At 43.0% G+C, this 65,119-nt stretch overlaps 1 protein-coding gene across 3 annotated transcripts; it reads right to left on the bottom strand.

Annotated features, from left to right (window-relative positions):
• Window positions 1-11,990: 11,990 nt before the first annotated feature.
• Window positions 11,991-32,006, bottom strand: LOC140066886 (putative acidic leucine-rich nuclear phosphoprotein 32 family member C). 3 transcript variants are annotated; one of them, XM_072113877.1, is made up of 8 exons: window positions 31,988-32,006; window positions 31,551-31,642; window positions 26,270-26,419; window positions 26,050-26,172; window positions 23,417-23,597; window positions 15,805-15,878; window positions 15,490-15,547; window positions 11,991-13,164 (listed from the first exon to the last, which is right to left on the bottom strand). In XM_072113877.1, exons 2-8 carry the CDS (start codon window positions 31,602-31,604, stop codon window positions 13,085-13,087), a joined length of 720 nt encoding a protein of 239 aa, XP_071969978.1. In that variant the 5' UTR covers window positions 31,605-31,642; window positions 31,988-32,006; the 3' UTR covers window positions 11,991-13,084. The 3 variants fall into 3 exon arrangements, with proteins under 3 accessions (XP_071969978.1, XP_071969979.1, XP_071969980.1); XM_072113878.1 differs by lacking the exons at window positions 31,551-31,642; window positions 31,988-32,006 and adding an exon at window positions 31,022-31,231; XM_072113879.1 differs by lacking the exons at window positions 31,551-31,642; window positions 31,988-32,006 and adding an exon at window positions 27,177-27,299.
• Between the last annotated feature and the right edge of the window lie 33,113 nt (window positions 32,007-65,119).

Here is a 65,119-nt window from a genome sequence, read left to right as displayed (position 1 = left end):
CTGGCCAATGACGACGATCAAGGTCACAGGACCAATCAGATCGGTCATTTGATGTCATCGGAGTGGTGTGGGCTGGCGATGCCGACACCTCCAACTGATGTGTCACCCTGTCGCAAGTAGCGCTCGCATCTGATATATCGGACGCTAAGTGTTATATCAGACGCGGAGTGCTAAGGGGTTAAAGACAACCTGGTCAAAACTGGCCCCAACATCAAACCTTGATTAAGGTTTAGTCACACCCCTCTCACATGACAAATGAGGCTGATTAGGTGGTTATTCAAGAAAAGCATACCAGCATTCATTCATTGTTGGTTTCACAGAGATGCATCAAGCTGTCCAGGATTTCAACAGTTCTCTGGGGATCTGTATGCCAATCTAATTAGAAAGAGGTCTGTTTTTCTTTGTTCTGCTTTTATGTATGTCTTCATTTTTGTAACCAATAAACATTGTGCCTTTTTGCATAGTAAAGTGTCATTTGATAAGTTATCCTTGGGCTCTGTACGTTCCCATAACTCTGGAGAGAGGAGAATTACAGCTAAGCCACGTTACCCTGTGAGTGTCGGGTGTAAGTAGTTAGCTAGAAGCATTGTGTGTTCAGGTGAACTGTATGCCATTTAGAAGAGTTTGTGTCTGGGTGTATATGTGAGGTTCTGGTGTAAGCATCTCGGAAGCAGTAATTGGGAGTGGTGGCAGCATTGAAGTGTATGGAATAATCGTGCGACTGTATGAGGCAGTAGATTGGCTCTGGGCAGTAAGATTTAATAGGCAGGCAAAAGGTAGGGGTGTACATAGTGTGGTTGTGCCCCCTGGGCTGAGCATACCTGTTGTGTGTAGTGTCAGGGATTCTGATGTGATTTGTTTCTCTAATAGAATTGGGTGCTGGTGAAGTAAAATCTATTGTAAAGAAGCCATTTTGCCTAGGTAGGTTAAATGGTGAGGCCCTGTAGTGCAGGTGCACCAGTGAATGAACTTGTTAGTAGGGGTTCATCACACAGACCATTATAGATTTTACAGCAAATTGCAATATATGGTATGAGCAATAAGTACAGTGTGATATTTCACTAATGAGGGGGGAGGCATCTACAGACATTTTATTGATGGGGGGGAGGGGGTTCCTACAGACATTTTAGAGATCTAGTATTTACCTGGCACGGTATCTGGGAAAACAAGGAATTCGTCCTTACCGGTAATTCGGTTTCCATAAGTCCACCATGACGGCCCCCTGGAGGCTGCTTCCCTTTCCTCTGCAAGGACAGGAAATTGAGAGCATTAAAAGGCCTCTCTCTCAACCTCCCACCAGCGATTTACTAAGTAACTACACAAGTATAGGTTGCAACTCAATATGTAGTAAAAGTATTATTTAGTAATTATTTAGTTAATTCACATAAACAGGTAATAATATACACTTTTTAAACAAATATATGGGAGGGGGAAAAAAAAATCAGGGCCATCATGGTGGACTTAAGGAAACCGAATTACAGGTAAGGACTAATTCCTTTTTTCCATATCGTCCCCCATGATGGACCCCTGGATACATACCAAATCATGCCTTAGTTAGGGAGGGACCACAGCCTGAAGCACCTTCCGGTTGAAGGCCAAGTCTCTAGAAGCGAAGACATTTAATATATAATGCCTTACAAAGGTAACATTTGTGCTCCATGTGGCTGCTTTACAAATTTCTTTAATTGATGCTCCTCCTCTCTCTCTACTAGAGCTATATCCACTTCCTGGGCAGAGTGAGCTTTAATTAAGAGTGGTAGCAGAACACCCTTCAGATTATAGCATTCCTTGATGGTTATCTGGATCAATTGTTGCCTTATAAGCTTTCTTGCCTTTGCTTTTTCCTGCAAATTGAATAAATAAATTTGAATCCTTCCTCAACGTACTGGAAGCCTCAAGATATCCAAGTACAGTACATCTTGCATCCAAAATATGCAATTTCTCTTCCGTTGGATTCCTTGGAAGTTAGAAACAACCTTAGGCACAAAATGTCTGTCAAGCTTGAACGTAATCCTATCTTCTGTGATTGTCAAATAGGGCTCAAAGACAGATAAGGCTTGCAGCTCGCTTAGCCTTCTAGCCGATGTGATGGCTATTAGGAAGGCGGTTTTCAGTGTCAAGAAACACATGTTGTAAGGGTCATTAGGTTTATAGGGGCCCGTGGTTAAAGTGTCTAAGACTAAAGATAAATCCCACTGATGGCATGACTCTAATAGCAGGACGTAAGCAAAGACAGGCCTGGAAAAATGCATGTTTCGTGTTTCAAAGAAGGCGCTCAAGGATGAGACCTGGACATTCAAGGTAACGGGTTGTAGACCTTTTTCAAACCCTTCTGTAGAAAATCAAAAATCTGACATATTGGGAGAATCTTGGTAAGCCATGTCCTTTGACCAGGAACAAAAAAACTTTTTCCATATTTTTAAATATATAGCATGAGTTACCGGCTTTCTTCTATTTTTCAAGGTTTTTATTAACTTACTTGATAGTCCTTTCGATTTTAACAAGACACTTTCAGGATTCAGGCTGATAAGTTTAAAAATCCCAGGTTCTGATGCAGGACTGGTCCCTGATGTAGAAGGTCCCGTCTCTTGGGAAGGATGAATGGAAGATCTACTGTTAATTTTTGTTGAAATGGGCATCAATTCTTCTTCAGCCAAAAATGTGCTACTAGGATTACTGTGGCTTGGCTGACTAATAGTACCTTGCTTATCAGAATTGGGGGGAAAGGCATATACAAGGTCCTGTTTCCAGATTTGTGAAAAAGCATCTAGTCCCTAAGGAACTTCTCTTGGATTCAGAGTAGAATTTTTCCACCCTTCAATTCTTTCTCGAGGCAAATAGGTTGACAGCAGGTAGACCCCATCTCAGAACAATCTCCTGTAAGAAGACCTTGTCCAGGCTCCAATCATGGGGAAGGACTTGAGTCCTGCTGAGGAAGTCTGCTACCACATTCTGAGCCCTTTAAATGGATAGCGGAGATCGACCAAATATTTTCTTCTGCCCACCAAAATATTTTTTTGCGATATTCTCAGAAGTTTCCCTGATCTGGTTCCGCTCTGTCTTTTTAGTTGTAGTTGTATTGTCAGAAAACATTTTCAAGTGTTTCGCTTTCAGGTCATTGGAGCAGGCTTTTAAGGTCTTCAAAACTGCCCCCAACTAACTGTTTGAAGATACCTGCCCCATTTTCCGGGACCAGCGGCCCTGTACATATTACGCTGGTAGGAGAGCTACCCACCTGGCGCTGCTGGCATCTGTTTGAATCTGAACTACTGACCATTGTAACCAGTCTACTCCATTCTGTAGATTTCTGGGATTCTTCCACCAATTCAGGGATCTTTTTACTCTTGAGGGAATCACTAGATGCAAATGTAAGTGGCGATTGTTTCTGTCGCATTTTGAAAGGATCCACGATTGCAAAATCCTTGAGCGATTTTGGCACCAGGCCACAATGAGGTCATGGTCCCCAGAAGACTCATTGCTGTCCGGACTGAAATGCATTTCTTCTTTTGGAAATCCCTGATCCTCTTTAACAGCCTGACCGATTTCTTCAAGTCTCCGATCAGTAAGACGTCGTCTAAGTATGGGACAACGAAGATTTCTTCTGTTCGTAAGTATTTTAATATTTCTTCCATGATCTTGGTGAAGATCCGATGAGGTGAGGAGAGACCAAAGGGTAATGCTGTGAACTGAAAATTAAACTCTTCTCCTAAAGGAGATAGCACTGCAAGCTGTAAGTACTTTGTGACTCTGTGTGAAATGATAATATGCATCCTTGAGGTTCAAGGTACATAAAAGGGCCTTGTAGGATATCAATGTAATAGCAGATTTTACTGCTTCCATTTTGAATCTGACATATGTCACCCACCTGTTCAGATATTTTAGGTTTGTGATTAGTCTGAAAGCTCCATTCGGTTACTTTAATTAAAAATAGGGGAGAATAATGGCCCGTACCTTTTTCTTCTAGATGGACTGGGCTGATCACTTTTAGATTCAATAACCTGGACACTTCCTTCCAAAAGGTGACATGTTAACTTGTTTGAAGATTGCCTGGACAAAATAAAACTGTGAGGATGAGAGAGGAATTCTATAAAGTAACCTTCTTTGATGATAGAATTATTCCATAATCATTGTTTTCAGGTCTGATTATTTTTGAACTTTGACTGGTCTGTAGTTGATCGGAAAGTACAAAAAAGCTGTTTTCCTTGGTTGTTGTTTAGAAGCAGGAAACCCTTTTTTTTATCAGCCGCTTTGGCTAAGATTTTGTCCAGTTCTAATCCGAAGAGAAATTCACCGGAAAATACAAGACTACAGTCATGGTCAAAAGTTTTGAGAATGACATATTATATTCACATGATCTGTTGCCCTCTGGTTTTTATGTGTCTTTGTCAGATGTTTTTATCACATACTCATAATACGATTGCACTTGTATTTCTTTAACAAAAGCTTTTATTGACAGAATGAGTTAATGCAGCAAGTCAATATTTGCAGTGTTGACCCTTATGCTTCAGGACCTCTGCAATTCTCCCTGCCATGCTCTCAATCAACTTCTGGACCAAATCCTGACTGATAGCAGTCCATTCTTGCACAATCAATGCTTGCATTTTGTCATAATTTGTTGGTTTTTGTTTGTCCACCCGTCTCTTGATGATTCACCACAAGTTCTCAATGGGATTATCTGGGGAATTTCCAAATCTATGTTTTATTCCCTGAGCCATTTAGTTATCACCTTTGCTTTATGGTTAGTCTTCTTGTCTTCTCCCAACAAGCTGTTTTCCAGATGTTCCAAACAATCCGAAAGGGGATACATCAGAGAAAATGACTTTACCCCAGTCCTCAGCAGTCCACTCCCTGTACCTTTTGCAGAATATCAGTCTGTCCCTGATGTTTTTTTCTGGAGAGAAGTGGCTTCTTTGCGGCCCTCCTTGGCACCAAGCCTTCCTCCAAGAGTCTCTGCCTCACAGTGCGTGCAGATGCACTCACACCTGCCTGCTGCCATTCCTGAGCAAGCTCTACACTGCTGGTAGCCCGATCCCGAAGCTGAAACACTTTTAAGAGACGGTCCTGGCGCTTGCCGGTTCTTCTAGGGCGCGCTGGAGGTGAAATATTTCTAGCTGCAATACTCTTCCCTGCTAGGCCAGTTTTGTGCAGTGCAATGATGACTGCATGTTTTTCTTTGGAGATAACCATGGGTAACAGAAGAGAAACAATGATGCCAAGCACCAGCCTCATTTTAAAGTGTCCAGTGGTGTGAGTGTTACTTAATCATGACAGATGTGTTAATGGAGCAATCACTGAAACAATGTTAGCTGCTCCTTTTAAAGCAGCTGATTACTCTTTATAACATTCTGGAGTATATGCAAGTCGGCATTATAAAACCTGATGCACTAGACTTTGTAAAAATTAACATTTGTATCATTCTCAAAACTTTTGGCCATGACTGTACATAATTTTGACTTTGAGCAAACAGCCCCAGACCACTGCCTTATGAAATGCGACCAGGAGGGCACTTTGGCTAATGCTGCTTCTCTTGCTGAACAACAAGTGGTTTCAGCCGATCAATCAGCCAAAAAAGCCGTAGCAGATTTCAGTAGCGGAAGGGAGAAGTACCTTCTCCAAGATGATTTTCTAGTTGTCTTACCCAAAAGAAGAGAGTGCGGTACACAGTAGTAATCGCAATATTCGTTTTCACTTATGGGGAAGACTTCTTGAAGCCTTAGTCTCTTCCCGCATAACCAGACGTAATTCATCCAAAAATGAAATTGGCAAGGCTTGGAAGGTGCCTTTTACTTTTATTTATCTTTTTCAGTTTCCATCTTTTTTTTTCTCTTTCGTAGGGAGATCCTTCTCTGGTCATTTAGAAAGGGAAAGAAGAGTAATGCTTATAAGAAGCAGACTCCTGAACAGCTCATATAGTGCCAGTAATATACATTGGCGTTTAGCCATTAATCTTACTTAGAGCCCAGGGGTAAGGAACGAATCTCAGCCTCATCCGCCATTATGCGATCCACACAGACCTCAGACTGACTACGCTGCAGAGTCTTAATGCTCTCAATTTCCTGTTCCTACAGAGGAAGGGGAAACAACCTCCAGGGGTCCCGATATGGAAAACATCTTTGGGTGTAGCCAGTCCCCCAGATACAAAAAGGTTGGAGAACACTGCCCTAGGGGACCTAAAATAGAAGTTAATCAGTCCCTTTTATTAGAACTCCATTCAAAACTTAAACATGATAACATATAGCCATTCCAAAGCTAGTCAAAAAAAAAAAAAAAAAAATGGATTATTACCGGCAGAGATCAGTGACCTAATCTCCACCTTGCCATTTTACAATAGAAAATTTTTAATAAAGATGATCAAAAAGGTCATAGTGACCAAAATTGTAGCTATTTGAAAAGTTGCAAAAAAATGAAACCCTTACACGTCTGCACACCGTGAAAGATATCGGTAGTATGAAAGTGATTGGCCTCATAAAACAAGAATTTCCATAAATTAGTTTTTATTCGGTAAAATTTGATCAAATTAAATGGTTCTATGGGTAATCGCTACAATCGTAGTGATCAAACCAAGGGCAATAATACTTTGTCATGCCAACATTGCAATTCTATTATAGGAGATAGACTTGCACTTCCCACGAAAGGGAATCAAATTCAAATTAATGGACGACACTTGCAAAAGTAAAAATGTATCTACACCAGAGATCCAAATTAAAGAACACACAATTTCCTCAAGGTCACGGTCCTTGCTTATGTAGATATATCCTGACATAAAAAAGTGTTTTAACCCCTTGGTGCAAACGGTGCAACTGTATTTACAATTTGCAAAGGCATTGGCACAAAAGGATACAGTTACATCTGGCTTCTGGGACCTCTGGTTCCAGAAGCAGCTGTTAGCTGTATCTCATTGCAGACACCCTGTGGCAACATCCCTGGTGGAGACAAGTCTATCATGCCAAAGGGCTAAGACCAGCGATCAGAGGCTTCCCCCGTAGTTTGGAACCCCTTATGCCACTTAACAGGAGGATCCAATCATTACGACAGCAGCCCTGGGAGCCATAGAGAGTGCCCAGGAGAATAAAAATCTTTAAAATTCCAATAGAAATACCAAAAGTATAACACACAAACCCTACATATTTGGTTTTGTTGCTACTGTAACAATCTGTATAATAAAATGCAATTAATGGACCCACACGCTGAACACTGTAGAAAACTTGCTAACACAACCAGCTTTGTCTAACGAAATTAAGTTATGTCTCTGAAAAATAAGCAATACAAAAATCAAAAGCGATTTTCTCTAAAATTAGCTTTAATTCAGTAAAAAAAAAAAAAACAAGAAAAAAACCCACACTATAAAATTAATGTATCCCAATTGAATAGATTAAAAAAAGTTATAGCCTGTACAATGTGACAATGCAAATTCTCTGAATGGCGCTCCTTCCAGTCTATGCCCCATTGTGTGCCCAAACAGCAGTTTTGCCCATACTCTGGCGAAATTGGGTATAAAGCATTGAGCATTGAGGAATAAAGCATTGACCATCACAAGTTGAAAATAGCAACTCATTACAGACCGCCAATTAAAGCTGCCATGTAGACACTCACTCAGCCAAACCAGTTCACTACACTGTACTGAAGAGACGCAACCATGTTGAAACAGTGCCATTTACAGTTGGTTGTTTCTGAGTTCCAGTACTGGGACGGGATACGGTCGCGCTTTATCAAGGAAAAAACTCCCCGGTAGGTCTTGTTTAAAATTCTTGATTTTATTGCTACGCGTTTCGGTCCGGAACCCGGACCTTCGTCAGGCATAAAAAATACATTACAATTAACAGGGGTTTATATACATATAGGAAATATACTTGAAAATGAGGCTCATAATGGTTTCCGGTCATGTGATGAACGGGGCTCGGCAAGTTACCGGGCGTCGTTCAATATAATCTACTAACATGAGAAATCTATTAGATTGTCATTAGGAACACAATATGATTAGATTTCATAATGAACAATGTGTGTTTGAGTTAGTTTCTCTCCATTATTTGTATATAGAGACAGTTACATCATATAACGGGACATGCAGCGTGTCACGGTTCCTATGGCAACTAGATGTACTCAGGAAATATCAGGAAGTAGGAAGGGCCATGGTATGCCTAATTGGAGAACTGACTCCTAGGCAGATATACTATAAAGAATGAGGTAAAAAATGAAGGATACAATAAGGGGGTCTTATTATAGTTTGTGCTGCTCTATTTTGTGTTTATTTTACGCGGCAGCATGGGCTCCGGAGCTGTTACAGGGGTTGTCATAGCGACAACACACACTACGGAAGCCGTGATGGAACAAAAGACCTGCAGTTCTTCGGCAGGATGATTGGTGGTTTCTTACTGTTGGACGCATAAGGTGAGTAAAGAACGAGTCTCAGGAAATGTCTAGCGATCATCTAAGTTTAAAGAAGTAAGTTAGAGGAGTAGGAGGATTCTTCTTTTGTTTCAGTTGATCGGAGAGACGTGAATTTATGGTAGTGATTTTTATAGATGCATGGTTCACTAAAACTTTGTTGTACTTATATGCTAGTGTGAAAATTTATTTCTTATTTATACTGATTCTATTGTTTCGTTTAACCCGTAGGGGTGAAGTGTATCTAATCTGAAGATCCAATAGGATTCTCTTCGGTTTAATGTTTTAATTCTATTCCTGGTGTCTCGTGGAATTTGTTCAATCGGGGTAACTTTAATTTTTCCGAAGTCCCTCTCATGTTCGTGAAGTAAATGCTTTGAGAGGCTCTGTTTTAGGAATCCTATTTTGGTTTTGTGTCGGTGACCATTCATACGTACTCGAAGGGTCTGAATGGTTCGACCCACGTACTGTAGACCACAGGCACAATCAACCAGGTAGATAACATAATCAGATGCACACGATAGTGCTTGTTTTATTTTGAATTCTTCTTTTGTTTTGTTTGATCGGGTCCAGAGCTACAGCTTGTGGAAGACGTCTGGTTCAGAGTTACCTCTGTCTACCCAGTTTAAGTCTCTACCTCCAGGTTTACATTCGCATTTACAGTTGGGAATCTGTTCCTTGTGGAATAAAATATATATTACACACATACACAGGGTTGGCTTTCATCCCTCATGTCATTAGGGACTTTCAATCCTACTATATCTTCAGCGGTACAGGAGCTGTGCACACTCTTCCGTACTGGAGATGTAGTTGCACATACTCTGTTGTGCATGCGCAGTAGTTCTGGCACAGAGCATGCGCAGCCACCAGCTCTGCATAGATAATCTACGAGGATGTGGACGAGTGCACGCAGCTACAAGGAGCTGTGCGCTAAAGATCTAAAAGGAGGAAGATCGAAAGAGGCTAATGGGGCATGGAGTAAATGCGCGTTGTAGCTTCAGCTCTGGCTACTCCACACCCCAGTAGCCTCTCACATATTTGCATATTAGGGTAATAAAACATTTCTAAAATTAAGCAGGCACTGAAATTTTAGCCCTAAAAAGAGCTCTGATCTTTCTATTAAGGTAGATCAAATGGCAGGTTTATCTAATAAATATAATCAGAGACTGTAGGTTTCCTTTAACTGTGTTAGAATCAAGATTAATTTCACTATAATACTACCAACGAATTGTACATATATTGAAGCAACTAAAAAGAAATTTGTTTAGTTCATTCATCTGAAAGTACTGAATTTGGGAATGGGATATCTCATACACCAGGGGTCAGGAACCTTTTTGGCTGAGAGAGCCATAAGCGCCACATATTTTAAAATATAATTCTGCGAGAGCCGTACAATGGGGCTTATTTACTGAGGGTCCCGCGGCCGCATTTTTGTCGGGGATCACGCCACAGAACATTATAATACACCCGCCGCAGAACATTATAATACACACGCCACCCGCCGCAGAACATTATTATACACCCGCCACAGAACATTATTATACACCCGCCACCCCCCGCAGAACATTATTATACACCCGCCACCCCCCGCAGAACATTATTATACACCCGCCACCCCCCGCAGAACATTATTATACACCCGCCACCCCCCGCAGAACATTATACACCCGCCACCCCCCGCAGAACATTATACACCCGCCACCCCCCGCAGAACATTATTATACACCCGCCACCCCCAGCAGAACATTATTATACACACGCCACCCGCCAGAACATTATTATACACACGCCACCCGCCAGAACATTATAATACACACGCCACCCGCCGCAGAACATTATAATACACACGCCACCCGCCGCAGAACATTATTATACACCCGCCGCAGAACATTATAATACACACGCCACCCGCCGCAGAACATTATAATACACACGCCACCCGCCGCAGAACATTATAATACACACGCCACCCCCAGCAGAACATTATAATACACACGCCACACCCAGCAGAACATTATAATACACACGCCACCCGCCGCAGAACATTATTATACACACGCCACCCCCCGCAGAACATTATAATACACACGCCACCCCCCGCAGAACATTATAATACACCCGCCACCCCCAGGAGAACATTATAATACACACGCCACCCCCAGCAGAACATTATAATACACACGCCACCCCCCGCAGAACATTATAATACACACTCCACCCCGAGCAAAACATTATACACACGCCACCCCCCGCAGAACATTGTAATACACCCGCCACCCCCCGCAGAACATTATAATACACCCGCCACCCGCCGCAGAACATTATAATACACACGCCACCCGCCGCAGAACATTATAATACACACGCCACCCGCCGCAGAACATTATAATACACACGCCACCCGCGGCAGAACATTATAATACACACGCCACCCGCGGCAGAACATTATAATACACACGCCACCAGCCGCAGAACATTATTACACACACAAGACTGCTAGACTGTTGTTACTGCTAAGCCGGACCATGGGCCACATTTATTACTGACGTGCACCACAATTTTGTCTTAGGTCCTAGCTATTTTGTATCTCAGCTGCTGCAGAACCTCACATTAATGTAGAAATGCTGTGGTGGGGGAAGATATGAGGGGATGATGCAGAGGGGTCTGTAAGGGACACTTAGGAGCTTCATAGCTGCTCCTGCACACAGGACACTAAGGGGTTAGTGCAGAGTGTGACAGGACACTAAGGGGTTAGTGCAGAGTGTGAGGAGACACTGGGGGGAGGGAGCACTTATCTGTGGCTGATCCCCGGCTGCTGACTCCTTCTCCTCAGGTGCTGCAGGTCTCCCGAGTATGCAGCTCTCTGGTCTCCTCTGTCTGAATTTCCCGCGCTGCTACATCCAGCGCTGGGATTGGCTGCAGGCACACAGTCTCCTCCCCTCCCTCTCACACACACGGAGGAGACTGCTGCAGGGAAGGAGACGGAGGCGCCGCCCCAAAATTAACCCCGCGTACCCCTGCGCTGCTCTGCTGAATACATCCAGGGGCATTACTACAGCCAGGGGCACAACAGGGGCCAGATAAGGGCCCCTGGTCTTGACAGTCAGCGTAGCAGATGCCACGGCTGTAGTAACGCCCCTGGATAGGAGCCCTGGCTGCGAGCCAGATGCGGCCATCAAAAGAGCCATATCTGGCTCGCGAGCCATAGGTTCCCGACCCCTGTCATACACTATACAACAGTTGAATTTGGCCTACATTAGGGGGAAATTTATCAGACGTGCCAACGCAGAAGCATTCTAGTTGTCTATGGCAACAAGAGCTCAGATTTAATTTTATAAACAGCTGTGGAAAAAAGAAAGCTGAGCTCTGATAGGTTGCCACGGGCAACCAGAATACTTTGCAACGTGAAATAGAGGGAGATTATAAAAGTGTCTGAGCAGATTGTTAAACAAAATCTGCATAAAATATGAATGTTTTTTATGTGCATTTTTATGCAGATTTCTGTGCTTCCCCAGTTTGGTTTCACCCGACAGTTTCAAGCAGCAATCCTTTGTGGTGCAGATTTGAAATGGATTTTTGCATTAATAAAAAAAAAAATAAACACATTTTAAAAACCCCAAATATTTTATTAAAAAGGCTTTGTGATATACAAAAACAAAGGTGTTAAATAGGTCAAAATTTCTTTATAGATTTGTAGCTTAAATTGATTGCCTCAATTGACCATTATAAAAGAATTAATTTTAACTATGCATTGCTGTAAACAGGGAGCAGCAAAACTGAAATTTATATTCCAGGATCACTTTACCCAAAAGCTTCTCGTCTTGAGAGGATAACCTGCAGATTTGTGCCAGTGGAGGGACCCCCCACAGGTCACAAGAACAGGGGGACTGTTGTACCCCAAACATATGAAGTGGTAGGTGGGACTTGCATGCTGCTGCTCCATTTACAGTATATGGCACAGACTGAAGTAGCATACACTTTGCCATTTTTATCAGAGATTACTATAACAGAAAGCACTACAAGCTGCTTGGTTTATTAGGGTGTACAACAAACTGATCCTTGGGGAGGGAGATGCCCCCACTGATCAGCAAGTTATCCCTTATCTGTGCAAATATCCATTATTCCCCACAGAAGCTACAATCCTGGGATAAGCTTTCCAGTATACTATTGGAGTAGGGGTAGGAGGCAGTGATTACTTTAGATTGAAATAAATTGTTGAAAACCTAGTTTTTACAAGGCCATTGTTAAATCTTATTGCCAAATATACGCAAATGTTAATCATACACAATTCAGAAGATTAAGAAGGACAAATTAAGGCATGATTGAACACAAAATGCAGGGCAGAGCGTCTTTGGAATTTTTTTTTTTTTTTTTAAAACACCCGTACACCATTCACAGATAGAGGAAATAGAATTTTCACAGAAAACTCTAGGGGCTGGTGGGAGTATTAAACCAAAAAAAAAAGTAGGGAAAGCATGTCCTCAAACAATATTAGGGAAACCGAATCGATGTGGGTCAGGCAGCCATCTGTTTAAATAAAGCAGAAAACTATTTAAGTCATCTCAGTCCTACAAAAATAGCAGGGGGAACACAAACATGGCTGTATACAGTGACCCATCAGCAGACACTGCCACATGCACTGGTGGCCAGCCCAGATATAGTTCTTTAAAAAAAAAAAAATTCAGTAGCCTTTTAAGTCTCATTCATCATCTTCATCATCAAAATCTTCTTCACCTTCATCTTCCAGATCCCTTTTTCGCTTTTCTCCTTGGGGTGCATCTGCAGGGATGGAAGAAAAAAGAACTTTAAATATTCTTTGAAGATCCAAGTTTAACACCTATACTAAAGCTTAAAATGTTAATTTAAATAAGAACCTATGGTCCAATTTGAAGGAGTCAGATGTCAAAAACAGAAAAACTGCAAACCGCCTTATACCATCTCTATAATAAAATAATTCATTATTGGATTAAAAAAAAAAAAAATGTTGGATTGTCATAATAACCAGGATTAACAATACAGCTTAATTGCAGACACCCTTGATAACTGTTATAGTTTATTGTAAAGTACAGTAAGCTGCCAAAATCGAGAGGTCTGTTGGTAACTATAGGGTAGTCTGAAAGTCAGGTGTTCTTAAGTAGGGGACCGCCTCTATGGGTAATTTGAATTATAGAAGGATAGAATACAAGTCATGAATCTTTTGGAATAAATTCCATGTGTCAATAGATTTTATAGTTAACATAATATTGCTTAAAGGGAACCTGTCAGCAGGGACCTCATTTTAACTAAAGACAAGTTACTGAAGCCCCCTTGACACCTGCAGTGCAAAAATGGCTCTCTGCTTTTTATAAACTTTTGCATTTAATATTATTGTTATAACCTATCTTGCACCCTGACAAAATCCTGGGGTAGTCACAAGGGTTGGGCTTTGGATGCATTTAAAACAAACAAACAAACAAACAAACAAACAAACAAACAAACAAACAAACAAACAAACAAACAAACAAACAAACAAACAAACAAACAAACAAACAAACAAACAAACAAACAAACAAACGTGACTTGTCTGTGCTGCTCACTCCTCAGTTCTTGGCCCACACCTTTGTGCTTCTGTACAGCTCCTCCCTCCTGCTTCACAGAGGTCACAGCTTGATGAGCTGACATCAGTGGGAGGAGCTGTACAGGAGTCCAAAGATGGGGGCAGCCTGCAGTACAGACAAGGCACACAATTTTTGAAATACATCCAAACCAAAGTTCGACCCCTGTGACTACCCCAAAATTTTGTCAGGGTGCAAAGCAAGTTAAAACACAATTATATTGTAACGTAAATACTTATAAAAGACAGAGGCATTTTTGCACTGCAAGTATTATGTGCTTTTACAACCAGTCTTCAGTGAAAATTAAGTCCCTGTGACAGGTTCCCTTAAACTTTTCTGGGGTTGTGGCAATGGAATAGGGCAACAATTTTTCAATGTATGCTCTAATTTGACACAACAGATGTTTAACAAGTGTTTTATGCAGCTTTAATTCCATTTAGAAAGAATCAGTGTCTATGGGATTGGTAACAGGCACCCGGCGTCTTGTAAATTAAAGACATCAGGTGCCAATCGCACGAGTTTAATTGTAAAAGCATATGCAAGTGGGCCATGGCACTCCCCTATTTGCTTGGATTTAGAAACTGCACCAAATTAGTATGTCTGATTGCACCATTGGTAAAAGGGGCAGGTTCCAAAGGCACCATATATCAAACTGCTTTTCTGTTTAGCAGCTTGGATGCCAATGTCCATGGTGCCCGCAGCAGCCAAGAGCTGAAGCTACCTTTATGAGTCATGCCAGATAATGCTTTTGCAGTAGAACAGCAATTCAACCATCATACTGCCAACATAACAGGAATCAAACAGCAACACAAATGGAATGGCCTAATGTCATGTGACCAGGGTGACATCATTAAAGGTCCTTGAGCTACTTAATATGAAAACTATACCCCAAGTACATATCTGACCACATAAAACCATCACAGCAGCCTCCATGGACTTCTACTCCTCTCCATGCAGGCTGCTGTGATTTCATGTGATAAAATATTCTGTGATTTCATGACATATATGCTTAGTGTACAGTTCCTAATGCTACAAAAACTATAGGACCTGCGATGATGTCACCCTGGTCACATGACATTATAGCAGCATACAGAGATAGGGATGGGGAGGAGCTGCTGGATTCAGCCTGAGGAGGCCACGCCCACCTGGACTCCATGTAGCCATGCTTAGTTACCAGATAAAACTATAAAGTTGAATATATGGGAATCTCGGGGGCATAATTTTTAGCTACAAGCAGGGTGTCAAATAGTTATTAGAGCTCTATAGGAACCTGTCACTACCTGTATTTGTGAAAAAAGTGTGGTGACGGGTTCCCTTTAAATATAAACTTTTGGTGAACACTTTTCAGAATGACAGCATGTGTATCCATTAACCTAGGAAATAGAACTGCCACTCAAATACTACCTCTTAGAAATAGAAATTAGTAACAGAACATTCTTTGACAGCACTGAGGAATGAAGTAGTTTAGCAGCCATCCGGCACAAGTGGATAGTAGAACAGTAAATCTTACCCTCATCATCATCATCCTCCTCCTCCTCCTCCTCCTCCTCTCCCTCTTCCTCATCCTCCTATAAAAAAATGATAACATTTCAAAAACTAGTTAAGTCACAAGGGGGGGGGGAATAAATAAAATGCAGAGTGTACCTAGATACAGAAATTATCAACTCAACTACATCAAGTTGTCAGTGTGTGCTTAGCCAATACTAGCCGAATTAGAATTGCAAAAGTTTCCAAACAAGAAGTATTAGTATTTATAAAGCACTTGATTCATAGCTCCATATAGTTCATTTTAGCAGAGGGAGTGGCAAGTAACTCAAAAGCTGACCTCATCATCTACTCCATCTTCATCTTCATCATCAAGGTCATCTTCATCAAGTTCCTCCTCATCCTCCTCTCCTTCTGTAAAGGATATTAAAACAAAATTAACATTTATAGCACAGAAAACAGCAGGTGCATTTATCATGCTTCGTATGCCAGTTTTCTGGCACCAGGAAATTGTGACTTTACCCCACTTTTTATTTTAACCCCTCACCATAGCCGGTAAGTCTTTGCATAACAGTTTACCAGTGTTTTCCTGATCTACACCAACAAAGCTGCCGGTGGCTCCAAAAAGATGACGGCGCATGGGCGCCGCCATCTTTCCGAGGATTGTCGCTCCCCGTCCCTCGGGTCCCGAGGATACTTCGGGTTAACCCATGCATTACAACGTGCTATCAGCACATTGTAATGTATGAGGAGTAAAATCTGTATATACTGCCATAATGTAGTATGGCAGTATATGTTAGGATCTTACAGACAACCTAGGGTTAATGTACCCTTGGGAGTCTGAAATATAGTAAAAAAAAAAAGTTTAAAAAATAATAGAAAAACCTAAAAACTCAAATCACCCCCCTTTCCCAAGAACGGATATAAATATAAACAGTAAAAATCATAAACACATTAGGTATCGCCGCATCCAAAAATGCCCGATCAAAATATGATAACGGTTTTCCACTGGGTTTAATCCCGTAAGGGAAAATCGCGCCCAAAGTCGAAAATGGCACTTTTTTTGAATTTTAAAATTAAAAAATTCTATACAGTGATCAAAAGGTCGCACAGTCCTAAAAATGTTGACATTGTAAACGTATATTATAAAGTAAAGTTATTAGCGCCAGAAGATGGCAAAATCACCCCAAAAAATTTTTTTACAGGAGGTTTTCATTTTTTTTTTAATGTATGAAAACATAAAACCTATGTAAATTTGTTATCCCCGTAATCGTACCGAACCAAAGAATAAAGTAGACATGTCATTTGGGGCGTACAGTGAAATCCATAAAATCGAAGCCCACAAAAATACGGCACAAATGCAGTTTTTTTTACTAATTTCACTACATTAGGAATTTTTTTCCCGCTTCCCAGTACACGGCATGGAATATTAAATACCAACACTTTGAAGTGTAATTTGTTACGCAGACAATAAGCCCTCACACAGCTCTGTACATGAAAAAATAAAAAAGTTAGATTTTTGAAGGTGGGGAGTGAAAAATGAAAACTCAAAAAATGAAAAAGGGCGGAGGCATTAAGGGGTTAAATTGGGCCTGGTGGGGAGAAGGATACTGGCACGGTTATACACCTCCCAGTGCTTTACTGACAGCCTGTATGATAAGACCATCCTGTTGCTGGCTTCCTCTACATGCCTCAGTGGCACTAAAATGCATCATCCTACAAATAAGCCCTTGCATGGCAACAGTAAATATTTGATAGCTCAAAAAAGTGTGCCATAAACCAACTAAAAACCACTAAATTCTATGGTTAATGTATGGCCCTCCTTCACTTCTGTGCTTTGTTGTATGACCCACCAACAAGTAACATCCACATGTAAAATATACATTGATTTTCATTAACTGCCATTAGAAAACATTGCCTCCATCCCTTCATTGTCCCTCTACATGCCTGTAAACTTAAGTAATTAGGCCCTAAAGGTGTATGCAAATGACCTGTGTGATGTCCAACAAGTCATTACTGCCTCTGAACATGTGATTTTATACTGATTAATGTATACATTGAGTAGTTAAGGTTGGGATGGGATCCTTGTGAGCTGCTCCAACAGGTAGTGACGACAGAAATAGTCACAGACCTGATGACAGGTGTCCTTTAATTACTATGAAGATCAAGGACACACACACATACACACCTTATTTACTCTAGTATAGGTTTTTCAGCACAAACAAAATTTGCTTAAAAACCCCAAATCTGATTATACTCGAGTCAATGAGCATAAAACTCTGTACTCCCCTTTCCGACATCCCCCACAGATCCTCATCAGCTCAGGCTGATCGGACACACCATGGCATCAGCCACTTGCCAACATCATAGTGTCTGCAGAGTTATCAGTAAATATCAGGTCATCAGTGGCTGATGTCATGGTGTATGCGACGGGATCAAAGGGGGAGCCGAAGAATGAGCTAAAGACAGAAGAGGACCTGCGGACCTTGCTTTTTTAGGCTGTGCAGGGGGATGCTGGCTATATACTGGCGGGCTGCAACCACTGCATTTCCCACCCTCTGCTTATACACAAGTCAATAGGTTTCCCCAGTTGTGTTAAGATTAGGTTCCTCGGTTTATACTGTATTTCATTAAAAACAGTAATGATCCCAAAAGAGGCAATTATGAAATTTCCTTGAAAATACGGAAACCGATGTTCGATTTGTAAGCCGTGTGATATTATCCAGATATTTCAAAAAGTCATAAAAGCAGATTATGGGAAATGTTCTACTGCAACTAATTTAGGGGGCAAAACTATATTCCTGAAAACGAGAACACACATCAAAACCACAAAGCAACACATGGCATATTACAAAAAATAGGTCTCAGCCTTAAAGGGGTATTCCCATCTGAGCATTTACATTTAATGCAAATTATTTGCCATATGTAAACTTTTCTTCAATTGGATGTCATTAAAAAAAAAAAAAAAAATGTTCCTGTGTGAAGATAATTTCTCATAAACATAGGCACATTGTCCCTTAGAAACGAGATAGCTTCCTCAGAAACGACCACCTCCCATTTTGGCAGCAGTGGCCAGACATGGGCTTTTGAGTCCTGCCTGACCACAAGGATTCAGCAATCATTACCACAGGCGGTGGTGGGACAAGTAGTAACTCCTGGACATTTCATGTACAAACACCCTTCGTTTCTTTATGCAATCACTCCAGCAGAGGTGGCCGTATCCAAGGAGTCAGACTCGTTTCTGACCATATGACTACATTTATGAGAAATCATCTTCACACAGGTACACTTTTTTTAATAACATCTATTTGAAGAAATGTATAAATGGCAGATTAATGAATCTGAATGTAAATGTCGAGATGAAAAAAACCCTTTAAGCTATAAACTGGCTATGGTCTGAAGGGGTTAATGTATGAATTAACTAGATACAGCAGCTCACAAAGATTCCATTCCAGACTTTAACAGGTAGTGATGACAAAATAGTCAGAGACCTGATGGCCGGTGTACTTTAAGTTCTGGTGCAAAAATGGCCTAACATGGCTAAATTTAATTAAGATGCTGTCACTTACAGGAAACTCACTAGGTTTATTAACCTCCATGACATCATTAAGTGCTTTTGAGGTACATGTACCAAAAAAAATAAATGTAAAATCAACCATTTCAAAAAACAGAAAGCCTTAAACTCTCACCTCCACTCTTCTTGATCCTGGCACTGATCACCTAGAAAAGAAATGTTCCTGCGCTCTGGCTGGTAATTATACAAAATGTCCAACACTATGGACCAGGGTTCCCCAAACTACGGCCCACATGCGGCCCGCAGACCGTTTCGATCCGGCCCCCGACACTTGGCGCGCCAGCGCCGGGCCCTCGCGGCCTGCAACAGTCGGGCAAGAGCCTCCGTCCGTCCGGACAGGAAGCTCCTGCCGTCACTGTATAGTGCTTGGTGCGGCCGGAAACGGCCGCTCGAGCACTATTACTGGAGCGATATGGCCGGAATACAACCCCGACGCACATCGCTCCATGAACTAGGCTGCGCGGCCGCGTGATGGCGTCATCACGCGGCCGCGCACCCCTTCCTGCCCGGACGCGGCAAGAAGATAGAAGACTTAGGTGAGTACAGGGTTTTTATTTTTTTTATTAAAAAGGGCAGTAAAAAGATTGGCGACTGGGGGCCAATAGTTAGTTATGAGGGGCAGCATAAGAAAAAATTAATGGTGGGGGCAGCATAAGAAAAAATTAATGGTGGGGGCAGCATAGGAAAAAATTAATGGTGGGGGCAGCATAGGAAATAATTAATGGTGGGGGCAGCATAGGAAATAATTAATGGTGGGGGCAGCATAGGAAATAATTAATGGTGGGGGCAGCATAGGAAATAATTAATGGTGGGGGCAGCATAGGAAATAATTAATGGTGGGGGCAGCATAGGAAATAATTAATGGTGGGGGCAGCATAGGAAATAATTAATGGTGGGGGCAGCATAGGAAATAATTAATGGTGGGGGCAGCATAGGAAATAATTAATGGTGGGGGCAGCATAGGAAATAATTAATGGTGGGGGCAGCATAGGAAATAATTAATGGTGGGGGCAGCATAGGAAATAATTAATGGTGGGGGCAGCATAGGAAATAATTAATGGTGGGGGCAGCATAGGAAATAATTAATGGTGGGGGCAGCATAGGAAATAATTAATGGTGGGGGCAGCATAGGAAATAATTAATGGTGGGGGCAGCATAGGAAATAATTAATGGTGGGGGCAGCATAGGAAATAATTAATGGTGGGGGCAGTTTAGTAATTAATGGGGGGGGTATATTCAATAATTAAATGGAGAGAGGTCCCAGTATATTAATTAATTGGGCCAATATATAAAATAGTTCACAAGGGGGTGCAGTACCGGTATATTAAATAATTAATTGAGGGGGGTGCCAGTGTATTATGGATGCGGTCACATGTACCGCTATTTATTTTTAGACTTTAGTCCGGCCATCCAATGCTCTGAGGGGGACAGTGAACGGCCCCCTATGTAAAAAGTTTGGGGACCCCTGCTATGGACTGTCAATTATGCAGACCCTTGCTACCTCCCTAGAGAGGTTTGAATTCATGCCGCTTGAAGTCACCTCCCCTCCCAGCATGGTTGAGGGAGGTGGTGAGGGTGTGCATAATCAGCAGTCCGGAGTGCCAGAAATCTTGTCCCTGCGCCGCCAACTACAGTTTTCTTTTCTGGATGATCCCAGTGTGTCAAGACACTAGCGAAGGACAGCACCAGGATCAAGATTAAGAGGAGGAGAGTATTTCTAGGTTTTTAAAATCTGCTTGGTTTCCTTAAGAGCTAGAAAGTGGAGCTCAGATACAAAGTCTTAAAAGGGGTGTTCAAATATTTATCTTTCACATAATGACACATCCAATATATATCCAAGTCAGAACTGGTATATTTTATAGTTGTACCTCAGACAATTTTTTGTCTCAGTGACAAATGAATTTTTAAAATTTTGTGCTGTAATGGGAACAAGGATTATCAAAACTTAGTAAAGACAGCTGATCATTGCAGCCTGGGACTAAAGTTAAACATCAAGAGAGCTTCACCACAGGCCACAATGACCAGAGAGGTCCATCTATAACTAGGTGTACAAGACTGAGCCACTGAACTTTTCCAGTTAAAATAGAATGTGTGGGATATAGCGGTCTTCTACGAATACCCCTTTTCCAAATGACATATGGTGGGGAATGTTATACAGTACAGGCAGTCCCCGGGTTACGTACAAGATAGGGTCTGTAGGTTTGTTCTTAAGTTGAATTTGTATGTAAGTTGGAACTGTATATTTTATAATTGTAACCCCAACCAAATTTTTTTTTGGTCTCTGTGACAGATTTTATAAATGTTGTATTGTCATAAGAACCAGGATTAACAATAAAGCTTCATTACAGAGACCTGTGATAACTGTTACAGCTGATTATTATAGCATAGGGCTAAAGTAGAGTAAATTACCAATTACCAGGGGTCCGTTTGTAACTAGGGGTCGTCTGTAAGTCAGGTGTTCTTAAGTAGGGGACCGCCTGTATGTGGTAGGGCACATGGGTGTTAAAATAATGGCACACACACACACAGAACACATACACAAATCGCACATTACACACAAACGTCAGACACATTTACCATACAACTAACAGTGTTGGGGCTGATGTAGATGAGACTGCATTTGGCTGAGAAGCTGCTCCCTGCTCAAAGGTGCTTCTCTGCTCCCTCCCCTCCTGTTCCATAAGATGTTGAAGATCCCAGTACACACAAACACTAAGCAGTAAGCTTCTCCCTCAGTCACCACTCAGAACAGCTGTCCCACATTTACAGTGGCACTTATATTACTGTCCTCGCTGTAGGTTATGTGACCGAAGCCTGTACTAGGCAACTGAGCTCCATTCACATGACCAATCCGCCGGGAGCTGCAGCAGTAAACATACATGAAGAGGCTGCAGCTCCTGGCAAACTCCAGGAGGCGCAACCGCACCAACTCCTCAACTGGCGTACTAGACAACCTACTTTAGACATGGAATTTCAGGTTAAAAAGTCATCTTAAATGCCAAAAAATATTGTACATGTTCTGTGTCAATGAGGTGCCTACAGATTTTTTTCTATTTTTGAGTAATTAATGGGTGGTGGCAGTGTGTTGTCTGGGTGATTAGAGTGCTTGGGTGTAGATTTAGCCTAGGTGGGCGGGCCTTTAAGTTGTAAATTTCGGGATTTCCTAGAGTAAGTGTACCCAATGATTAAAGAGAACCCGTCATGCAAAATAACCCCCTAAACTAAATATATTTTCATAAACTGCTATTAGAGAGCATTGCCTCTATCCCTTCATTGTCCCTCTACATGCCTGTAAACCTAAGCAATGAGGTCCTAAAGCTGCATGCAAATGACCTGTGAAATGTCCAATGAAGCATTAGCATATTCAAGCTGTCCACTGTATTCATGAGTGGGAGGCACAGGCACACCCCCAGTGCTCGACTGACAGCCTGTATAATGATGTGAGGCTGTATAAGGATGTGCTTCCTGGTGCTGGTGGCCACGCTCCCTGCAGCCTGTGTGTGCATGTGTGTGTGTGTATAGGAGAGATACAGCAGCTCCAGGCAGCCATGTTACAGCAGAACATGTCAGATTCATGTGTAGCTGATGTCTGTGTCTCTCACCTGTATATTAGGAGGGTGCAGCATGTCAGCAGATGCAACGCACACACTAGCCATGCTTTACTATACATTACACACAGACATGAGCAGGGGGAGGAGAGGGGAGGGGTAACAGGGGTGACATCACTGCCTCTGACCATGTGACCAGCCTCATTTACATGATAAAGAATAGATGATTTTACAATGAATAATGTATGAAATAACTAGATAAAAGGCAGGGATGGGATCCTTGTGAGCTGCTCCAACAGGTAGAGGTGACAGGACTAGTGACAGACCTGATGACAGGTGTCCTTTAAACTCGAGTGTGTGGGTTCATCACACTCCAAGATACAGTCATGTAAACTACATCATGCCTGACTCTTCTGCAACCTCAAAGACATATACACTACATTGGACTTTTAAGCCTGAACACAGTACGTGAAAAAAAAAAATCCACATATTATGCCCCTTTTACAAAGCAGATATGCCACCCCCCATATCACTTCCTATAGCCCCTGCAATAAAGATCCCCCCCCCCTACATGCAGTTAGGCAATTACATCATGCTCACCATCATACTGTAGGCAGGCATTATGCTTCTTAACATACCCTGTAAATTTGGTATCGCTGTGTGCGTTATTTATGTTCCACAACAAATGCAGAACATTTTCATTAGAGAAAAGAGGCAGATTTACATTCTCATATTGCACAAAAAGGGTTATTAAAAGTTCAACAGTAGGACATATGGAGAACAGAGTTAAACATTAGACTAGTACTTTCTGTAAGTTAGCCTTAACTTACCTTCTCCATTCTCATCACCATCTGGCTCTGGATCTGAATCAGGTGCCTCTTGGTCATCAGCATCAAAGCCATCAAGGGAAGCTAATTGGGGCAGCAATGTAAACACACTCTCCCTGTAGTTATTCAACATGGTGACTTCGCAGTTGAACAAGTCTAAACTCATGAGGTGATTAAGTTTTTTCTGTGAATGATAAAGGACATTTCACAAAAGTAATTCAGGGAGGCACATGTACCATCAAAATTTACAATTTTCTTCAATTTGAAACCTTTAGTGTACACCCTCAGTGACAAAGGGAGAGACAACATGTACAGCTAGTTAACCCTTTAAGGACGCAGCCATTTTGTAGCTTAAGGCTCAGCCCCATTTTTTGGATTTTGACTTGCGGCACTTTATATGGTTATAACACTTACTTATTAAAGTGATTCTGAGATTTTTTTTTGTAAAAGAACGCAAAACTTAAGTACAACATGTGAGGAAGAAAAAAAAAGAATTTTGAAAAGTTTGCCATTTTCGAAATCATTGCGTTTTCAAGTAGATAGAATTACCACCCAAATAAGTTGTTGAATTTCCCATGTGTCTACTTTACATGTTCATAATTTTTGAAATGTCTGGATAATTTATTTTGACGTCACGCGGCTTACAAATAGAATATCACTTTTCTGGATTTTCAGAATTGACTATTTTAAATACAGTTTTAAATGAAATTTTACATATTTAGCATCAAAACCCCCCTATGTATCAACCCATTTTCACATCTGCACCCCTAAAACTATCAGAAGCGGCTTTTAGGAAGATTGTTAACCCCTTGGGATCTTCATAGTAACCGAATCAAAATGGAGGTGAAATTTAGAATGGTCAAATTGTGACATTTAGCCCTAAACTGTACGCATTTCCAAAAGATAAAAAGAGAAAACCCACCATACAATTTGTACAGAGACCCACCACATGTGGCTGTTACTTGTTTTATGGGTGCACAGCGAAGCACAGAAGGGAAGGAGCGCCCTACAGCTGCCAGGATTTTAATTTCCTCAATGGCCCCTTTTGTTTTTGGGGCCATGTGATGGCTTTTTTTTGCGGGATGAGATGCTTTTTCCAGTGTTGACATTTTGGGGTTAGTATCCCCTATTGTTGAAAATTTAGGAACTTTTTTTTTTTTGAGGGCAGGAATAGAAAAGCATCAATTCTGCACTGGATTTACTTTTTTTTAGCCTAATAATCATGTTATCTTTATTCTATGGGTCGATACGATTACGGAAATACCAAACCTGAATATTTTTTCTTACGTTTTACAAATTTGTCAAACAAAACCCTAATGTGGAAAAAAAAAAAAGCTATCATTTTTGCATTTCCATCTTCCAAGTGGCATAACATTGTTACTTTTTTGGCTACGGAGCTAGTTGATGGCTTGTTTTTTGCAGGACATGTTGTACTTTGCAACGTACATATGTTTTTTGATCACGTCATTTTTGTGGGATTTAATAGGTAAAAATCATATTTTTTTTTGGAGGGTTTATAACAGTGTTCATATTGCAGGTTCAATAATTATTTACTGTTATTCTACGGGTGATACTATATATGTGGGGTTTGCTTTATTTTTTTTATTGAATAACTTTTTTTTTACTTTTTGACCAATTCCACCATGGGACATGAACAAGCAATCGTCTGATTGGTTGTTCATGATAATACTCTGCAATACTGATGTATTGCAGGGTATTAGCAGTGCACATGCTGGCGCCATCTTACTGGCAGCCGGCACCCAGTGTTTCCCTATGCTGGTTCGGCTCAGATCTTGAGCGAAGCGGTTAAAGGAGCCAAGTTTAGTAGTTGTTGGGTAGTGTCACTTCGAAAGCGCCCACCCACCCCCAATTTTAATTTCTATAGAACCTAGAATCATGCTTTGTGTGTTATATTAAAAGACCCATCTTTCAGATCCCAAGTCTTTTCAGTTCACAGAACCAAAACTATACCTACAGAAGGAACAAACGAGAGAGAGAGAGGAGGTAAAAACACATGAGATTTCACTTAAAAAGAGGGAATTCTGGAAAGGACATTTCATAGCCTGAGGGGGTTGGCAGTTTAGTGGGGGAAAACTTGGTGACATGTTCTCTTTAAGGAAGTAGTCAGGGGACATTTTAAAGAGTCAAAAATATTCACAAAATATTTCCTTTCTGGCCTTATGTACAAGACATCGGTACATGTCCTTAGGAAGTGACCAATGGTGCAAATCTGGGCAGGAATAGGACCTGCACTATAATTTGCAACTTGGTCTGTTTGCATGTTCAACATGGTGAAGCACATGAAACTAGCTTGACACTTATTTTCGTTATGTTTTTAAACAGATGTAAAGCATTTAAACACTTTATTAATCTTTATATTGGAAGTAGCTTCACCGCACTGTGGTACACGCTCGGCGCACTGTACGCACGACCACTTCGTGCGCCTGAATAGGAAGTGGTCGCGTGCATGGTGTGGTGAATCTACTAGGTATATAAAGTTTACTAAAGCGTTTAAACGCTTTACATTTGTTAAAAAACACAACATAAATAAGCGCCGGCACACGGCATTTGCAGCTTAGAAGCACGGTCGGGTGTGGCAAGTTTCCTTTAAAACCTAGAAATCTCTGTATACTCACAAGTGGTTCCAGAGTGTTTATGTCCTTAATCTTGTTTCCACTGAGGTTCAAGTGTGTTAGATTTGGAGTCTTTTCTGCAAGCACTTCCAGACCACCGGAAATTCGGTTATCACTAAGCTCCAACTGCAAAACCATAAAGACAGATTTTAGGTCTTAATTCAGACACACAATGGTGCACAAATACTATACAACCTGCCACCCAGTCCTTCCCAAAACTTACCTTCCTTAATTTCTCAAGCTTTGGAAGATTAGCTACTGACATCAAGTTTATGTTTATCATACTCAAGAACTCCAAGTTGACAAACTCTGCACTAAGACCAGTTATTTTGCCATCATCCGAACGGCAGTTGTCCAAGACCATTTCTTTAACCTGTGACAAAAGCAAAGAAAACATTTTGACATCAAAACAGCAGACAACCACCGCCGCTGACACGGATCACAGGTGTCAACCCCTTTGATCGTTGCCTGCCAAAGTCTTGTTTTCGGTCATGACTCCCGTGACTTCATCTGGGAGCAACGATTGGTTGCCATGATAGCCTTTGTAAAACCCAAGGCTGTATAGTTTCTGCAGATTTGTTACAATGTGCTAGTGGGACATTGTAATGACTCAGGTGTAAAATGACATGTAGTGCAATACAGTACAATGTGGTAGGAATGATCCGGCTGTCTGGGGTTAAAGTACCTAGTATGAAAAGTTTACTAGCATCAGAAGGTATGAAAAATTTAAAAAAATAAATAAAGCAGACATCATTTGGACCGTACAGTGAAAGTCATAAAGTCAATGAGAAGTACAACTTGTTATGCAGAAAAATAAGCCCTCACACAGCTCTGTACACAGAAAAGTAAAAAAGTTTTTAAAGGTGGGGAGCAAAAGGAACAAAAGAGGGCTGCAACCTAAAGGGGTTATACGGGTTTACCCACGAGACATCAGCAGCGCCGGTGGAGGTAAGTACACATTTATTTTTAAATAGCCTGCCCCTAAATTATTGCTAAACTCGCACAACCCTTTTAATAAGTTCATGCTTTTAAAGGGGTTGGGCCACCATAGCAGATAAACATACTCTAGCTCAGTGCAGTGTAAGCTATAATTTCACCATTTACATCAGTTAGAAAATATGCAGCCTTACTGCGTTATCTTGCTGTGAGCGGACTGCTGGCTCCCCCTGCTGGTAACTGTGTCCCGTCCTGACTGCCTTCTCCCCTGGCCGAGTCTGCACAGAAGGATTCAGTTTCTGCTCCTCAGTTTACATCTCTGACTGCAGATTCCTCTGCAGCCTCACACTGAAGGAGACCAGCTGACAGGGAGCAGCCAATGGGAGAGAGGGGGAGGGGCCAATGCAGGCTGTGATCTGCACTACATGTGTCAGAGCTGCTAACACCAGACTCCACCAGAGCAAACAGGGCACATTAAAGGTAAATACACCCAGAATTACAGAGGGTGCATGCAGAGCACAGTCTGCCCCTAACATGGCTGTAGCTCTAACATATTGCAGTGTAGCAGCTTTTCCCTCCCCCCCCCATGTAGCCACCATAAGTCAAAACAAGTAAAGGATCTGAGCTCTGACACTTCATCTCACACATGTCCTGCAGCCCTCCCCCTGTAAGTCCTAACTACTGAGTATCCCTCTCTACTACCCTGCTGTCCTACAAAGAACCCCTGTCCCTGACTAGCAGGAAACCATCCAGAGGTCAGCAACATGTGAGTGTTCATCTATCTATCCATCTAAGCAGCAGTGCTGCCCGCTTTCTTCATACTCTAACTAGAGGACTTATGGCCCAGTCCTAGGACGCCTGCACCCACTTCATTCAAACCAGGATTGTGCTGCTTGGACTTTCTTTTGAGTATCTATCCATCTATATATCTCCTATATCTATCTATGTATCTATCTAACCTATGAATCACAACCTATGAATCTGAGGCACGGAGGAACCCTGGTAACACACCATAGAACCCTTTGGTGGAGGAGACATGGCGTTTCTTTGGCAGAATCAGCTGTAGTAAGTGTAGGGACTACTTTAAGACATCAGGTGGAAGCATACTCTAAAAGCAGTGATGTAACAACGGTGGAAGGTCAATGAGAGAGGCGCCTGCAAAAGATTATGTGACTTGTGGTTGAACTACCGCTGTCAGTGCTGTGCATGTGCCCGCTAGGCCCCTCCCACATCTGCTTTTCTGTGACACAGAATAGATGCTGCACAAGCATCAAAATAACAAATAAAAAAGTATTAATTATTCCAGGTAACCAGTATGAATAGATTTTTGAAATATTTTAACCTCTTTGGGAGCTTTTTGAAGTAATTAGTTTCGTGGCATAACCCCTTTAAGGGATGGGCACAGGTCACCACGGAGAGAGTATTGACAACCATTGAAACTAGTTATGAGCCAGCTACTTCAAGGGGTACAGGAAATCTAGCATCAAACAGAGCCTGCCACTCCACCAGGCATGCAGCACGCTAATATCCGCCATCACACCCACCAGCTTCCGTTTAAGAAATGTTGCCTGCGTATATGATTTACCGTATATACCGGCGTATAAGACGACTTTTGAAGACTTAAAAATCTTCTGTCCAGTCTGGGGTCGTCTTATACGCCGGTAATGTTTCTCACCTTTCCCGCAATCCACCGAAGCTCTGCTGCCGGTCAGTCAGAGGCCCGCACCTGGGCGCTGATAACGCGGCGCAGCACAGCGGGCAGATGTTTTGAATTGTGACAGCTGTGGGCCTGCCTGTTACAGCGCACGGACTGTTCTGCATCTGGTCCGTGCGCTGGATCAGGGAGGGCCCGGAGCTGTCATAATTCTAAATTAGAACGGGCCCCCGATCCGCCCGCGTCCCACCCACCTCACACTACTTACCCGCCATCGACCCCATCGGTGACGCAGGCTATGTGACGCGTCTGCCTGCGCCGGGTCTGCTGAGGTCTATGACCCGGCACCTGACCTGCAGACGCGTCATCAGCCGTCGCCTGCGCCGGATCCCCTGATGAGAGGCAGCACAAAGCGGAGCGGGATAAGGTAAGAATTATGTTTTTTATTTAGCTTAAATATATAGAGCCCTGTTTGGTGGTGGGGGACTTTATTTATGGCTACTGGGGGGCACGACATTCATTGGGGCTTCTGGGAGGGGGGCAGGACATTAATTATGGCTTCTGGGAGGGGGGCAGGACATTAATTATGGCTTCTGGGAGGGGGGCAAGACATTAATTATGGCTTCTGGGAGGGGGGCAAGACATTAATTATGGCTTCTGGGAGGGGGGCAGGACATTAATTATGGCTTCTGGGAGGGGGGCAGGACATTAATTATGGCTTCTGGGAGGGGGGCAGGACATTAATTATGGCTTCTGGGAGGGGGGCAGGACATTAATTATGGCTTCTGGGAGGGGGGCAGGACATTAATTATGGCTTCTGGGAGGGGGGCAGGACATTAATTATGGCTTCTGGGAGGGGGGCAGGACATTAATTATGGCTTCTGGGAGGGGGGCAGGACATTAATTATGGCTTCTGGGAGGGGGGCAGGACATTAATTATGGCTTCTGGGAGGGGGGCAGGACATTAATTATGGCTTCTGGGAGGGGGGCAGGACATTAATTATGGCTTCTGGGAGGGGGGCAGGACATTAATTATGGCTTCTGGGAGGGGGGCAGGACATTAATTATGGCTTCTGGGAGGGGGGCAGGACATTAATTATGGCTTCTGGGAGGGGGGCAGGACATTAATTATGGCTTCTGGGAGGGGGGCAGGACATTAATTATGGCTTCTGGGAGGGGGGCAGGACATTAATTATGGCTTCTGGGAGGGGGGCAGGACATTAATTATGGCTTCTGGGAGGGGGGCAGGACATTAATTATGGCTTCTGGGAGGGGGGCAGGACATTAATTATGGCTTCTGGGAAGGGGGCAGGACATTAATTATGGCTTCTGGGAGGGGGGCAGGACATTAATTATGGCTTCTGGGAGGGGGGCAGGACATTAATTATGGCTTCTGGGAGGGGGGCAGGACATTAATTATGGCTTCTGGGAGGGGGGCAGGACATTAATTATGGCTTCTGGGAGGGGGGCATCATTTTAATTTTTACCGGTGTTTTGTATGCGTTGGAAAAGGGGTAGTCTTATACGGCGAATATATCTTAAACTCTATATTTTAACAGGAAAATAGGGGGGTCGTCTCATACACCAGGTCGTCTTATATGCCAGAATATACGGTATTCCAGAAAGGAGTCCCTTGCATGAATAAAACTAATTGACATGACAATTATTTAACTGTGTGTATATAAGTAACAACATTATAGAGCTATGGTATAAGTGGGAGGCCTCAAGCAGATTTATTTGCATGAACTTCTTAAAGGAAACCTACCATTTCAAATGGTAGGGGTAAGCTGTAAGTACCGAGCACCAGCTCAGGGTGAGCTGGTGCCGGTACTTACGTTAGTGTTATAAACCGCGGTATCGCGGTTTTAACACTTTTTAAACTTTAGAGCAGAAGGGGCTTCAGCGCTGCGCGCGACTGTGCGCACGAAAAATCTCCGCTATTTTCTATGTAGGCACGCGCACGATCGTGCGCACGCAGCGCCGAAGCCCCTTCTGCTCTGAAGTTTAAAAGTGTTAAAACCGCGGTTTATAACATTAACGAAAGTAAGCACCGGCACCAGCTCACCCTGAGCTGGTGCTCGGTGTTTACAGCTTACACCGACCATTCTAAGTGGTAGGTTTCCTTTAAAGGACCTCACAAAATGTAACCAAGAAACTTACAGTTAGTACCTATAATCCAGATAAACCGATCCATGCACTGACCCTTTGACAGAGTGACTGGTGATCAGCTGGGTTATAACGCATGGGACAACTAGTAGGCGAACACAAGGTTGGGCCTCCAATATGCAACACAAAAGCACCTACATACAAACCCAACTTTAATAAAAGGGCATCGAGCGATCACATGTGTGGGGTATGGGGATTATGCTCGCAGAAACAACTGACCTGTAAATTGAGAGCCCTCGTGGTGAGAGCCATGGGCTGCTGATATCAAGCAATACTTGTCCAAAAATAACTTCGACTACCATCAGGCGGCTTGCCGAGAGGTAAACTGGAGGATGGTGACCAAAAAACAGGTCCCGTGTAATGGAGGCAGCGCCACATGATGGTGCATCCTCCACTCGCAGAGAACTGTATTTGTCGCGGCGTTATCTACCAACCCGTCCTCAACCACAGGGGTAGCCGGCGGGAACACACACCAACGAGAATTTATCGCGCTGCCCGCTAATGAAGCCCTAGGCCTGCCGAATGGCTACGGGAGAGTTTGCGGCAGCCACGTGTTGTGGGAAGTAATAATGGCCACACGCCTCGGCACAATCAGCACTTCATCCTGCAAGAAAGATGTAGATCCTAAAGCTCTCCGCTTAGCAGAGCCCTTTGCGGATCCCACGCGCACAGCCCCGAGTCCAAGTAATTATGAGAAAATAAACCTTGATTTGCCAAGCGGAGGCATTTTAAGGCATGCGGCTCTTACCTCTGCTGCCTTCCGGTTCCTCAGCTCCAAGGTGAGTCTCTTCCTCATGTCCATTTTTAATGAAATGGAGATTTCCAAGCAAAGCAGAAGTACTTAAAGAAAAAAAAAAGAAAAGAAATAACGAAGGGCCGCCTCTGTGTTCCTCTTTATATAGGAACGGCGCCAAAGACACAAAGGAGGGATTTGGTTATTGGGTGGGTGTATGTGGCACGAGCAATTGGCTGACACCTTTAGGTTGGACTCGGTACTACACTATCTCCTTAAACGGCAGCTTTCTGTGAACAAGAACAACTTTATTGCCAAAATACACCCGACGTTTAAAGTCGTGAAACTCTTGTGGCGCCTCTAAACGCCATTGTGAGAAAGGAAGCTGCAAATGGCGATAGGCGTCTCTGTACTACGCGGTTTTAAAACTAATGACGATTGTTGATACCTACTATTAAATACGGTAGCGGCTAAATCCGCTTTTAGATATTCAGTTCCGTAGTGCGGATCGCTTCGGTTTTCTGCAAGTCTCTTCAATTTTCAGAGCTGTGTCTACAGTCAATGCATCCGCTTCACCCGCAAAACTACAGGCGAGGCGGAAAATGAATTGTTTGTCTTCTCAGATATGACGCACAACTATAATGTACTATTACTGTTGTTTTGTTGAAACTGGAAATAACGAGCCTAAAATGTAACATGTTAACATCTTTCTGCAGTTTGTATCGACGTGAAACAGGATTCAGTGGGACAAACTGTCAGTCTTGAGAATGAGTTGTAGCACTACTGAATTCAAGAAATGCAGGAAACATGGTGAGAAACCAGAAAACGATGGCCAACGCACAGGGAAATAGAGGGGCAGGATGGGATCCCATTAGACCAAAATGCAATGTGTGAGCATCGGGGGCGGACTGGGAATTTAACCCCTTCGTGTCTAAGCCATTTTAGGGCCTTGGGACCAGGCCTGATTTATAAAATCTGCCCCGTGTCATTATAGGAGGTTATAACTTTGTGATGCTTTAACATATCCAGGGGATTTTGAGATTGTTTTGCCGTCACACATTGTACTTCAAAGTTATAGAAACATTTTGATGATATCTTTGTGTTTAGTTATGAAAATGATTGAAATTTGGGGAAAAAAAAATCTAAAATTTATTCATTTTTAAAGTTCAAAATGTTCTGCTTTTCAGGCCGATAGTCATAGCATCCAAGTAACTTTATAACTAACATTTCCGGAATGTCTGCTTTATATCAGCACAGGGTTTTGTGCATCCTCTCTCTTTTCTAGGTTGTTAGGAGGTTCAGAATTTTGGGAGCAATTTTTCTCATTTTTTTAGACAATATATGAATTTTGGCCAAAAATTAAACGGTCACAAAGTATTAAATGACAAAAAACTCCACAAAGTTTGACGCCCAATTTCTCCCGAGTATGTGTATGCCCCATATGTGGTGGTAACTGCTGTATGGGCGCATGGCCGGGCATAGAACGGAAGCTGTGCCATTCACAGCAGATCTGCAATGTCACATTTTACAGGTTATAAAATGTTTGTTTTTTTGTAATTTGGACATATGGGGGATTATTTTTTATTTTTTGTGGATGGGATCCACTTTTCAGGTACATTATTTACAGGGGGGATCAATAGCTAATAATCAGATTTTATTAACTCTTTCTTGGTGGTAGTTAAAAAAATCATTCATTCTTGTTTATGGTTTTCAGCATTTTTTTTCGCCGGACGTTCACCATACCATAAAAATGTGTTATCTTTATTCTATTGGTCATCGCGATTACAGCGATACCCCATTTATATGGGTTTTTTTATGGTTAACATGTTTTGCAGAATATAGAACTCATTTTGGAGAAATTTGCTTGTTTTTGTATCGCCATGTAATAATGGGCAGAACATTTTATATTTTTTTGTTTACAGAGCTGGTTTGGAGCTTATTTTTTGCGAGATGGGCTGTACTTTTTCTTGGAATCATTCATGTTGGGGTAAATTTTACTTTTTGATCGCTTTTTATGCAGTCAGATGTGAAAATGTAATTATTTTTGTGAGGTTTTTTTGTGTTTTTTTTTTTGTACGGGTTGTTATGGACGTTGTGATACCCAATATTTAGTGGGTTTTTTGGTGATTTTCACTTTTTCTTATGTTTTATTTGATTACTGCATGGGATGGGACTTAAGGGGACTTTTATTCTTTTTTAATTTTTTTTTAGTTGCACTTTTTTTTTAACCTTTTTTTTTTTTTTCCTGTTTTATTTTGTCCCCATTCCCCATTTGTCTTCATTTTGGCCCCATTCTGTGGGCGGAGTCAAAACAATTAGGCGTGGTCATGTAATGTGGGTGGAGTTGCTAAACTCCACACAAACTGCTGATGGATGGCCTAAATCAATGGAGCTTATTTACTAAGGGTCCCGCGACCACATTTTGTCAGGTTTCCTGACTTTTCAGTAATTGTGTCCCACGTGATCGGATTGTGTCCCAATCGTGGCTTTCACATGACACAAATCGGGGGGGGGGGGGTAATGGGCTGTCGGATTCGGACTAAGCGCGGGATTTAACATTCAAATTTGTGTCACAAGCTGAGCACTTGCATGCACCGGGAAGAAGGTGAACTCAGGCCCCAATATGTGTATATATTTATATACACATATATACACTGCCCCCAATATACAAGAATATAACTACTATAATACTGCCCCCTATGTACAGGAATATAACTACTATAATACTGTCCCCTATGTACAAGACTATAACTACTATAACACTGCCTCCATGTATAAGCATATAACTAGTAGAATACTGCCCCCTATGTACAGGAATATAATTACTATTACTGCTACTATGCCATATAAAATCGCCAGTTAGCCCCATGTATATAGCCAGTCCCCCCCAATATACAGCCAGCCAGCCCCCCCTTAGTATACAGCTAACCATTCCCCTCAGTTTACTGCCAGACAGTTCCCCATCAGTATACAGCCAGCTATTCACCCCTCAGTAAACAGCCAGCAGGCCCCTCTCAGTATACAGCCAGCCCTTAGTATACAGCCAAACAGCCTCCCCCACTCAGTATACAGCCAACCTCCCCTTAGGAAACAGCCATCTAGCCCCTCTCAGTGTATAGCCAGCCCCCCTAAATTTACAGCCGGACACCTCCCCCTCAGTATACACCCAGCCCCCCCCCCCTCAGTATACAGCCAGACAGCTCCCCCCTAAGCATACAACCAAACAGCCCCCCCCCCCCCCCCTCTGTATACACCCTGCCCAGCACATAAAAATAATAAGCCATGTACTCGCCTTTCTGACACTCCCCTCAAGCTCTTCTACTTTATCCAGTCTGGCCATCAGTGACCGCTCCGTGCGCCGTCCGCACACAGAATATGACGTCGGTAAGCGGTTGACGTCGCAGTCTGAGCACACGGAGTCACTGATGGCCTGGCGACCCGGCCCCAGCACCAGTGACAGAGCAGTCGGCCAACCTGGATTTCCCCCGGTGGGCTTAATGGCCAGTCCGCCCCTGTATCGGAACATAATGATAAGTACATAGCTGCCCAAACAACGGACAAAGCTTACAGCAGTCCGGCGTATTCATGAGGTGGCAGTCCAAGGAGGCAGTGACTCTGCTGCATGGAGCCTGGCAGTCACTGCCAGTATATGGCAGTTCAAGGCAGAAGCTTAGGAGAAGAGAGCACGTCGGATTGCCCCCCTCATGAACATGCCTGACCGCTGTAAGCTATAACTGGGGTAGAGCTAGGGAGCTGCTAACTTTAGTAAGTGCTCCTAGAGCAGTGATGGCTAACCTATGGCACTGGCACTCAGAGCCCTTTCCCTGGGCATTCAGGCCTTCACCAGAGAGGACTCCAGGCATCTTCCTGCAGTCCCAGACAGCCCAGGACTTGCTGTGCACATAGCTATTTTAAAGTGACAGTGCTACCTGGGACTATTTTCTGCTTTATTGGTGTCCCCAGGGTGCTGGTATCAATGAAAACTGTGACAGAGAAGGGAGTATAAATCACAAATTAAATTTCTGTGTTGGCACTTTGTGATAAATAAGCGGGTCTTTGTTGTAGTTTGGGCACTCGGCCTCTAAAAGGTTTGCCATCACTGTCCTAGAGCATTTATTTCTGCTGACAGGTCCTCTTAAACTTGTTCCTCAGTATCAGACTATTTAAATGGAACATAGCAGCTTTTACACCATTAAACTTCCAGCAGTGGCAGGTAGGGTATGAAATATTTTTTCTAGGATCGCTTCTTTTATGTTAAAGATGGTTAAGTGTCCCAAAATCGCCATTTACCAAGACCCTACGTGCCTGCTATTAAAAAAAAAAAAAAAAATGCATCTGACCCATCTCTTGTGCTGCCTGCACAGTTGTGTAGTGAAGCCGGAACTGCAGCACAGTGAAGCGGAGGTGTAGTACGCAGGACGCACCAGACAGAGGTATATATAGTTTCTTTTCTATAGCAGGCACATAGGGACTTGGTGCAGTTTGCCTGTGAGGTGTGCAGGGTGCGCCTGCGTTCTTCATGAATCCGGCGTCCCCTGCAGTAGTCCACCAGAGTGCAGCAACCTTTTTTGGGTGCACCTTTAACCACTTAGCGACCTGGCCCTTTTTTGTTTTATCACTTCCCACCTTCAAAAATCTATAATCCATGCCGTGTACTGGAAATGGTGAAAAACCACATTTGCGTAGTTTTCTTGTGGGCTTGGATTGTACGGCTTTCACTGTGTGCCCCAAATGGCATGTCTACTTTATTCTTTTGGTCGGTGCGATCAAGGGGATACCAAATTTATATCGGAAGAGAATGGCAGTTGGAGCACAGACATTTAATTTTTTTTTGGCATCATAAAACATTTTTAGATGCCCTTAGGGAGCAGTACAGTAGAAACACCTGAGAACTGACCATATTTGAAAACTATATCCATGAATAAATCTATGGGTGTAATGAGCATTTTAACCCTGGGCAAAAAACTAAAAGTGGGGCCCCAAAATAAAACTATTTTATGACCAGTCACAGTCAGCAAGAGGCTCCCTTTTAGTATGGTAAAACAACCTGTAATATGGGAGAATTTTATAGGAGGGAGATGGATGTGCAGCATGGTGGTTCAGTGGCTAGCACTACACCCTTGCAGCGCTGGTCAACATCTGCAAAGTGTTTGTATGTTCTTTCTGTGTTTGTGTGGGTTTCCTCCGGGTCCTCCAGTTTCCTCCCACACTGGCAGGTTGAATAGATTGTGAGCCCCATGGGGACAGGGACTGGTCTGGCAAGCACAGTGCGGCACAGGGTAATCTGTGTGCGCTATATGAATAAACAAATTATTATTTAGAATTATGATAGAAGATAAATATGAAAGATGACAGAGATTTCTAGCTGCAGAACTATAAAGTAGATTGCCAGAGGACCAACACCGTGGTACCTCACTCAAAATATAAGCACTCCTCAAACATTGTCACGGACGCTCTGTTGTTTATTATTTATCATTTTTTGTTTACCTTTTGTAAATGTAAAGATTCGTAAACAAGTCTGTAAACATTTTCAACATGTAAACATTGTTTGCCACTCGGCACTCGCCGAACATTAATACCTGTGCACCACTTTTTGGCGTGCTCAGTCACTTCTGTGCATGCGGCACTTTTTTTGGCACACGGGCGGTGTGATCTTGATCCAATCATAGGAGAAATCAACACTTCCACCCTGGGTGATCTCTCCCACAAGTATACTGGGTAATTTTAACCCTTTTTTGTAACATATGGGGATGTTTATATACATCTGTATTACTCATGCACTTTATTGTATATGATTTTTATGATGAAATAATAATGTATGTTCAAGATCTCAATTGCACTTGCGCTTTAAGTACACACCCCCTTACATTCTTTGCACACCATGTTTCCTTTATGAACCCTGTGTGGTTCACTTGTCAAATTGCTTGAAAAAGGTGTCCAACAGCAGTAGATAGATATGAGAGATAAATACAGTAGAATATTGATTAATAAAAAAAGAAAAAGCAAGATATGTAAATGGTCAGATTATAGGAGATAGATAACTAGATGATAAGCATCTTCACCCGTGAATTCAACAAAGAGGTATTAACCCTTTCACCGCCCGGTATTTCTGGATATTTTATTGCTTTATTGACCAGAGCAATTTTTACAATTTTGACCTTTAACCCCTTACCGACATGTGACGTATTAGTCACATGGGCCGAGCCCGCTCCATAGCCGGTAAGTCTTTGCTGCATATTGCCGGCACCGATCATGGGAGTTCTCCTGCTGATCGCTGCTGGCGGCTTCAAAAAGATGGCGGCGAATGTGCCCCACCATCTTTCCGAGGATCGTCGCTCCCCCGCCATGGTAGCGTTGGGTCTCTCGAAGACCCGAAGCTACTTCGGGTTAACCCATTCATTACAATGTGCTATCAGTATATGAGTAAAATCCCCATATACTGCCATACTGTAGTGTGGCAGTATATGATAGGATTGTACAGACACCCTAGGGATAAAGTACCATAGGGAGTCTGAAAAATTTAAAAAAAAAATTATAATAAAAAAACTAAAAATTCAAATCACCCCCCTTTCCCTAGAACTGATATAAATCTAAATAAACAGTAAAAATCATAAACACATTAGGTATCGCTGCGTCCGAAAATGCCCGATCTATCAAAATATGATAACAGTTTTTCACTGTGTTTAACCTCGTAACGGAAAATCGCGCCCAAAGTCGAAAATGGCACTTTTTTGCCATTTAAACAAAAATAAAAAAATTCTACAAAAAGTGATCAAAAGGACGTACAGTCCTAAAAATGATAACTTTGTAAACGTCATCAAAATCCGCAAAAAACGGCACCACAGCTCCGTACACCAAAGTATAAAAAGTTATCACCGCCAGAAGATGGCAAAATCCCCCAAAAAATTTTTGTACAGGAGGTTTTAATTTTTTTAAATGTATGAAAACATTATAAAACCTATACAAATTTGGTATCCCCGTAATTGCACCGACCCAAAGAATAAAGTAGACATGTCATTTGGGGCGTACAGTGAAATCCGTAAAATCCAAGCCCACAAGAAGACGGCACAAATGCGTTTTTTTGACCAATTTCACTGCATTTGGAATTTTTTTCCCGCTTCCCAGTACACGGCATGGAATATTAAATACCATAATTTTGAAGTGTCATTTGTTACGCAGAAAATAAGCCATCACACAGCTCTGTATATGGAAAAATAAAAAAGTTAGATTTTTGAATGTGGTGAGTGAAAAATGAAAACGCAAAAACGAAAAAGGGCTGTGGCGGGAAGGGGCAAAAATTAAAATTACAGCAAAAAGAATTAAAGTAAACCCAACAAACCATATATTTTCTGAAAGCATACACCTTCCCCATTTTCAAAATTGCATTAAAGAGTTTATAGACATAGGCGCCTTCATGCAATTAAATTTAAAAAATACTTAAAATTTGACTTTGATGGCAAAAAATGTGCTCCAAGCAGAAAATATTTACCTTCACATCTCCTAAATGTAATAGATGGACATGTGTACAGTTCACAAATGTCCCATATTGATATGTTCGCATAAATAATCCACATAATATCACTAAGGGCACATTCACATGGCCGTCTGCGGGGACGTACATGCGGCCGCATGTACGTCCCCATAGACGGCAATAGCGGCACGGCGGGGATCCGGTGCCACACGTGTGGCACCGATCCGGGCCGCACACCGCAAAAAGATAGAGCAAGCTCTATCTTTCGGCGGATGTGCGGCCGTGCGCCGCTATTCTCTATGGAGGGAGGAGGGGCCACCTCCTCCTCACCTCCAGCACACGGCGGTATGCCCGCACGGCGGGCATACCGCGTGTGAATGTACCCTAAAACTGTAATAACTAGATATCTGCTTTTCAGCTACAAATTTTAAGACATCCTGCAAAATATAGCAATAAGGGTACATTCACACGGCCGTATGCCTTTTCTGTCCTGTATTTACAGCTGTATTCTGGTCGCAAATACAGGCTGTATGACATCTGTATGTTGCCTGTATGTAACCCGTATTTTCACAGTATTCTGTAAAAATACAGTGGGCTTGCAAATGATGTCACTTACTTGGCAAGCCCAAATTTGATCACCTGATAAGCCCAGACTACATTTTCTCTTTACTGAGAGTGAAGTTAGATTCCATTGTGGAATATATAACTGGATATATAGATGTACATGCTTGTATCATCTATACATGCATATTTGCAAGTATACAGCATAGGAGTAGTAGTATATGTCCCCATATATACAGGATTGGAGTGATAGTACTGTGTCCCCATATATACAGGATAGGAGTAGTAGTACTGTGTCCCCATCCCACTTGGCAATGGGCATGTCCCCATTCCCCCCTAGACAACGAGCATGTTCCCCCTTGGCAACGGGCATGTACCCATTCCCCCCTAGACAACGAGCATGTCCCCCCTTGGCAAAGGCATGTCCCCATCCCCCCCTAGACAACGAGCATGTCCCCCCTAGACAACGAGCATGTCCCCCCTAGGCAACGAGCATGGTCCCCACTCCCCTTGGCAACGAGCATGTCCCCCTCTGGCAACGAGCATGTCCCCCTCTGGCAACGAGCATGGTCCCCACTCCCCTTGGCAACGAGCATGTCCCCCCTAGACAACGAGCATGTCCCCCCTAGACAACGAGCATGTCCGCCTCCCCCCTTGGCAACAAGCCCTTTTTTGTGTGTATGTTTGTTTTTTTGTCTTCCAGGACCGTGTATGCTGTGGACTACTTCAGATTCGTAGGATTGCGTCGAAGACTGCCATTATTTTTACAAATAAAATGGTCAACGAGGGTGTGTCCGCATTTTTTTTTCAATAAAACTTTCTTTTTGTTATTAAAAGTGTGGGGTTTTTTTCTTCGCAAGACTGTATAATTTGCCATAGTAGTGGTGCTGTCTAGTTGATGGTGCTCATTACTAAGGACTGGCCTTAGTGTTTGCCATATTTTTTTAGCAAATTTTCACTAACGCCCATACCATTACCCCGGTACCCACCGACACCAGGGGTGCCGGGAAGAGCCGGGTACAAACCAGTACCTGACCGTCTATAGATGGTCAGGTAGTGGGGCGGCTGCAGGCTGTTATTGTAGCGCTGGAATAGCCCCCTAACCGTGGGCTATCCCAGCTCAATGATGGCGGCTGCTGCTGCTTTTTTGTATCAGGCTGATTTGGACAATATGGGGAGAACTCACGTCAAATTTTTTTTTTTCACCCCCAGACGAAGGCGTGAGCCGAAACGTACGTCGGGGACGCGACCCTCTCTGGACAGTGGAACTCCAAACACCTACATCGCCTGGTAAGATGAAACACCACTTGTATGCTAATTACCACTTGGTTTTTTCTACAAACATTATTGACCAACAGCCACCCCATATCTATTGGGCCTATTTCATACCCAGGCTGTTCCTCATCTTAACCCATATCACTCCATCCTGTCCAGATTGGATCGCTCCGTATTTTTCTGTATACCACCACTTTATGTTTTTTATTGTAACTTTTAATGTAAAATATTATAAATAAAGATTTCGCGTTTAACATGCATTCTCTTAGTTGTTCCTTTTTCTCCCCTCTTTTTGGAGGGGTAAAAGTTTTTTCGATATTGTTCATTTAGGACCAGTGTGTTATTAGTGAGGGGTGACCGTACAGAGTGCCTTACAACTGGCCCTGGTATACACATTTTGGGGACTATTTCCCCAGAACCCCACTACCTGTATCCAACTCCTTACCTAATGGTATTGGCATTAGTGAAAATTTGCTAAAAAAAGATGGCAAACACTAAGGCCAGCCCTTAGTAATGAGCACCGTCAACTAGACAGCACCACTACTATGGCAAATTATACAGTCTTGCGAAGAAAAAAAACCCACACTTTTAATAACAAATAGAAAGTTTTATTGAAAAAAAAATGCGGACACACCCTCGTTGACCATTTTATTTGTAAAAATAATGGCAGTCATCGACGCAATCCTACGAATCCGAAGTAGTCCACAGCATACACGGTCCTGGAAGACAAAAAAAACAAACATACACACAAAAAAAGGGCTTGTTGCCAAGGGGGTATGCTCGTTGCCAAGGGGGTATGGAACCTGCTAGTTGCCAAGGGGGACATGCTCGTGGCCAAGCGGGGCATGCTTGTTATCTAGGGTGATATGGACATGCTCGTGGGTAGGGAACATGTTCGTTGCCAAGGGGGACTTGCTCGTGGCCAGGGGGGACCAATACAGTCAGTCCCTGGGTTACATACAAGATAGGGTCTGTAGGTTTGTTCTTAAATTGAATTTGTATGTAAGACGGAACTGTATACTTGTAACCACAGACAAAATTTTTTTGGTCTCTGTGACAATAGGATTTTAAAAATGTTGGGTTGTCATAAGAATCAGTATTAACACTAAAGCTTCATTACAGACACCTGTTATAGCTGATTATTGTAACCTAAGGATAAACTACAGAAAATTACCAACATCCAGAGGTCCGCTTATATCTAGGGGTTGTCTGTAAGTTGGGTGTTCTTAAGTAGGGGACCGCCTGTATATACATATAAATGTGTGTGTGTAACTATATATATATTACACACATCAGTTGGTGCTGGCACAGATCACGGCATTTACCAGTGCAGGGGACAAAAACGACTGTGGCACCTAATTGCGCTGGATGGCCCAAAAGTTATTAGCGCCTGAATATGGCAAAATGAAGAATTTTACTTTTTGTACATTTTTCCACATGTATTCAAACAAAATAAAACCTTTAGTATCCCTGTGATTGTAGCAACCCAAAGAATAAAGGTGATGTGTAATTTGGGGTGCACAGTAAAAACCGTAAGATCCAAGCCCACAAGAAAATGGCGCAAATGGGTTTTTTTTCACCAATTTCACTGCATTTGGAATTTGTTTCCCGCTTCCCAGTTCAGGGCATGGAATATTAAATACCATCACTATGAAGTGCAGTTTGTTACACAGAAAACAAGCCGCCACACAGCTCTGTACATGGAAAAATAAAAAAGTTATGGATTTTTGAAGGAGGGGAGTGAAAAATGGAAACCTAAAAATGAAAAAGGGCCAGGTCGTTAAGGGGTTAAAATCTCCTAAAACCTACATAAATTTTGGATCCCAGCGCACGTACCAACCCAAAGAATAAAGGGAGGTGTCAGCTTGAGAACAGAGTGAAATCTGAAAAACAGAGTCCAATAGAGAATGTGGGGCATGCTTTTTTTCCTCGATTACTCAGTACATTGCATGGAATACTAAATGGCTTGCACACTCTTTACACATCTTTGCACACCTTTCACACCCTTTATGCATCTTTGCATACACTTGCACACTCTTTCACACCCCATGCACACTCTTTCACACCCCTTTCACACTGCATACTCTTTCACACCCCATGCACACTCTTTTACACCCCTTGCACACTGCACACTCTTTCATACCCTTTCATACACTTGGACACTCTTTGAACTTACATTTCACAGGCTCCTGCTCTGCACACTCTTCAGACACTCTGCTGACAGCTGAGAGCAGTGATGAGGTCACCGCCGGCAGCGGTCACGTGATCGCGTCTCCACGGCAACCCACAGCATAGTGACCGGCCGCATGCGGTGGATATCTTCTGGCACCGTAAGCAGCCCCGATATATTGCACTCCCATACACTTCTATTGGAATGGCCGCATCGCAAATCTGTCCATAAATAGGACATGTTCTATATTTTGCTATGCGGCCATCTGGTCTGGTTACGATGCGGTGAGACACCGTTTTCTCACCGCATCACTACCAGAAGTAATGTAAGTCTATGGGGGGCTGTGATCTGGTCGCAAATCATGCGACCAGATCACTGTCCCCCTCACGGTCGTGTGAATGAGGCCTTAAACTGAATAAAAAGTAAAGGCGCCATAAAACCCATATAATTTTGAAAGCAGACAACCAGGCGATGCATTTGGCAATTAACATTCAAAATTTCCTCCTAAAATATATACAAATCCAGAATACTTATATAAAGAAAATATACTTCCTAAAACAGTAAGATGTGAGGTGATCACACATACCCCACATGTGTAGATTCACCAAAATATGCAGCAAAGCGAACATTAAATCCACAGGGGACACCAAACTATTTTTGCAGAAAATTGCACTGAGCTTCACACAGATGTATCATTGTATGCTCCCTTACACAATGGTCACCCAAATAAATAACTATATATCCATAAACCAAACTAATGAGATTATAAAAGTCACTTTTAGGTCTGCACCATTGTATCAGCCGCACAATAGGAGAACCCTCGGCGCTTCATAAGAATTTGAGGGAGAACGTCATAACAAAGGTGTAAATGGAGGATGTTGTGAAATAAAAACTTTATTCCAGAACGTGTGTGTGTTTTTGGTGTTACATATAACTTTACGGACATGTTCTGGGTTGCAGTGTTAATATGTAGCGACATAAGACTAGGAGGATCGAATGTTCATCGTATCAGTCAATTTTTGCAAAAATAAAAAAACTATCACGAAATAAAAGGCAATAATACACTGGTATATGGTTTGTTTTTTATGCCCCTTTTGGAGCACACTCTGCACCTCTTCTGTGTCCTTTACTTGCTGGCAGTTTGGGGAAATTCTCCTGGAAAATGCTGCCCTGGTACAATATGCATGGCCTCACTTCCAGACGTACTAGCACTCCTCCTGCACATCAATGTAACACGTAAGAATTATACAGTGCCATTTGCAGGATGTGCACGGCCCGCTTCTTGTACCACACCCTTGATTTCCTCATGGTGTTGTATCACTGAAGCACCTGGTCCAACAAGTCAACCCCTCTCATGTGTTATAGTCCAGTATGCAGTCAGATTTGGGGGTTTCTGTACTGGTACCTTGTACTGGGATAGGGGTGGTGGTGTGCCTATGTCAGTGATGGGCAACCTTTTGAACTTGGTGTGTCAAAATTCGCCAAAAAAACATCCATAACTCGGGTGGTGTGTCACCTTTAGAAAAAAAAACCCTTATTTTGTGATATTTAGAGTTTAAATAACAAATATGTATAGTTATTTAACTTACCTGCTTAGTGACTTCTTTGTTAATCTGTCAGTTGGTTTCTTTTGTTGGTCTTGCTGTTATTTAACTTGTGTGGGGTGCCATGAACTAAGATAAGTGAGGGGAGGGGGAATTATTCCAGTGATGGCGAACCTGTGGCAGTCCAGCAACAGCTAGTTTTAAGGACATTTGTGTCCTGAGAAGTGCCCCCCAAAGCAGTGTACATCACAGCCCAGCCGAGCTCAACTCAATCAATTAACTTACCTAACTGGCACAGGCTCCAACGACACCACGGACCTCCGTTACTCCTCTTCAGGCCGCTTCAGCTCCTGTGTAGATGCTCCTGCGGAGGCACAGCATAGGTTTCGTCCCTGCAAGCTGTGACTGCTCCACTCTGGAGTCATTGCGCGGCCTCCGCAGAGCAGGACTGGAGGACAGGAGCAGCAGCTGCGATCTCTCTGACTGAGATGCAGCCGCTCGGTGCAGACCACATCACCGACCGACGGCCTGACCGGCCCCAGGAAATTGCACTACAGCAATTTTTCTCCAGCAGCCGTGTGTCACTGAAAATGGCTACGTGTGTCAGTGCTGACACGCGTGTCATAGGTTGGCCATCACTGGCCTATGTATTGTTGTTAGTACAAGGACCTCTCTCTTGTCTTTCTACCTAACACACAATACGGAGTCGCTGCTTCTTGACCTGCTCTCTTGCCTTCTAATTTTTTGCCCAAGCTCTGATTCCTTCTAACAGTGCCACATGCCCCAGTTTGTCTGGAAGCGAGGCATTTGAACAGGATATTGCTGATATAAAAATTAGCCAGGTAGAGTTGGTAGCCCTGATCCAGTAGTGGGTGCACTAAATCCCAGACTACTTTTCCAGCAATTCCCAGGAAGGGGAGGCATTCTGGGGGCACTATTCTAGAGTCCTTCCCTTCATATATACTGAACTTATAAGTATACCCTGATGCACTCTCGCACAGCTTATACATCTTCACGCTATACCTTGCCCTCTTATTGGGCAGGTACTGGTGGAACTGAAGTCTCCCTTTGAAATATACCAGGGATTCATCTATCGATAAATACCTCTCTGGAGTAGACACTTCCATAAATCAGCATTTAGATAGTTTAATATGGACCAAATCTTATATAATCTATCATATCGAGGGTCATCTCTGGGTGGGCACTGTGAATTGGATGTTAGACCAGTGTCTGAGGGGAGGGTGTGGGCGTGGGATTTAGTTTAGACTAGTATATAATGTATTGTGTTTGTTAGAATATATTTATTTTTTAAAAAACGGGTGTAGGATGTCATCTGTATGGTTGTGGGGTGGGTTTATGTTTATTTATGGTCATGTATGTTTATTGGTGGGTGTGGCTTGTCTTTATTTATTGGTATGGTTTAGGATGTGATAATCAGTTGGATGGGGTTGTGGTGTGTAGTGTTTATTCATTTTGGTGTATTTGAAGTTATTGTTTTTGCTAGGTGTGAATGGGGCTGTACCAGCAGGTAAGTTATTCTATATATATTGTATATTATGTTTGGCTGTGTTATATATTGTTATGTTTTATACTTTATATTTTAATAAAATATCTACAGTATGTCTGTGCTCCAATAGTCCCTGATTGTGGGCTTCTTTACTAGTCCCATAAGAAGCACTATGCCCCAATACTTCTCTATCTTTGCTGCACTAACAGGTGTCAACCTATGGGGTTGTGCATAAAAAGAAGTGGGGTTTTTGGCCATATATTGTGCAGCATAGAGATTAGTCTGGGATACCATGAGACCAATTAGGTCCTCTCTAAAAAAAAAAAAAAGAACTTAACAAATTCCACTGGTCCGAACCCTGCCATGTCTCTGCATATCCCAGGACTAGCAGAAAAATCAGGGACCTGAGGGGCATAGTTACTGGGGTCAGAAGTCTCAGTCACTAAAGCACTACTACGAAAGTGCCTTCTCGGAGGTTCCTCAGAGTCGCTTTGTGAGGACGAGGTGGACACATAAAACGGACACTATTCCCCACTAGCTGACTCTGTATCGGAGGCCATATAATTATATACCTCCAAGTCAGTATATGTCTTCTGGGACATGATGAGGAAGATAGTACACAACCTATGCGTCAGGATCAATGGTAGTGGATCCTCCGTACCACCGCAGATGATGACAAAAGCCAACACCTGAGACCAGAGTCTAAATGTTACCCAGAGCCCCCTAGCAAAGCAGGTTGGACTTGTTGCAGCGTGGTTACCACCAGGTCAATCCACAGACGCGACTTTGTCCATGGTGGCAGCCCAGGCGAAGTACAGAACCGCCAGGCAAACCCGTAGCAGAAGGTCAGGACAGGCAGCGGATCAGAGTCAATAACGGAACTGGGGTCACAACAAGAATTCGGAAACCACGAAACGCATGGAATATCTTTCTCAGTGGGACTAGGCACAAAGATCTGCCGGAGAATGCTGGGAGATGCCGGCTTTTATCAGTTTCCTGGAAATTAGTGGTGCACTGGCCCTCTAAATCCTCAAGTCCCAGCGCGCACACTCTATGAGGTGGGGATGCACACGCCTGGCTGCCGGCCATGGAACATGGACAGGTAAGGCACAGGTGGGGGCCGCGTGGAGGCATGGCTGTGCCTGCGACCTGGAGCATGGATCACGGGGACACCCTTAACACTATGCAGAACAACACCTACTCCACTACGCTACGCCTGCTCCACTAACCTATGCCTGCTCCTCCACACAACATCTGCTCCTCCAAACAACGCCTGCTCCTCCACGCAACTCCTACTCCACAGAACGCTTACTCCTCCACGGTACTACAACAACTCCTAACAGATCGCACTTAAAAGTGTGATTGTTGGTTATAGGGAAAACGGACAATGGGCGGGGGTAATCGTTTGTTTTGGGATATAGAAAAGGGACATATCACTAGCACAACTCTCTACAAAACTACCAGACACAAAATGGCGATGTTGGAGAGCGTGGGGCTAGTAAGATCAGCCCACCAGCACCACAGATCGCTGTCATTGGCCAATCTGTATCGATTGGCCAAAGGTGACGATCAACATCATGTGGGCTCTGATCGTGGGTGTTTAACCCCCACGATCGCCACCCCCCCTGGCCATCTTCGGGGGGCGCCGATCATTTCCCTGGCAGCCCCAAGGTCCGATCAGGACCCCAGGGCTGTCTGCCTGCAACATGGCGTCTCTGACATCACGGGCTGTCTGCCGGCAGTGCCTGAAACATGGAGTCATCTTAAAGGCACAGTGTGAGCCTATGCATGTGCATAGACGGACAGTGCTAATACCTTACAATACCTCAGTATTGCAGAGTATTATCATGAGCAAGTAAGTATGATTGCTTGTTCATGTCCCATGGTGGAAATAGTAAAAAAAGTTAGAATGTTGTGCCGCTTGGAAGTGCAATGCAAAAATGATAGAATTTCCCCACATTAGGGTTTTATTTAGCAAATTTATTAAAATGTATACCAAGTATGGTATACTTGTAATCGTATTGACCCATAGAATAAAGATAACATGATTATTGGTCTATATGGTGAACACCAAAAAATCCAGTACAGAATTGAGGCTTTTCTACTCCTGCCCTCCAAAAAAAGTTCATAAATCTTCAACAATAGGGGATACCAACCCCAAAATGTTAACACTGGAAAAAGAATCTCATCCCGTAAAATAAATGCCGTCACATGGCCCCAATAATGGAAAAGCTAAAATTTTATAGCCTCCAAAAGGGGCCAATGAGGAAGCTATCTACCAGATTTGAGAATGGGTAGATTATATAGGGGTTTTTTTTATGTTAAATATGTAAAATTTCATTCAAAACAGTATTTATCCCCAAAATAGTCAATTCTGAAAATACGGTGCACCTACTACTTAAATATCTGTTCAAACCGTTTTAGCCCCGCAAAAGGTGCACAGCCTGACCAAAGTGCAGCAATTACTGTAAATCCAGCAACTCACACATGACGACGTCTATAGTTGGAGGAATTCTCTGTACATCAGTTTCTGAAACACAAAAACGTAAGTTTCTCATTTTATTATCATCTGCCCTAGAGATTGTACCCCTAGAGATCACAATTTTTCTCCTATAGTGGATACAGTCTTGTCCCCAAGTAGTCACAAGGCATGTCACCCTGTATCCCCACATAACATCCATGTCACACTGCAGCTCACATTACATCCATGTCACCTTGCACTCTACATTACCTCCATGTCACCCTGCACCTCACATTACATCCATGCCACACTGCACCCCACATTACATCCATGTCACCCTGTCCCCACATTGCATACATGTCACCTGCACCCTACATTACAAACTTGTCACTCTGCAGTCCACATTACATACATGTCACCCTGCACCCCATATTCTTCACCCTGCACTCCCATATTGCATCCATGTCACCCTGCACCCCACAAACATCCATGTCACCCTACACCCACACATAACATCCATGTCACACTGCAGCCCATATTACATCCATGTCACACTGCACCCCATATTATATACATGTCACCCTGCACCCCATATTATATACATGTCACCCTGCACCCCACATTACATCCATGTCACCCTGCACCCCACATTACATACATGTCACCCTGCACCCCACATTGCATACATGTCACCTGCACAATTTGTAATGCATTTTCTCCCGAGTACAGAGAATCCCGCCCCCCACCCCCCCACCTGACATGTGGCCGCTACTTGTTTTATGGGCGCACAGCGAGGAACAGGGGAAGGAGCGCCCTTCAGCTGCCAGGATTTTAGTTTCCTCATTGTCCCCTTTTGTAGGCTTTAAAATTTTAGCTTTTTTGTTATTGGGGCCATATGACGTCACACTGCAGCTCATATTACATCCATGTCACCCTGCACCCCTCATTACATCCATGTCACCCTGTACCCCACAATACATCCATGTCACCCTGTACCCCACAATACATCCATGTCACACTGCAGCTCATATTACATCATGTCACAATGCACCCCACATTACATCCATGTCACACTGCACCCCATATTACATCCATGTCACACTGCACCCCATATTACATCCATGTCACCCTGCACCCCCACATTACATCCATGTCACCCTGCACCTCATATTATACCCATGTCACCCTGCACCCCCACATTAAATACATGTCACACTTCAGCTCACATTACTTCCACATCACCCTGCACCCACACATTACATATATGTCACCCTGCACCCCACATTACATCCATGTCACACTGCACCACACATTACATATATGTCACCCTGCACCCACACATTACATATATGTCACCCTGCAGCTCATATTACATCCATGTCACAATGCACCACACATTACATCCATGTCACAATGCACCACACATTACATCCATGTCACACTGCGGCTCATATTACATCATGTCACATTGCACCCCACATCACATCCATGTCACACTGCACCCCATATTATATCCATGTCACACTGCACCTCACATTACATACATGTCACACTGCACTCCACATTACATACATGTCACCCTGCACCCCCACATTACATACATGTCACCCTGCACCCCCACATTACATACGTGTCACCCTGCACCCCCACATTACATCCATGTCACCCTACACCCCACATTACATCCATGTCACACTGCACCCCATATTATATCCATGTCACACTGCACCTCACATTACATACATGTCACACTGCACTCCACATTACATACATGTCACCCTGCACCCCCACATTACATACGTGTCACCCTGCACCCCCACATTGCCTACGTGACACCCTGCACCCCCACATTACATCCATGTCACACTGCAGCTCACATTACTTCCATGTCAGACTGCACCCCACATTACATCCATGTCACACTGCAGTTTATATTCAATCCATGTCACAATGCACCCCAAATTACATACATGTCACCCTGCACCTCATATCCATGTCACCCTGCGCCCCCACGTTACGTCCATGTCACCCTGATCCCCCATGTTACATACATGTCACACTGCAGCTCACATTACTTCCATGTCAGACTGCACCCCCACGTTACATACATGTCACCCTGCACCCACTTAACATACATGTCACCCTGCACCCTCACATTACATCTGTGTCACCCTGCACCCTCACATTACATCTGTGTCACCCTGCACCCCCACATTACATCTGTGTCACCCTGCACCCCCACATTACATCCATGTCACCATGCACCCCCACATTACATCCATGTCACCCTGCACCTCACATTACATCCATGTCACCCTGCATCTCACATTACATCCATGTCAGACTGCACCCCCACCACGTTAAATGTATGTCACCCTGCAGCTCAAATTACATCCATGTCACAATGCACCACACATTACATCTATGTCACCTTGCACTTCACATCACATCCATGTCACACTGCACCCCATATTACATCCATGTCACACTGCACCCCACATTACATCCATGTCACCCTGCACCCCCACATTACATCCATGTCACCCTGCACCCCCACATTGCCTACCTGTCACCCTGCACCCCCACATTACATCCATGTCACACTGCAGCTCATATTCAATCCATGTCACAATGCACCCCACATTACATACATGTCACCCTGCACCTCATATTATATCCATGACACCCTGCGCCCCCACGTTACATACATGTCACCCTGCACCCTCACATTACATTCGTGTCACCCTGCACCCCCACATTACATCCATGTCACCCTGCACCCCCACATTGCCTACCTGTCACCCTGCACCCCCACATTACATCCATGTCACACTGCAGCTCATATTCAATCCATGTCACAATGCACCCCACATTACATACATGCCACCCTGCACCTCATATTATATCCATGTCACCCTGCGCCCCCACGTTACATACATGTCACCCTGCACCCTCACATTACATTCGTGTCACCCTGCACCCCCACATTACATCCATGTCACACTGCACCCCACATTACATCCATGTCACACTGCACCACACATTACATACATGTCACCTTGCACTTCACATTACATCCATGTCACCCTGCAGCTCATATTACATCCATGTCACAAGGCACACACATTACATCCATGTCACAATGCACCACACATTACATCCATGTCACACTGCACCCCATATTATATCCATGTCACACTGCACCCCACATCACATCCATGTCACACTGCACCCCATATTATATCCATGTCACACTGCACCCCACATCACATCCATGTCACACTGCACCCCATATTATATCCATGTCACACTGCACCCCACATTACATACATGTCACCCTGCACCCCCACATTGCCTACATGTCACCCTGCACCCCACATTACATCCATGTCACACTGCACCTCATATTATATCCATGTCACCCTGCCCCCACACATTAAATACATGTCACACTTCAGTTCACATTACTTCCATGCCACCCTGTACCCCACATTACATCCATGTCACCCTGCACACCCACATTACATCCATCTCACCCTGCACCTCACATTACATCCATGTCACAATGCACCCCACATTACATCCATGTCACAATGCACCACACATTGCATACATGTCACCCTGCACCCCACATTACATCCGATCGCATGCGCCAAAATCCCGGGGCAATTGATGGAAAATCGTCGCAAATTGGAAATATTAAAATTTCACACACTCAAGACAGCCCCCCCCCCCCCCACATGTTTCACCATGATATGACGTCCTCAGTTCAGCCCCGCTACCCAATGAGGACGCCATATTATGGCGAAACATGTCGGAGGGGCTGTCTTGAGTGTGTGGAATTTTAATATGAGTGGTGTTATGGATGAGAAATAAGGATTGATGCTGAACTGCAGCAGCATTTAATAATAATCGTTACACAAACGAGTGAAAGGTTTCTGGTGTGTAATCATAGAAAATGGACTAGGTGTCCGTCTCTAAATGACGACCAAGGACAATTAGCAAGCCAGTACCACTGTGCGAATATGCATATTCCTAGTAACCTCTGATATGTGCATTTACCATGCTAGTGATATATGGGTCCGATTGACAGTGTGTCACTCTAGAGGCAGGCAGTCACGAATAATTGAATATGTGCACAAGGATCACAAAATAGTATGGCAGTATATGGGGATTTTCCTCCTCATTCATTACAATGTGCTGATAGCAGTCCATATCTTTCTTGGTTGGAGGGGTTGTGAAAATTTTGACCTCACAGTATTAGAGGACACACAGTACAGTCCCTGCAAGAGTAAGTTCCCGGCAGGTATTTGGCATGTCCCAGTGGTGTGGATGGTCTCTGAAAATGGCTCCTTGTCAAAGAGTTGCGAAGATTTTTAGCCCTTCTGGCTACCATACGTGTCTTGTCAGGAATATGGGATATCAGTCTGCTGTCACTCTTTAGAATTCCACAGAAATCACCTTCCGGGGGTAGCCACAGTCCTTAAATGTTTGGGATGAAAACTCGAGTAGTGTGAAAGGCTATTAGTTTCAGTTTCCTTGCGAAACAGTGTAGTGCAGATCTTGCCGTCCAGGACCAAGATCTGCGAGTCCAAGAAGTCCACAGTTGACTGTGATATTACTGGTGTAAGTTTAATCTGCCATGGATTGCAGTTCAAGTCCCTTACAAAGTTCTGTAAGTCCTCAAATGAACCCCTCCAAAAAAAAAAGAGAATATTGTCGATAAAACAAAACCATCCCAAAACATGCTCCCTATAGGTAGACGATGGGTACATGCTGTTTCCCTCCCACCAACCCAAAAATAGGTTTGCGTAGGTGGAAGCACACCGTGCCTGAAATCTGACGATAAAACACCCTATCAAAAATTTTAAAATTATGTTTCAGAATGAATCTGAGTAATTCAATCACCACCATCCATGTTGTGCAAAAAGGAGTTAACCGCCTCTAATGCTACCTGATGAATGATGTTTCTATATAACAATTCAACATCCATTGAGACAATCCATAAATTTTCAGTAGGGAGGTTCAGTCCTTCAATTTGCGTGATGAGGTGTGACGAATTCCGTATGTATGATGGAAGCTACACAACAAAGGTCTGCAAAAAAAAGTCAATATATATACAAGCCCTTTCGCGCAACCCACCAATGCCAGCAACGATGGGCCTACCTGGTGGTTTGTCAAGGGAATAGTACACTTTTGGAAGCACATAAAACATGGGAGTAAAGGGAGTCTTCATTGTCATGTATGTTTTTTCCTTTTTGGTGATGATCCCCTGAAGAAACGCAGAAAGAAACGCAGAAGGAGGTGATCCATGTTACTCTTAAAAACATTGGTTGGGTCCGCCAGCAGAGTTGTGTAATATGTGCATTTAGATAGCTGTCTTTTCGCTTCTGCAATATAAGCATTGATGGGCCAAAGGACGATGTTCCCTCCTTTATCAGCCTCCTTGATTGTGAAGATGTTATTGTTTTGTAACTTAAGCAGGGTTCATCGTTCATCACGGGACAGGTTTTCATGCCTATTGAAGTCAAGTCATAGGGATTGAATGTCTTGCACCATACAGTCAAAAAATATTTGGATGGCTGGAAGAGTTTCAAGTTTGGTGTAATGTGTGAGGATTTCCTTAATGTAAAAGGTCTCCTACCTGATATATTCTCATTTTCTTGTAAAAAGTCCAACAGATCAGAAAAGACTTACCAGTCCGTCTCTGGCATGACATCAATCAGGGAAGGCTGATGGTATAGTGGCTTGAAAGATAGTTGTCTACAATACAAGTATATGTGTTTAATTTATTTAATTTAACAGCCTTTGCATGTGGAGAAAAGTTCAACCCTTTAGACAATATCCTACATTCAACTTCAGATAGAGCATAAGAGGATAAATTAATGGCCTGTAGGTTTGATTCACCATCCGGCCTATTCAGTTCCTCCTACGTCTCAAACTCTTGTGTGATGGGGACCGATCCCTGTATTTGGGACTGCTCTTATGTAGGTTTGGCTGTCCGTTGGTATCCCCGCCACTACAGGGCCACTACATTAACCTGATCAAATTGCTATAGCTTGGACTCATTACTCTTGATATGTTCCTTAATCTCTGTCAGAAATTTCCTGTTATGGTCTAAAACGAGGTCAATAAGTATATTTGAGCAATGTATCAGGCCCGTCTCCCAGGTGGCTTTAAATGTGGTATCCGCTTACCATGAAGGAAATTTTTGAATCCTCAATCCCCTTGGTACAATACCCGGGTTGGAGCCGGCCAAAGGGTCGACGGGAGCTTGATGCCGGCATGTGCAGCGTGTGATTGGACCAGCGGCTGCTATACGAGGAAGAAGCCTCTACCCAGCACCGCAGAGGAATTGATCCCATCGCCATTACGGTTCCAGGTACTGTAACCCTATGGGAGATGTGTGGGATACTGTATGGGATACTGTGGTTTTTATGGTTAAAACAAAAATCTACATTTTTTTCCAATATAAGACATACCCCGAAAGTAAGACATAGTGGGACTTTTGAGGGTAAAAAGAATGTAAGACACTGTCTTACTTTCGGGGAAACACGGTAGACCAAATCCTGACTGATAGCAGTCCATTCTTGCACAATCAATGCTTGCATTTTGGTTGTTTTTTGGTTGATTTTTGTTTGTCCACCCGTCTCTTGGTGATTGACCACAAATTCTCTTAATGGGATTAAGATCTGGGGAGTTTCCAGGCCATGGGCCCAAAATCTCTATGTTTTGTTCCCCGAGCCATTTAGTTATCACCTTTTCTTTATGGCAAGGTGCTCCATCATGCCGGAAAAGGCATTGTTGATCACCAAACTGCTTTTGGACGGTTGGGAGAAGTTTCTCTTGGAGGACATTCTGGTACCATTCTTTATAGTTTTTAGGCAAGACTGTGAGAGAACCGATTCCCTTGGCTGAGAAGCAACCCCACACATGAATGGTTGCAGGATGCTTTACAGTTGGCATGAGACAAGACTGGTGGTATTGCTCACCTTGTCTTCTCCGAACAAGCTGTTTTTCAGATGTTCCAAACAAACGGAAAGGGGATACATCAGAGAAAATGACTTTACCCCAGTCCTCAGCAGTCCACTCCCTCTACCTTTTGCAGAATATCAGTCTGTCCCCAATGTTTTTTCTGGAGAGAAGTGGCTTCTTTGCTGCCCTCCTTGACACCAGGCCTTGCTCCAAGAGTATCCTCCTCACAGTGCGTGCAGATGCACAGACACCTGCATGCTGCCATTCCTGAGCAAGCTCTGCACATCTGGTAGCCCGATCCCAAAGCTGAAACACTTAAGAGACAGTCCTGGCATTTGCAGGTCCTTCTTGGGTGCCCTGGAGCCTTTTTGCAAACAATGGAACCTCTCTCCTTGAATTTTTTGATGATGCGATAGATTGTTGACTGAGGTGCAATCTTTCTAGCTGCGATACTCTTCCCTGTTAGGCAAGTTTTGTGCAGTGCAATGATGACTGTACGTGTTTCTTTAGAGATAACCATGGTTGACAGAAGAGAAACAATGATGCCAAGCACCAGTCTCCTTTTAAAGTGTCCAGTGGTGTGATTCTTACTTAATCATGACAGATTGATCTCCAGCCCTGTCCTTATCAACACCCACACCTGTGTTAATGGAGCAATCACTGACATGATGTTAGCTGCTCCTTTTAAGGCAGGCCTGCAATGAAGTTGAAATGTGTTTTGGGGGAAATGTTTCATTTTCTAGGCAAATTAATTGCTGTTATATAACATTATAACATTCTGGAGTATATGCAAATTGCCATTATAAAACCTGATGCAGTAAACTTTGTAAAAATTGACATTTGTATCATTCTCAAAACTTATGGCCATGACTGTATACATGTATGCACTACATTATAATAAATATATATATATATATATATATATATATATATATATATCATACAACAACAATCCTGAATAATAAAGCGTATCTCATGTAACAACAATAAAGTGCTAAAGTGAAAATAAAGTGCAACTTGTCCGCCACTCAGCAACAGACAATGGCACATTAGATAAAATCAAATACATAGACAAAAACCTTATGCCCACGAACCCACCGTGGGTAGTTCGTAATGCAAGCGCACAGCTCCCTCACTTTTGGAGGGTATTCCGCACGGCCCACAGAGATGCGCCTAAATGTGCCGGGGGGCACTACTTCTCAGTAAGTAGGCGCGACAATCAATATGGATGAAGCCCATAGTCCACTTAAGATATCGTCTAATTGGCTGGGTTTCGAAAGATACAATTATAGAACGGTCATAAACAATTTTATAACAACTTTTAGCATAGTAACCATAACTGCAGGGTATTAAGGCAGATGGTGAATGGTGAAACAAACTAGTAGTATGATCAACAGGTAAAACATTGAATTGTATTATGGCTAACACATATTGAAAATGCCGTGTAATGGCCATCCGTCCAACCGGGAACGTGGAAGATAAGGATACAGGTTTAGTATTAGGGGAGATAAGACAGAGTAATAAGATAGACCTGTAAGCTTGTAGTGGCTCAAGTGTACTCTTTTCTAGCGCCTCGCTTCTTCTCTCTTGCTGGTTTTGGCGGCGCCACCAGTTGCCACGGGATAAACGTTTTCAGTGGTGGAAGCACGGTTTCGTCCGCTGCCGGTAGCCATGAGGGTATGCTGATGGGATTGATCCCTAAGTGTTTTCATGCTTTCTCCAGGTCCCTCGTGTGTTTGATCACTGTGTGCTGGTTCCCCTTGGTGAACCGCAAGCCAAATGGAAAAAGCCATATATTCTGCAGGTTAAGCTCACGTAGCTTGATTAACAATGGTCTGAATAGGCGCCGTTTTGCCAGGGTAGGGTCGGCTAAGTCCTGGTAGAGGGCTATTTTAGCGCCTTCATATTCTAGGTCGCTGTGCTCTCTCGCCTTGCTGAGAATCGCTGCAGTGTCCACATAGCTTAAGAGCCCACACCTAGGGAGTATGACGGTGCTGGCTTGGGCCTGAGAGCCCTGTGTACCCTCTCGATCACCACTTTTTCAGCACGGTCTGCTCCAAGAAGTATTGTGAAAATATGCCGCATGATGCTCGGCAGCACCTCTGCAGCCCAATATTCAGGAAGATCCTTCAGTCGGACATTTTTATGGTCCTCCAACATCAAAAAGGTATGGTTTATGAGTTTATAATAATAATAATAATTCTTTATTTATATAGCGCACACAGATTACGCAGCGGTGCACAAAGCATGTCAAACCGGTCCCTGTCCCCATGGGGCTCACAATCTAAACAACCTAACAGTATGTTTTTGAGTGTGGGAGGAAACCGGAGGACCCGGAGGAAACCCACGCAAACACGGAGAGAACATACAAACTCTTTGCAGATGTTGACCTGGGTGGGATTCGAACCCAGGACCTCAGTGCTGCAAGGCAGAAGTGCTACTCACTCAGCCACAGTTTAGCCCTCACTGCCTCGGCAAAGCTAACAAGCGCTTCCTGCTCTGACTCCAGGGCCTCTACTCTGTGCCCCACGTGGCGTACCTCAGCTTTGATCTACGGCAGCTCTTTCATCACCGGGACCAGCACCACGGTGATCGTTGTCTGCAGTACGTCTTTAGATATCTCTGGGAGCAAGGAGCCAGTCTCAGAGTCTGATGGAGCGTCCGACTGTTCTGACGCATCTGAAGCAGGTGATTGGATCGGCACCATCTTGTGTAAAGAGCGCAAAGAACCAGTTCTACGCTGCCATCTTGTACAGCGGTCAGCTCCGCCCCCAGGCACTCAGCAATTTCTGTCAGTTCTATTGGAAAAGGGAAGCAGGAAGCTGCGATTAACCACTCACTGAGGATTAGGTTGCTTAATCTTAGCAGAAATTACAAAATGTTTGCCAATTTCATGAATATAAATTTTGTAATGTAATTTTAGAATGCACTAATAAAGAGTTACTTTTTTGGTCTATATTAATGTATTTCCCCTGGTTTTTTGATGATTCTATTAGGAGTATTTTGTGCATTTATGTGCATTTTCGCACTTTATATATTGACATACATATTTGTTTCTTTACTTGGTTTGGTTTATGACTTTTTTCACAGCTGGTGTTCTACAACGCATCATGGACTTTCAATCCAGGGAAAATACCTGGAGTTCCAAATTGGAAAATGACCTGGTCGTGGCCTCTCTAAACACTTTAGTCCACAAACGTACCAAACAAATGGTGGAATAAAACATTTTTGGAGTATATACAAAAGAATCTGATCCCATGTAGTCTACGGATTCAAGTATTTCCATCTTATTTTATTGATGATGAGGTCTTTAAGTCAAAATGGAGCGAGTTATATACCTCGGCCTACAATCAATGTTTACAGTTGCTTATCAATCATGGACAAGAAATTTCATGTTTACAACAACTTAAAAATCTATGTTCTGATGTCTACGATACCGTCTTTTCCAATTAATTGGAAAAGCTTTTGGAAGGGTCTGGAGAGAGACATTTAGAATTCTCCAAGTTCTTTATTTATTATTATTATTATTTTTATTTATTTATATTCCAAGTGCTATCATTTCGGTGCCCTGTTGTATTATATGGCTAGAGTTTAGGACAGGGGTCAGGAACCTTTTTGGCTGAGAGAGCCATAAGCGCCACATATTTTAAAATATAATTCTGCGAGAGCCGTACAATATGCTTAAAGGGTCACTGGGGGAACAATGGCTCCAGCAGTCATTAGTACAGCAAGGAGTGCCCCCCCCCCTGTACTAAGCCTCCACTGGACCGAAACAATGGTAATTCCCTGTAAAATAAAAAAGATAATTTACATTCGAGCTTGTCCCTATACACGAGCCAACCGCTGTAGAACATCCCCATACATGAGCCAACCGCTGCAGAACATCCCCATACATGAGCCAACCGCTGCAGTACATCCCCATACATGAGCCAACCGCTGCAGAACATCCCTATACAGACGCCAACCGCTGCAGAACATCCCTATACATGAGCCAACCGCTGCAGAACATCCCCATACAAGAGCCAACCGCAGCAGAACATCCCCATACATGAGCCAACCGCTGCAGTACATCCCCATACATGAGCCAACCGCTGCAGAACATCCCTATACAGACGCCAACCGCTGCAGAACATCCCTATACAAGAGCCAACCGCTGCAGAACATCCCCATACAAGAGCCAACCGCAGCAGAACATCCCCATACATGAGCCAACCGCTGCAGAACATCCCTATACATGAGCCAACCGCTGCAGAACATCCTTATACAGACGCCAACCGCTGCAGAACATCCCTATACAGACGCCAACCGCTGCAGAACATCCCTATACAGACGCCAACCGCTGCAGAACATCCCTATACAGACGCCAACCGCTGCAGAACATCCCTATACAGACGCCAACCGCTGCAGAACATCCCTATACAGACGCCAACCGCTGCAGAACATCCCCATACATGAGCCAACCGCTGCAAAACATCCCCATACATGAGCCAACCGCTGCAGAACATCCCTATACAGACGCCAATAACTGCAGAACATCCCTATACAGACGCCAACCACTGCAGAACATCCCTATACATGAGCCAACCGCAGCAGAACATCCCTATACATGAGCCAACCGCTGCAGAACATCCTTATACAGACGCCAACATGTGTCTAAGCTGCTGCAGAACCTCACATTAATGTAGAAATGCAGTGGTGGGGGAAGATATGAGGGGATAATGCAGAGGGGGTCTGTAAGGGACACAAAGCTGCTCCTGCACACAGGACACTAAGGGGTTAAGGCAGAGTGTGAGGAGACACTGGGGGAGGGAGCACTTATCTCTGGCTGATTCCCGCTGCCAACTCCTCCTCCTCTTCAGCTGCTGGATGTCTCCGGAGTATGCAGCTCTCTGGTCTCCTCTGTCTGAATCTCCCGCGCTGCTACATCCAGCCCCGGGATTGGCTGCAGATTGGGTGCCGCCCCTGAATTAACCCCATGGACCCTGCGCTGCTCTGCCCATTACATCCAGGGGCATAACTACAGCTGGGGGCACAACAGCCTGGTCTTGGCAGACATATTAGCAGTTGCTGCGGCTGTAGTTAAGCCCCTGGATAAGAAGCCCCGGCTGTGAGCCAGATGCGGCCATCAAAAGAGCCATATCTGGCTCGCGAGCCATAGGTTCCCGACCCCTGGTTTAGGATCACATGTAGGTTCTTTCTTGCATCAAGAAACATGGCTTCCTTATCAGAGACCTGACATTTCACAGTGGCGCAAACTGGGCGTCACATAATGGGCACCACATAACGGGCATCAAATAACATAACAGGCGTCACATAATGGGCACTGAACTTTCCAGAAATAATTGCGATTTCCATCTTGGGCATCCATTGCACATCATATTTGGAAACCACCTGTATGTTCAAAATGCTCATTTCACCATGTGTATTACACTACACCACATATTACACCATGCTAAATTCTCCAAGGGGTGTGTATACAACAATAATGGTCACTTTTCGGGGTATCCTCTGTTTTATACCACTAGGGCTCTCCAAATGCATATTTTAAGGGCCTAATTAAATCAAACACATTTATGAGCAAATATACATATTACATCTTGCTAAATTCTCCAAGGGGTGTACTTTCCTAAATGGCATCACTGCTTGGGGGTTCCCCTCTGTTTTGTACTACTAGGGCTCTCCAAATGGGTGCTGACACAAAGAATTTCTGTCAAATTTGGCTTCCAAACAGCAAAAATCCCATTTTCCATTTTGAGTGCTGCTGTGTACCCATATAAAACATTTTATATGCATGCGTTTATATGCTTGGGAGAAATAGTTTTACACATTTTTGGGGGTTGTTTCATCTTTTATCCTTCGTGGGTTAAAAAAATTTGGGGTAAAAGTTTTCACCTTTTTCTTTTTGTGGCCTAATTGAATCAAACATAAAATACACAAATTACACCCTGCTAAATTCTCCAAGGGGTGTACTTTCCAAAATAGTGTCTCTTGTTGGGGCTTTCCATTTTGGTACCACTAGGCCATCCTGACACATGAAAACTTTTTCGGCCATATTTGTCCTCCAAAAACTAAACAACACTCTTTCCCTTTCAAGTTCCACTTTGTAACCGTGCAGTGACAAAATGGGTATTGGCATACTCTGGAGGAATGGCACTAAACATTATAAATTGCAATTTCCTTTTAAACCCATTGGGGCACATTTACTTACCTGGTCCCTCGGAGTTCCCGAAAATTCACTTAGATCTTGCGTCCGATTTCCTGCATCTGTCGCTTCCCAGCTCAGGTCCGCCAGAGTTCACCATCTTCCTCCCGGTGCATGTAAGAGCTTGGCTTGTGACACAATTTTTAAGTTAAATTCCACGGTTTGTCTGAATCCGTCGGATCGTCTGACAACCCACCCCCTGTTGCATGAAAGCCGGCGCGATTGCCGCAAAATCCGATCACATGTGCCAAAAACCCCTTTTAAACCAAGTCCCAGCGGCGCAAAATGGAAATCGTCAGGATTTTACCCTCATGAAAGGGTTAACAAACTTCCTAAAGGTTGTTTCGAATATTTTGAGGGGTGCCCTCCAAAATTAGGTTTTATGACCATTTGATATGACCAACTCTCCAAAAAGTTGAAAATTTAGAATTTGGAAAACAGTTTTTTTTAAAAAAAAATTCACCAAGTTTCCATTTATTTCATAAATAAATAAAATGTCTCAATGTGTACAATGTGTCACCAAAAAAATTGTCTCAAAATCAACTGGATATGTTAAAGCGTTCCAAAGTAATAACCACTTAAAGTGACACATGTCAGATTTAAAAAAAAGGGCCGTGTCAGGAATGTGCAAAATGGCCAAGTTTTTCTGGGATTATTACAGACTGACATTTTTCATATGGCGACCTCTACTAATGCTGTTTATTTGCATCTTCAGCCCATCCTCGTTCCACAATTGACACAGTATCAACTGGCCAATTGTATTTGCTCGACCAATTCTGATTTTGAGCCAGGGATCTGAAAAACTTTTTGGGAAAGGGGTTATTGGAAGATGTATTCAATGAAAATATCAACATATATCGAACATATATAAAAAATACAGACATTAGGACTCTTCTTCAATATACTCCTTAGGAAGACAGACCCAATATTAAGGAAAATTCTGCCTTACCAAGCCTTGGCAGCAAGATGATCTAGTAATTTAACCCCTTAACGCTGAAGCCACTTTTCACCTTCCTGACACGGCCCATTTTTTAAAATCTGACATGTGTCTATTTAAGTGGTTATAACTTTGAAACGCTTTAACATATCCAGTTGATTTTGAGATTGTACTTCATGTTGGTTGAGAAATTTAATCAATATATTTAGTATTTATTTATGAAATAAATGGAAATTTGGCAAAATTTTTGAAAAAAAACAATGTTTTCCAAATTCAAAATTTTCTACTTTTTGAAAAGTTGGGCATATCACTAAAATAACTTGATAACTAACATTTTCCATATGTCTGCTTTAACTTGGCATCATTTTTAAAACATCTTTTCCTTTTTTTAGGATGTTAGGAGGCTTATAACTTTAGGTGCAATTTTTCAGATTTTCATGAAAATCATCAAAACCTACTTTTGGAGGGTCAATTTAGTTAGAAGTGACTTTATAAGGCCTACATGACAGAAACTCCCCACAAATGACACCATTTCAGAAACTACACCCCTCAAAATATTCAAAACAACCTTTAAGAATTTTGTTAACCCTATGAGCGTTTCATGAGGGTGAAAGATAAATGAAAGTGAAATTACAGAAATGTAATTTTATCTTACTATAGATTCATTGAACACTAAAATTTGCACCTTCACAATGGGTTAAAAAGGAAAATGCATTTTACAATGTTGAGGGCAATTCCTCCTGAGTATGCAAATACCCATTTTGTCACTGTACCCTGCTGTACGGGCACAGGGGGGCACTTGGAAGGGAAAGAGCATTGTTCGGTTTTTGCAGGGCAAATATGGCTGAAAAAGTTTTCATGTGTCAGGATGCATTTGGAAAGCCATAATGGTACCAAAACAGAGGAAAGCCCCAACAAGAGACACCATTTTGGAAAGTACACCCCTTGGAGAGTTTAGCAAGGTGTAATTTGTGTAGTTGCCCCAACAGTTGTTTGATTCAATTAGGCCCCAAAAGGGAAAAAAGGTGAAAATTTTCTCAAAAAAGTCACTTTTACCCCAAATTTTTGTAAGCCACAAGGGATAAAAAATGAAACAACCCCCATAAATGTGTAAAACTATTTCTCCTAAGCACAGAACTGCGCCACTTTTGCATATAAAATGTTGTATGGGTACACAGTGGGGCTCAGAAGGGAAAGAGGGACGTTGGCCTTTTAGAAGCCAGATTTGACAATCATCCTTTACATGTGTCAGGATGCATTTGGAGAGCCCTAGTGGTACCAAAACAGAGGGGAACCCCAACAAGTATCACCATTTTGGAAAGTGCACCCTTTGGAGAATTTAGCAAGGTGTAATATGTGTATTTTCCCCTACAGGTGTTTGCTTCAATTAGGTCCCAAAAAGGAAAAATATGAACATTTTCCCAAAAAAGTCACTTTTACGGCTATTTTTTGTATCCCATAAGGCATTAAAGATAAAACAACCCCAAAAAATGTGTACTAGCATTTCTCCCGAGTATAAAATTGCCCCACACATGCAAATAAAATGTTGTATGGGTACGCAGTGAAGCTCAGAATGGAAAGAGGGGCGTTGGCCTTTTAGAAGCCAAATTTGACAATCATCCTTTACATGTGTCAGGATGCATTTAGAGAGCCGTAGTAGTACCAAAACAGAGGGGAACCCCAACAAGTGTCACCATTTTGGAAAGCACACCCCTTAGAGAATTTAGCAAGGTGTAATATGTGTATTTGTCCGTAAAGTTGTTTGATTTAATTAGGACTTAAATAGGAAAAAGGTGAAAATTTCTTATAAAGGTCATTGTACCCCTAATTTTTTATAGCCACAAGGGATAAAAATATGTAATAACCCCCCAAAATGTGTAAACCTATTTCTCTCGAGTGTAGAAGTACCTCACATGTGTATATAAAATGTTGTATGGGCGCACAGTAAAAGGGAAGGGGGATGTTTGCCTTTTAGAAGCCAAATTTGACAGAAATGTTTGACATGCATTTGGAGAACCCTAGTGGTATAAAACAGATACGAATTCGAAAAGTGTCCCTAATTTTTGAATCCACACCCCTTAGAGAATTTTACAATGTGCAATATATGTATTTGCTCCTACAGGTGAATGATCCAATTAGGCCCTAAACATAAAAAAGGTGAAAATTTTCCTATAAATGTCACTTTACCCCTAATTTTTGTAAGCCACAAGGGATAATATATTAAATAACCCCAAAAAAGGTGTAAAACTATTTCTCCCGAGTGTAGAAGTACCCCACATGTGCAAATAAAATGCTTTATGGGCGCACGGTAGAGGAAAAGAGGGGTGTTTGTCTTTTAGTGGCCAAATTTGACAGAAATCCTTCACATGTGTCAGGATACATTTGGAGAGCCGTAGTGGTACCAAAACAGAGGAAAACCCGAAAAGTGACCCTAATTGTTTAATGTACACCCCTTGGGGAATTTAGCAAGGTGTAATATGT

The sequence above is a fragment of the Engystomops pustulosus genome, chromosome 1 (assembly GCF_040894005.1).
Source record: "Engystomops pustulosus chromosome 1, aEngPut4.maternal, whole genome shotgun sequence".
NCBI lineage: Eukaryota > Metazoa > Chordata > Amphibia > Anura > Leptodactylidae > Engystomops > Engystomops pustulosus.
This window is presented reverse-complemented; position numbering and strand designations above follow the sequence as displayed.

What these genes read in the sequence shown, in the direction of transcription:
- LOC140066886 (XM_072113877.1), bottom strand. Translation starts at nt 31,604, where the DNA reads ATGGACATGAGGAAGAGACTCACCTTGGAGCTGAGGAACCGGAAGGCA. An exon ending in AAGATGGAGTAGATGATGAG is followed by an intron (nt 15,548 to 15,804) that starts GTCAGCTTTTGA and finishes ATTTTTTTATAG; the next exon opens with GAGGATGAGGAAGAGGGAGA. An exon ending in GGAGGATGATGATGATGAGG is followed by an intron (nt 13,165 to 15,489) that starts GTAAGATTTACT and finishes CCATCCCTGCAG; the next exon opens with ATGCACCCCAAGGAGAAAAG.